This window comes from Canis lupus, chromosome 10, assembly GCF_011100685.1.
Source record: "Canis lupus familiaris isolate Mischka breed German Shepherd chromosome 10, alternate assembly UU_Cfam_GSD_1.0, whole genome shotgun sequence".
In the NCBI taxonomy this organism is placed as follows: domain Eukaryota; kingdom Metazoa; phylum Chordata; class Mammalia; order Carnivora; family Canidae; genus Canis; species Canis lupus.
This window is the reverse complement of record NC_049231.1, coordinates 13654391-13726404: the sequence shown is the minus strand read 5'-3', so window position 1 is coordinate 13726404 and position 72014 is coordinate 13654391. Positions and strand designations below refer to the sequence as shown.

Sequence of the window (72014 nt, the reverse complement as noted above, 5' to 3'; positions counted from 1 at the left end):
CGCGTTAGGGACCTCTGAGGCCGCTCGAGGGGTCACCCGGGGAGCCGCGTTAGGGACCTCTGAGGCCGCTGGAGGGTCACCCGGGGAGCCGCGTTAGGGACCTCTGAGGCCGCTCGAGGGGCCACCAGGGGAGCCGCGTTAGGGACCTCTGAGGCCGCTCGAGGGTCACCCGGGGAGCCGCGTTAGGGACCTCTGAGGCCGCTCGAGGGTCACCCGGGGAGCCGCGTTAGGGACCTCTGAGGCCGCTCGAGGGGTCACCCGGGGAGCCGCGTTAGGGACCTCTGAGGCCGCTCGAGGGTCACCCGGGGAGCCGCGTTAGGGACCTCTGAGGCCGCTCGAGGGTCACCCGGGGAGCCGCGTTAGGGACCTCTGAGGCCGCTCGAGGGGTCACCCGGGGAGCCGCGTTAGGGACCTCTGAGGCCGCTCGAGGGGTCACCCGGGGAGCCGCGTTAGGGACCTCTGAGGCCGCTCGAGGGTCACCCGGGGAGCCGCGTTAGGGACCTCTGAGGCCGCTCGAGGGGTCACCCGGGGAGCCGCGTTAGGGACCTCTGAGGCCGCTCGAGGGGTCACCCGGGAGCCGCGTTAGGGACCTCTGAGGCCGCTCGAGGGTCACCCGGGGAGCCGCGTTAGGGACCTCTGAGGCCGCTCGAGGGTCACCCGGGGAGCCGCGTTAGGGACCTCTGAGGCCGCTCGAGGGGTCACCCGGGGAGCCGCGTTAGGGACCTCTGAGGCCGCTCGAGGGCCACCAGGGGAGCCGCGTTAGGGACCTCTGAGGCCGCTCGAGGGGTCACCCCGGGGAGCCACGTTAAGGACCTCTGAGGCCGCTCGAGGGCCACCCGGGGGAGCGCTAGAGACCTCTGAGGCTGCTCAAGGGGCAACCCAGGGAGCCGCGTTAGAGACCTTTGAGGCCGCTCAAGGGGCAACCCTAGGGGAGTAACAGGAATGGAGGGTGGAAAGTCCCGTGAACATCGGGAACCTAAGGTAAGGCAAGCGGCAAGACCTTGCAAGGATGTGTAGTGTCCGTTAGGGAGGCTGCACACTAGGCATCAGCGATTCCCACGGGGGACAACACCCCACGGCCACACTTGGCATTGGGTCAGCAAAGCAGGGCACCATCAAGGCACCGTGAGCTGGGGAAGTGAGCCTATTAGTAACCCGCACTGGGTGAAGACTTGAGGTCTTTCCCAAAAGTACTGGCTTGAGTCAGAGCCCTAGAACCTTCATGCAGTCCTAGGCGTGCTGTGTAGATCCTTGTCCGGGACCCACGGTAAACCTTCCACCAGCTCAAAGTAATTGGGTGTGGTCAGAGGGATTTTCTTTTTAATAGACATTTCTTAAGCTCTGTGTTTTGGGGAAAAGTTAAAACCATTAGAACACTGCCTGGAAACGAATACTCAATAAATGGCAGCTATTGAGAATCAGCGGGGCAGCGGGTCAAGGACTGGCAGCAGGTAACAACAGCAAGATGCCCAAGATTGAGGAAGCTGTGCTCCAAGATGATCCCAGTGAAGCAGAGAGTTGGGGCTCATAGCCTAAAACACCAGGAAAGAGCCAGGACAAGAGGAGCTTCTGTTTAGATGAGAACTCTCCTGACTGCTTCAGCAGGCCCCAAGCCGTGTGCCTCCTGACGTGAGGCACTGAGAAGGACAGAACACCACTCCTGGGGTATTCCCCTTGAGGATGTGTAGCCTGGAATCTCTCTCTGTGTCTCTGCCTTCTCTCTGTGTGTCTCATGAATAAATAAATAAAATCTTAAAAATAAATAAATGGCAGCTATTTGTATAATAAGTTTGGGAATTAACACTTTCTCACTGAAAAGTTGGCATCCTAGTTCCATCTGCCACTCATTCTCCATGTTTCAAAGCCTCATTCCCCATACGCCCCTTAAATGCTGGCACTAACTACCCCTGGGCTATCCTTGGGCTGCTTTCACTTTATTTCCAAGCACTATTCCTAGACCATGATCTTTATTTTTTTATTCATGAGAGACACAGAGAGAGGGGCAGAGACACAGGCAGAGGAAGAAGCAGGCTCCATGCTGGGAGCCCAATGCGGGACTTGATCCCGGGACTCTAAGATCACGCCCTGGGCGCAAGGCAGGTATCAAACCGCTGAACCATGCAGGGATCCCAACCATGATCTTTACATTCTGACATCACCACGTCCTATGTGCTGATGACTCTGAAATATCTCCAGCCCACGTGTCTCTCTCTTGCCTGAAGTCTACGGCCTACACCTGTTGCCTGCTGGACCTTTTAATTGAATGACTCATCACACCTCAAAATACCTAAATCTTTGCTCCTCAAAATGTAGTCTGGAGACCAGCAGCACCCGGAAGCCTGCTAGAAATACAGAATCTCAGGCCCCACCCCAGAACCTGTACTGAATCAAAATCTGCATTTTGACAAGATCTACCGCTGACTTTGGAGCTTCGTTAAACTTTGAGAAGCAGTCTTGAACGAAACTTAGATTTTGCTTTGGTTCTCTGAAATTTATTACCATTTGCTGAGTTAGAGACGCGGCTAGGGGACAATTTCTCCAGCTAAGTGTTGCTATCATGCTTCACCCGGTTCTGGGTACCTCATGTCATGAGTCATTGGGAGGGAGAACTCATGGCGGACACACCCACCGTGTCTTTCCTTCCTGTCCCCACTGCCTCTCTTATGGTCGAGCTCTCTGATTACCCCTGGTTTGGACGATCCTGTGACATCTTGATTCATTCCCTTGCTTTCAGCTTCCCCTAACAATTCCTAACACCACCACATTTATCTTCCCGAAGCATAAATGTGATATGTGAACTCCCTGCTTAAAACCCCTTAATGGCCTTCCATCTCTTCATGGAAAAGTCCAGATTCTCCAGCATTACATACAAGACCCTTCATAAACTGCGCCTGCCTACTATTTTAGCTTTCTCTCCCAAATTTACACACCTCAGACCCAAGTTGCCAACCATAGCCAAATATCTGCAGTACCCTGAATATATCATGCTGTGACCTCTGTGCCAAGAGCCCCGCAAAGTACAGAGAATGACAGGAAAGGGAATTCCCAGAGAAAAATTCAGGAATCATTCTAGAAAAAAGGAGAGTTGTTGCTGGGCAGGCCAACGCAGACAGTAGCTGCAGAGGATCCACCTTTGCGGTATGTGTTATCACACTGCAAAGGACTCGGTTTACTGACCTGCCTTCTGCTCCCTGCTGGGCTACGGACTAATGGAAGGTAGAGACCATACTGTGCAGTGCTGACCTGCGACGGCTGGCGTAGATACCAGACCCATAGCGGGTACTAAATAAGCGTTTGTTTAACAAATTAAAGGAATTCTCTACTTCCAAATGGTGCAGTTCTGCTTTACGTTCAAGAGGAAAGAGACCGGGATCCCTGGGTGGCTCAGCGGTTTAGCACCCGCCCTCAGCCCAGAGAGCGATCCTGGGGTCCTGGGATTGAGTCCCGCATCGGGTCCCTGCAGGGAGCCTGCTTCTGCCTCTCTCTCTGTCTCTCATGAATAAATAAAATCTTTAAAAAAAAAAAAAAAGAGGACTTCTCCCTCTGCCAGCATCTGTGCCCCTCTCTCTCATTGTGTGTCTCTCATAAATAAATAAATAAATAAAATCTTAAAAGAGGAAAGAGACCATTTTCCTTTTGCAGTGATATCCTCTACATGCAAAGGGAAGAAACCAGGTCAGGATTTCAGTGTAGTTTGTTTCATGTTTGAGTTTTTCACTACATTAAGAGAAAAAAAAACCACAGTACAGTGCTTCACATGAAACCAATGGACAGGTTTTTAAAAGCAGCATGCATGTGAATTTACTGTAAATAAAGTTAAGGGCTCCCTATAACTTAAAATAATTACTGCTTTCGTGGGAGTAATTTTATAATTCCTAAATTCACTCCCGTGAACTATAGCGTCATCTTCGCTAATTATAACTTATCACTCAAAAAGTCACCTGATGTAAAAGAATCTTGATAAGTGTCTTAAAGCAACCTTAGACCTGAGCAGAACTTTAGCAGTAGTCTCCCCATGTTTTTCAGTTGAAGAAATCGAGTCTCTTAAGAAATTAATGATTTGGGGGATCCCTGGGTGGTCCAGCGGTTTGGTACCTGCCTTCGGCCCAGTGCATGATTCTGGAGACCCGGGATCGAGTCCCCCCCGCTCCCATCAGGCTCCCTGCATGGAACCTGCTTCTCCCTCTGCCTGTGTCTCTGCCTCTCTCTGTGTGTGTCTCTCATGAATAAATAAATAAAATCTTAAAAAAAAAAGAAATTAATGATTTGCCAGAGTCATAAGCCGCTTTACAGCTGAGCCAGATTTCCTTACTGATACACGCCGTGGCCACAGCGCCACACTATCAGCTGTAAACCACAGCAGCTAATTATCCAATCAGTTGGATTCCCTCTCGCCTCCGTTCCTGACCAACCCTGTTTGTCTTCGAGGGCTTATCCCACGTCCCATGTCATCTAGTAAGACTTCCCAACTTTGCCACTACTCGTTGACCTCTACCTTTCCTGAACTCTTAGTGCAGTCAAGCTGAGAACTTTGGGTTTGTGCTTAACTATACAAGGTAGCACCTGACAGCTAAAAGATTGTAGGACTTCTCCCTGGGAAAATTGAGCAGCTGAAGAAATCAGACCTATAGGTATTCACAGTTAGGGATCTTCATAGAAATAACTAACCACATCATCCTACAGTGAAGGCCAAGAATCAACAAACCCCACCTGGGTACTTAGAACCTCCAATCAGCTTTCGATTTTAGTTCCTTAACTATGGGCAGACAACCATGGATCACTCCCCATTTGAAGAAAATCTTTAAGCTGAAAGACAAGAGATCAAAATGAACAAACCAACAAAAAAAAAAGCAATTCAATACAAACAGTGCAGAGAACAAAAGGAAACCTTTTCATTACAATAAATACCACTGAATCATACACTTAATCAGTGGCTGAAATGGTCAATTTTATGTATATTTTATCACAATTTTTAAATAATTGAGAAAAAGAGAGGAAAATATTCAGAATGTAGGGTAAAGCAGAATTAATTCTTAGACTTGCCATGAAAACCATGATCCATAAAGGAAAAATCAATAAGTCGGATTTTATCAAAATTAAGAACTTTTGCTCTCCAGACTGAAAAGGATGGAGAAAAAAAAGCTGTAGACTACAGTAAAACATTTGCAAATGACAAACTTAACAAATACCTAACCTTTATAAGGAACTCTCAAAGCTCAACATTAAAAAAAAAAATCCAATTAGAAAATGGGTAAAAGAAATTGCATTAATTTTCCATTGCTGCTGTTAACAAATCACCACAAATTTAGTTGCTACAAAAAAACCTCCCAGACGTCAAGCACGGGTTTCATTGGCCTGAGAGCAAGGTGTCAGCAGGACGGTGTTCCTTTCTAGAGGCTTTAGAGGAGATTCTATTTCTATGGCGTAAACCCTGACAATTGGGTTGGTTTATTCTTTTCTCTTTTTGTAACGCAGGTGCTGGCTTAAGCTTGGCTGCAGAGGCATCCACTGCCACGATGGCTACTTCAAATAAACGCATTGCCAGCCACAGGACTAGATGAAGATCCAGGTGACCTGCCTGCACGGGGCTTCCTTTGTTTGAGGGATCTTGCTTGATTTTAATAACTGACCGTTGGGGCCACTTGTTTTTGTTTTTGTTTTTCTTCCTGCACTTTAAATTCCTACTGTTATAGTTTATTTTTTTTATTTTTTTAAAGATTTTATTTTATTATTTATTCATGATAGTCACAGAGAGAGAGAGAGGCAGAGACACAGGCAGAGGGAGAAGCAGGCTCCACGCAGGGAGCCCGACATGGGACTCGACCCCGGGTCTCCAGGATCGCGCCCTGGGCCAAAGGCAGGCGCCAAACCGCTGCGCCACCCGGGGATCCCATGTTATAGTTTAAATTTACCACTAAAGAGTGAGCCTGGGAAACCCTAGACCCTCCCCCTTGATCCCAGGGGTGCACCCTGTGGCTCATGGGCTCTCTCTTGCTAGCATGCGTGCACACACTTGCTCTGTCCCTCCCTCTCTGCCTACCTCCATGCCGTGTGGCACCAGGTGTGCTATGTAATACCAAGATCTTGAAAGCAATAAATCTTTATTTTTTCAAAGATTCCTGGTGGTTATTGCTAAGGGGCATCTTGCAATCATAATAGGAACCGCAAGGATCAGTCCAACTACAGCACTGATTATTGATTCGCTCCTCTTAAGGACCCAGGGTTAGATTAGCTTGGTCCCACCTGGATAATTTACCACAGTCTCCTCATCTTAAGGTCCCCTACCCTTAATCACATCAGCGAAGCACCTTAGCTGTGTAAGGTAAAATAGTCTAAGGTTCTCAGGATTATGGCCCGATATCCTTGGTAGGCCATTGTTTTGCCGTTTTGCCTATCACAGACATAAGTAGACATTTCATGAAGAGGATATAAAGTTGGCAAAATAAGCACATAAAAGACGTTCAACTTCATGAGTCACTGGGAAAATGCAAATCAAATCTACAATGAGATATCACTAGATGCTTATTAGGGTGGCTAAAATAAAAATAGTGGTGACACCAAATCTTTGTAAGCATGTGGAGAAACAGAATCACTGGGACACCTGGGTGGCTCAGTGGTTGAGCGTCTGCCTTTGGCTCAGGGCATGATCCTGGAGTCCTGGGATCGAGTCCCGCATCAGGTTCCCTGCATGGAGCCTGCTTCTCCTCTCTCTGCCTGTGTCTCTGCCTTTCTCTCTCATGAATATATAAATAAAATCTTTAAAAAAAAAAACAGAATCACTAATATATTGCTGGTGAGAATATAAAATGGTGCAGCCACTGTGGAAAACAGCTTGGCGATTTCTTCAAACTACACATATACTCACCGTGTGACCTCACAATTAATTGCATATGTGGGTATCTACCCAGGGCAATGAAAACTATGTACACACAAAAACTTAGACGTGAATATTCATAGAAGCATTATTTTTAGTAGTCAAAGCTGGAAACAACCCAAGTGTCCTTTAACAGATGAAGGATTAAACCGTGGTACATCCGTACCATGGAATATTCCACACCGATAAAAGGAATTAACTACTGATACATGCGACACCTTGGATGGATCTCAAGAGACCGGTGCTGAGTGAAAACCACCTCACATGGCTACATGCTGTATGATTCCACTTGCATAACATTTTCAAGATAGCAAAATTATGGAAACAGAGAACAGAGGAGTGATTCCAGGAGTTTGGGATTGGGGAGGAAGGAGAAAGGGGTGAGTATGGAGGCACTGATAGTGACAAAACAGTTTTGTATCTTGGTCACAGTGATGGCTACAGGAATGTACACATGTGATAAAACTGCGTACGATGTACACCGTGCACATACAATTACAGATAAGAGCACCGATGAGGTCTGGGTAAATTCTGTGGATTGTACCGATATCAGTTTCCTGGTATTAGACATTAACCGAGGAATGGGGAAAAGTGAGTGAAAAAGTTTATGGACGTACCCATATTTTCTCTTTTGCAAATTTCCAAAGTTTGTTTATGCGGCCTTTTTAAATTCAGTTACATATTTTTACATGCATATCAGTTAGAACACCTTTGGCTGCAAGTAGCAGACCATCCCAGTAAAACTGTATTAAATAAGTAGATATTTGTCTTACATAAAAATTCAAGAGATAGAGCAGTTTCAGGACTGATTCATTCGCCACTTCAACATGCCCATCAAAGAGCAAGCTTCTTGCCATATTTCTGCTCTTTCATTTGCAGAATGTTGTCTTTTGTCTTAAACTTGTTCACTCAGGGGACGCCTGGCTGGCTCAGTGGTTGAGCGTCTGCCTTCGGCTCAGGGTGTGATCCCGGAGTTCTGGGGATCGAGTCCCACACTGGGCTCCCCGCAGGGAACCTGCTTTCTCCCTCTGCCTGTGTCCCTACCTCTCTGAGTGTGTCTCTCATGAATAAATAAATAAATCTTGAAAAAAAAAATTGTTAGCTCGGTCTCAGGATGGCTGCTGCAGCCCTGTTAATCACATCCTTCTACAAAACATGCAAAGGCCGGGAGAGAGAAATTTCCTTTTCTGGGTTCCTTTCGTAAAACTAGTGGAAAGGCCTCAGGATTCTGTTTCTCACATCTTATTGGCCAGAATTGCATCTCATTCTCATTCCTAAATTAGTATCGCTCTGGGAATGTTGTAGGGCCCTGGGGTATATTTGCTCAATACCAGAGAGCAGTTAGCAAATAAGAAGGGATAGATGCTCATTGGGTAGACATCCTCGATGTCTGCAACACCCTTGTAGAATTTGAATTGAAGTTTGTTTCATCCTTAATGCACTGAAAAGAAATAGCTTGGGTTGTCATTGTATCTGAGGCCACCATCATCTCACCCGTGAAGGCTACACCGGCTTCTAGGTTCTCCAGGCCTAAAGTCTCGTTCTCTTCTAATCCTTTCCCCACAGTAAAGCACCGTGAACCTATCTTTTTCTTTTCCAAATAACAGTGTCATTAGCACCTTAAAATCATTCACTGACTTTTCATCAACATGGATGAGGTGAAAGCCAGGCCCCCTCCTTGACTTAACGCCTTGGCCTATTTTCCACCATTCCCCACGGAAATTTATACTCTAAGGCCCCCACCCTGTGTATGGTTCTCTGAACTTTTATGCTATTTCTTCCTTTGCTTATGAATTCCTTTCAGCCTGGCCTACCCTTGCTTTCCATTCCCAAACCTGATCATTTCGACCAGGAAATAGCTCCTGGTCCTTTGAAGAATCAGCCAGGACATCGGATCTTCTGGGAGACTTCTCCTCAATTCTTCATCGTAGTAGTGATAGTCAAGAGCCTCTATGAATAAAATTGTAGGGGTGAGCTGGAAAAGCAAAGAGCTACTGAACAACAGCAAAAACCCCATATCTGAGGCATGGTTATATGTACAGAGTTTCTGAATAATTGTCAGTTTGTATCTCAGCGACAGCCTGTGTATAACCATGTTTCTCCTCCAGGGCTATGATGCTTTGGAAATTAAAGTCCTATCAGGCAAATAATAACAAATAGCATCCCAAACTGCTGAGCATTCATGGAATGTTTCCATTTATCTCTGAATCATAACAGAGCCAACTATCGAGAAATACAGTTATTGTCCAAGCCTGAGGAGGTATTCTTGTTTTCTCAAAGCACATACTACCCAATATCAAATATTTCCTTCTCAGCTTTTATTGCTTACCCACTCACATTTTTCTTCCCTTTAATATGCCGTGAAGCATTACGTTACATGCTTTTTTTAATATACTACTCATAAAATGAAGAAAGAAGACAGAAAATTGATAAGCTACTTGGGAAGAAAAGGGATTATCCATGTCACCATCATTTAAGATTATATTGGCATGAATCCACAACATTTCTCTTTGGCACTCTGATGAAACTAACAAATCCAAATATTTGCACAAGTTTAACACTTGAAAATAACAGTTGTTGCCATCTGAGTATTCCATCCAAAATTGAGGGTATGTTTCTCTATAGCAGCTATTTAAGCATCATCTGTGAACGTTTCCTACATAACAGTATATGCATGCGTAGCAAGCGTGCTTTCCCCTACCTCATGCCCCCAACCTTGAGTCAATATTAAATATTAAACTGTATGATATACACGGGACCTAATTCAATTAGCTAATAGATCAAGGAATCATACCCTCTAATCCTGTTACTAAAATTTAAGGGTGTTTTGGACTCAATGTTTTAAGTGAACTATTTGATTTCCTTGTTTGTTAAGGACATTAAGGAATACAAGAGAAAAAACAAAAAGCCCTAAAGATCTAAACTATAGATTCTACACCAAAGTCTTAGGACTATATGAAGAATTCTATTCTCTAGGCTATCTGTGTTGTCTGAATTTTTTTTAAAGATTTTATTTATTTATTCATGAGACACACAGAGACAGAGACACAGGGAGAGGGAGAAGCAGGCTCCCTGCGGGGAACCTGATGTGGGACTCGATCCCAGGACCCTGGGGTCACGCCCTGGGCCAAAAGCAGAGGCTCAACCACTGACATTCAACCAGGCATCCCCCTTTCCTAATTTCTTAAGTTAAATCTTTATCTTACTATTTAGTTTTACTTTTTTTCTAATACAAACTTTAAATCTATAAATTGCCAAAAGGTTCCCTTCTGCATCCTGCAGGTTTGGGTATGTAGCATTTTCATGTTTTCAGTTCTAAGTATTTTTTAGTTTTCAATATGATTTCTTCGTTGACCCATAAATTATTTTACATGTGTTTTGAAGTGTTTTATATTATTGGAGGTTTTATTTATTTCTATTTTTACTTACTTCTAGCATTAGTGACATATAATTGACATATAACATTGTGTAAGACATACAGCATATTGATTCAATATATATTGCAAACTGGTTATCACAGTAGCATTAGATAACACCTCCATCACCTCACTGATTACCATATCTATTTGTGATAAGAACATTCAAGATCTACCCTCTTAGCAACCTTTAAGTATTTAACATTGTATTATCAAGTACCCAGTCATACATTAGATTCACAGAACCTATTCATTACATTATAATTAGAAGTTTCTAACCTTTGACCAACATCTCCCCATTTCCCCCAATATCCAGCCCCTCGCAACCACCATTCTAGTGTCTATTTCTAAGAGTTCAGCTATTTTAGATTACACATATAAGCGAAATCATACAGTATTTGTCTTTCTCTGTCTGGCTTATTTCACTTAGCAGAATGTTCTCAAGTTCCATCCATGTTATCACAAAAGGCAACATTTCCTTCTTTCTCATGGCTAAACAATTCTATGTAGGGACACGTGGGGGCCTCAGCGGTTGAGCATCTGCCCTCGGCTCAGGGTGTAACCCTGGGGCCCTGGGATCGAGTCCTACATCAGGGTCCCTGCAGGGAGCTTGCTTCTCCCTCTGCCTGTGTCTCTGCCTCTCTCTGAGTCTCTCATGAATAAATAAATAAAATCTCAAAAAAAATTAAAAAATTAAAATAAAAAGAACCAGCCTATGAACCAGCAATCTCAGTACTGGGTATTTACCCAAAGAATACAAAAGCACTAATTCAAAAGGATACATGCATCCGTGTGTTTATTGCAGCATTATTTACAACAGCCAAGATATAGAAGGAGCCCAAGTGTCCATTGACTGATGAATGGAAAAGGAGATGTGGTGTGTATGTGTGTGTGTGTGTGTGTGTGTGTGTGTGTGTAATGGAATATTACTGGCCTAAAAAAAAGAACAAAACCTTGCCATTTGCAACAACCTGGATGGAAGGAAAGATAATGCTAAGTGAAATAAGTCAGTCAGAGAAAGACAAATACTATATGATTTCACTAATATGTGGAATTTAAGAAACAAAAGAGCAGAGGGAAAAGAGAGAAATCAAGAAATAAGACCCTTATAGAGAACAAATTGATGGTCACAGGATGGGGGATGGGTTAAATAGATGATGGGGATTAAAGAGTGCACTTGCCATGACCATGAAGAACACGAGGTGACATATAGAATTGTTGGATCACTATATTGTATACCTGACATTAGCAGAACACTATATGTTAATTGGAATAAAAGTAAAAAACTTTAAAAAGCCAAAAAAATGGGCTAAGGACTTGAATAGACATTTCTTCAAGGAAAGCATACAAAAAGCCAACAGGCATATGAAATAAATGCTCACTGTTACTAATCATCAAGGACATACAAATAAAACTGCACCGAACTATCACCTCGTACCTGTCAGGATGGCCATCCTCGAAAAGACCAAGCACAACACCTGCTGGCAAGGATGTGGAGGGACTGGAACTCTGGCACAGTGTTGGCGGGAACGCCCAACTATGCAGCTGCCGTGGCAAACTGTGTGGAGATCCCTCAAAAAATTAAAACTGTAAAAATCCTATGATCCAGCCGCCCTCCCCTGGGCATTTACCCAAAGAACATCCCCATCAGAAGGTTTGGTAGACACCAGCACTCGCAGGTTCATTGCAGCATCCGTCGCACACAGCAAGATGTGGAAGCCAGCTGCGTGTACGGTGACCGATAGAGGAATGAAGAGCAGTGCCATGTGCATGCAACCATGCTACCGAGCGTTGGAGCACCCGGGGCCGTCGGCTAGGCGTCTGCCCTCGGCTCGGGTCATGACCCCGGGGTCCTGGGATCGAGCCCCACGTCGGGCTCCCTGCTCAGGGTCGGGGGAGTCTGCTGCTCCCCCCTCTGCTGCAGCTCCCCCTGCTTGTGCGCGCTCTCTCTCTAATAAATAAATCTTAAAAAAAAAAAAAAAGAAAAAGAAGAATACTATTCAGCCTTAAAAAAGACAAAATACGAAATAGGTGACAACATGAGTGAACCTTTGAGAACGGTGAGATAACTGAAGCGAGGCCGAGTGGAATAAGCCAGTCACAGAAAAACAAATACTGCGTGATTTGCAGTGAAACTGGTTGCCAGAGAGCATGAGGGGGGTGTGGGGGGCATGGGGAGGCCTAATCGACAGAAAGTTTCAGCCCAACAAGGTGAATGAGCTCTAGAGACCTGGCGGCGCAACGTCGCACTTACAGTCAACAATGTGTTCCCAACAAGGTGTCAAGGGGCACCTGGGTGGTGCAGGCAGTTAGGGCCCGACTCTTGGTTCTGGCTCAGGTGGTGATCTCAGGGTGGTGAGATCGAGGCCCAGCGTGCCTAAGATTCTCTCTCCCTCTCCAGGTGTTACATGCAACTGCTGACCCACGAAAGCCTGCCCCTGAACATGTGACACACTGCATGTTGCGTAAATTGAATTAAACATTTTTTAAAAGGGGGGGGGGGACAATCTCTCTCTCTCTGCTGCTCCCAAAATGCTCACTCTCTCTCAAATATATAATTCTTTTTTTTTTTTTCGAGTGAAATAGAAGATAGGCATACTCTGTAAACCAGAGATCCCTGCTAAGGATACTCCCCGTGAACCTGTCTTCCCCAGGTGATGAAGACTCATACATAGGAACACTCACGGTAAAAAAAAAAAAAAAAAAAAAAAAAAAAAAAAAAAAAATTATTTAATTGATTTAAAAAAAAAAAGAACACTCACAGTAGCATGATTTTTAACAGTAAAAACAACAGGAAGGATCACCAAGGAAAGAATGTTGAGTATGCTGGGGAATTCTCTACACCAATTCAAATCAATAAACTAGAGCAATTTGTATTAGTACGGGTAGCTTTCACAAATAATTTTAAAGATTATTCTGTAACGTCTTGTTTAAAAACGTGTTCCCAAAAAACTCTACGGCTCACTTACTTTTATGAGCCGCTAGAAAACTGAAGTCTTTTTGCATCTTTTTCGTCCTTAAATGATTTCTCTTCACTGTCTTACCATCTCTTTCCCTTTTCATTTGTTAAGAAATAATTTTCTAGCTGTTATAATAGGACGAACAATGCTTGTTTCCTGGCTTGTTACAGGATTGTATTTCCATTTGCAAATTCGTCACGGGATATTAAAACACAAATGAGGTAGCAATCATCAACGGCAGCGGAACTCTAAAACGCAATTACAACGCTTCACAATTTGACTGGCAATGACAGATTGTAATTTGGATTACAGCGTATTACAATTAATGCTAAATTGCCAATAGCGAATACAGTTAACCCCCTTCACACTTGGAATCAGTCAAGCATGAGATGAAGCATAGCAGAGGACGCAGATCATCACGGAATAGAAAGTACTGGTCCTTGCAGGAGAAATCATGCGATAGCCACTTCTGTGAAAGTCGACTTTTGTTCAGTGCTTTTGCTTTGGAGTGTCAGGCGATTCTCGTGGCAAACCACTTCATCAGATTTACTCGCAAGAACCTGTTCATTTGAAAGGGAAAAAAAAAGTCCAATATATTTTTATGGAAATACTCTTTACAAAGAGTTGGATTACGATATCTCCTTCTCTACATGGAGAGTCCGTCTATTATATGAAATGTATTTTCATAAAGAGGACAATAACCCAAACAAGGCACCTGTGACCAACATCATGCAACCTCTGGTTAATGACACTCATCCGCTGATAAATCCAATGTGGTGGCCACGATGCCATGTTCCCAAGTCTATACTCAACCACAGATTACTGGAAATTTCCGTTAGGAATGATAACACCGTTAAACTCATGCTCATGCACCGTTAAACTCATGCATCCTCGATGCTAGATTCCACTCTATGAATTTGAAATTCGCATTCCAAGAATGAGTTCTTCTCTGTATTGGATTGTGCCTGTTATAAAGGTTATCCTTCTACATGCAATTATCCAGAATTGCTCAATATGCAAGCTCAAAACAAGGATTAAGTTAGCCTCTTCATGGTGACAAATGAACAACAGCACCATTTAATAAGAAGAATTAATCTGTGGTAGTACCACAATCTCCTAATAGAATTCATGCTCCTCTTTCTAATTCACTCTCAGAAAGTAATTTAAGGGTTGAAAGAACTGGTTGATAATTAACCTTTTAGAAAGCTTCAAGGAAGAAGGATGGGTTTTTTTTATTTTTTAGTTCTTATTAGTGCCCCATAAAGTAACCATTAACTACTTACTTGCTTTTGCTCTTATGTCCCTTCGAGTGTCTGGATCCAATTACTAGTCATGCCTATAAAAAAAAACAGAAAAAAAAAAAAACCAGTAACATGGACTATTTATGGCCCAGTATTGTTTAAAAAAAAAAAGACTTTATTCATGAGAGACACGCAGAGAGAGGCAGAGACACAGGCAGAGGGAGAAGCAGGCTCCCTACAGGTGAGCCCTATGTGTGGGACTCGATCCCAGGACCTGAGCCAAAGGCAGACGCTCAACCACTGAGCCACCCAGGTGTCCCCAGTGGCCCAGTATTACTAACAAGGACTTTAAGCAACCATTGGGGTCATTTTGCCTCTCTCAACACACTAACCTTCATTTTCCCTTTTAGTCTCGCCCCGTTTCTCAAGGACTGCCTATTGCAGTGGCTCTCAGCCCTGGCTGTTACTTAGAATTACCTGAAGAATTTAAGAACTGTCTATGCTCAATCCTTAACCCCTACTAACATCTCTGGGAATGGGGCCCAGGTATCAGTGTGGAAATTCCCCACGTGATCCAAACGTGCACTCAATGTTCTCTGTTCTTTCTTTGTATTTTCTTCTTCCTCTATTTTTCTGTTTGTTTGTTTAGAGAGGGAGGGAGAGAGAAAGTGTGGGGGCAGGGGCAGAGGGAAAGGGAGAGAGAGAATCTTAAGCAGATTCCACCGTCAGCCTGGAGCCCGACGCGGGGCTCCATCTTACAACCCTGAGATCGTGACTCAAGTGGAAATTGAGTCAGAAGCCCAACTGACTGAGCCACCCAGGCACCCCTCCTTCCTGTCTTTGGTTTAAACATCATTTTCAAACTTATTTTAGCAGGAGAACTATTTTTTTATTAAGATTTTTATTTTAGGGCACCTGGATGGCTCAGCGGTTAAGCATCTGCCTTTGGCCAGGGCATGACCCCTGGGTCCTGGGATCGAGTCCCACATCGGGCTCCCCGCAGGGAGCCTGCTTCTCCCTCTGCCTGTGTCTCTGCCTCTCTCTCTGTGTCTCTCATGGATAAATAAATAAAATCTTTTTTTAAAAAAATTTTTTAATTCCAGTATAGCTAATACACAATGTTGTATTAGTCTCAGGTGTACCATATAGTGATTCAGCAGTTCCATATAATACACAGTTCTTGTCATCATGAGTGCACTCTTAATCCCCTTCACCTATGTCACCCATTCCTCCCACCCACCTCTCCTCGGGTAACCATCTGTTTGTTCTCTGTAGTTGTGTCTGGTTTTTGGTTTGTCTCCTCCAGATTGTGAGCCTTCTCAGCCTCTATAATCACAGAAGCCAATTCCTCTTAATAAATCTCCAGATAGATGATAGATTAAATAGATAGATGATAGCTAGATAGCTAGATAGCTAGATCAACAGATAGGTAGATAATCTCCTATTGGTCCTATTTTCTGGAGACCACTGACTAATACAGTTTCTTTACGTAACTTAAATCTCCACTGTTTGCAAAATCTTCATAGCAGCTCATTGGAACTCTAGGATTTCAGAATAGAATTTAAAAACCACTTTCTCAGGCCTTGGAGTATCTTCCAGAAGCATTTACCAAAAATACTGGAACCATAGCGACTCCGCATGAACCCATCAATGTTCACACTCCCATTTGGGTCAGGCTCTGAGCTAGCAGGGCTAATAAAGAGATCGGAGGGACAGTTCCAGTCCTCAGAGTAGCTCCTAACATAGGAGACAGAAAAACAGATCATCACAATTCAGTGTTCCCTCATTCAAGGCACATTTAGTAAGCGCCTGTGACGTTCCTTGCATTATGTTAGGTGATAGGGATGTAGCAATAAACAGAGGACACAAAAATCCCTGTTCTCCTTGATTTTACATTCTACTCAGGGAAAACAAATATAAACAAAATAAGTAAGTAAAAATCATACGTCAGGGGGATCCCTGGGTGGCACAGCGGTTTAGCGCCTGCCTTTGGCCCAGGGCGCGATCCTGGAGTCCCAGGATCGAATCCCACGTCGGGCTCCCGGTGCATGGAGCCTGCTTCTCCTTCTGCCTGTGTCTCTGCCTCTCTCTCTCTCTCTCTGTGACTATCATAAATAAATAAAAATTAAAAAAAAATCATACGTCAGAGGGTATATGAAGTGTTGAAAAAGTCATAATTTTAAGGTAACCCGGCCTCAGGATACAGTGGAAAAACACAGGAGAGGCATCTTGAAAATAGTCATACTTGGCCTCAGTCAAAGCAATTTCGTGGTATGATGGGGTCCAGTAGATCGCAGTAATGTGAGGAATGAAGGGAAACAGAAGAAAGTGGAGGTCTCAGTGTGGACTTTTAATAAATTTGATTATAGAACAAGAGAGAAGAAGAAATGCTCACCATTAAGGATAGATTTTTAAGTGGGAGGTTCTTGATCGTGTTTATAATTCTAGAAGAAGGACCAGTAAAGAATGTTGTTCAACATGCTGTGGGAAAAATGAGATCATCTATTAAAAGACCACGAGGTGGGAGGAGGTGGGATAGAGCTGGTGGGAGGTGTTCGCCTCCGGCAAAATGACACAAGCAAAATCTTCTGCTAATAGTCATAATTGCTAATATTAAGAATTTACCATCCTGGTGTATTCTATGCACTTTATATCTAATGACTCATTTAATATTCTCAGCCACCCTATGAGGTAAATACTATTATTATCTCTATTTTATAAATGAAGAAGCTGGGCAAAGAAAGTTAAGTAAATTGCTCAAGTCTCACTGGGAGACACAATGTAAAATTTCAGAGCTGGGCGTCTGGCCTGTGTCCAGTCTCCATCCCTCTCCTATACTGATGAGTGTGAAAAGAAAGGAGGAGCGAGGGTCAAGCAGTTTGAGTTATGACTTGACTCTTTTTCAGAAATGGAGCTATCTAAGGATGGACAAAGGGTCAAGGGTGTTCAGAGAGTGTGCGCCTAAATATGTAGCCAGAATTGTGAAACAAAGGGAACGTGGAGGTTGCACGCATCTGCCTTTGGCCCAGGGCGTGACCCCGGGGTCCCGGGATCGAGTCCGCATCGGGCTCCCTGCATGGAGCCTGCTTCTGTTCCTGTCGAACACTCTTCCACGCGCTTGACTTCTGTTTATCTTCTTAGTGCCATGTCTGTTCAAATAATCTATTTTTACATTTATTTTTGAGATTTCCTTATACATTTTGGATACAGGTTCTTTATCAGAGATAAGATTTGGAGCTATTTCCTCCCAGTCCAACTTCTCTTTTCATTCTCTAATGCCTTTCAAAGAGAAATTTTAAATTCTGATGAAATCTAAAAATAAATAAAAATTAATTAATTAATTCTGATGAAATCTGACAACTTTTCCTTTATGGGTTGTGTTTTGGTGTTGTTTCTAAGAACTCTCTGCTTAGCTCCCGGTCCCAAAGATTTTCTATGTATTTGAAAAGTTTTATAGTTTCAGGTCCAGGATTCATTTGGAGATTGTTGGGTTTTTTATATATATGATACAAGGTAGACATGGAAGTTAATGTTTTGTTTCATTTCTGCTGCAGCACCATTTGTTGAAAAGACTGTCCTTTATTGCACCTTTGTTGAAAATCAGTTGTCCACAGATGGGCGGTTCTATTTCCGAACACCATTCTATTCCACTGATTTGTCTCTCTTGATGCCCAGACCACACGACCCCGGTTAGTGCAGTTTCAAGGTTGGTCTTGACATCAAGTCGTCCTGGGCCTTCACCTTTGTTTTCTTCCAAAATTGTCTTTGACCATTTTAGGCTCACTTCTACATGAATTTTAGAATCAGCTTGTTAGTTTCTATGAAAGCGATTTGTAGGGACCCCCGGGTGGCTCAGGGGTTGAGCACCTGCCTTGGACTCAGAACGTGACCCAAGGGTCCTGGGATCGAGTTCTGCATCGGGCTCCCTGCATGGAGCCTGCATCTCCCTCTGCCTGTGTCTCTGCCTCTCTCTCTGTGTCTCTCATGAATAAATAAAATCTTTAAAAAAATAATAATAAAGTGCTAAGTCTCTTTTTTTTTTCCTAATCCCTTTCTAATGAATGAAACTAGGGGAATTTCAGGGGACCCAGATGGGATTTGTTGTACAATAAACGTATGTAGTTTTAGTTTTTCAATATTGAGAAGCAGTGGTTGGGGCATATTTTTAAAGATGCCTGGCTATACTTGTTTTCCTTCACGATATTAAATTTCCCATGACTCAGTAACATGGACTTGCTCCTAGAGGTAATTGTAATTTTGAAAAAAAAATCAGGTCTTGCCAAGGTTCTGATGATTCAAACCTGTACTACCTAATATGAAGCAGGACGGACCAGGCTGTGGCGCAAATACCTCAAAGGAGTGATCTCTAACATACAGAGAGGTAACCTGCTGGTCTATGTTGCACCCCGCGTCCCCTCCCTCCATACTGATATTTGATTCAAAAAAGATTTTAATCTCTATTGGAACTTCTAAAGCAGAACCAAAGCCCCTCTGGGGACACGTCTGGTTGCAGGAGGAGCCATCCTAAACGAATAGTACCAGAGCATTACCACACGGGACAGGCCACGTTCTATTGAAAAGATTAAATAATCTGAAAAAACGTGCAAGTCTTTGGATGGCATACGAAAACAAAACAAAACAAAACAAAAACAAAAAGCAAAAAACAAAGATGAATGCTTCTTGGGGTGCATTTTTGAGAGGCTCGCCTAACGTGTAAATAGTTGACTTTTGTTTGCATTACATGACTGGGTGACTTCACTGAAAATCTGCATAATTCAGTTTTAGCTCTGGATCACTTCAGTTGACATTCGCAAAGGCTTTATTGCGTAGAGGTGGTTGTTGGACTTGCTTTAACCTTTTAGGTTTTTTTTTTTTTTTTCCCACTCTATATGAAAGTAAAATTCTACTAGAAGAAAAAAAAAAGGAAATACAAGTTCAAGCCACAATGATATATACGCCTATTAGAAGGGTTATGACTTTTACAAACGCCCATGTCAGGTGCTGGCAGGGGCCGGGGACTCTCCTGCCCCGGTGGAACCCCGCCAGAAGCCGGAGGCCAGCACCGCCACCGCGCTCCCTCCTGGCAACCTGGACAAGCACGGTGTCGTCCCACAATCTAGGGATTGACAGGTCATCGTAAGGAGCTGCGGCCACCAGCGCTACTTCTCCGTGTCCAGAAAGCGCGAGGACAGACTTTCCACCCCTGACTGCTGCGTGCAAACAGGTGTCCCACAACCTTACAACACTCAAGAGCCTCAAAAAGATGGCCTCGGCCTCGTGTCTCTTTTCAGATCGTGCAGAGAACAAATAATTGTGAAAGTCTAATTAGCTTCCGGATACGAGCTGCACAAATACGGGAAGTGCACGTATTTTGCAACCTCGCTGACTAGGAAGGAAGACTGGCAGTTGAAAGAGTCAATCTGGCATATACAGCACAGCATTCTCAGTGGTTGTTCTAATTTACATCTCTACTGGCAAAAACCCTTGTTCCCCGATTCTTAATAATATACGGAATGTAACACAGTGTTTTAGAGAAAAAAATTATTGAATAGATGAAAAACTAGTATCTCAGCATAGCTTTTTATACTTCTCTCCCTCTTTTTTTTTTAATATTTTATTTATTTGAGAAAGTGAAAGAGCACACACAGGGAGAGGGGCAGAGGGACAAACAGACGCCCCACTGAGCAGGGAGCTTGAGGTGGGGCTCGATCCCAGGACCCTGGGATCATGACCTGAGCTGAAGGCAGACGCCTAACTGACTGAGCCACCCAGGTGCTCCTATTTTGTAATTCTCTTAACAGGAAGATTGAGCTTTTATTTTCAGTTTGTGTCATTTATATCCTTTTCTATGAAAACTCTGTTTACAGTTTTGGATTTTTTTTTTCCTTTTGGACTATTGAATTTTTTTTCCTTATTGAATTCTAGGAGTTCTTTATATATTAAGCAATGCATGGTATGATTTGCAATTCTTTTTTCCAAATCTGTAATTTCTCTTTGCTTAAGGTGATTTTTGAGATGAGGAATATTTTTTTTAAAGATTTTATTTACTCCTTTGACAGAGAGAGCAGAAGCAGGGAGAGCTGCAGGGAGAGGGGGAGAGAGAGGCAGAGAGAGAAAGTGATGTCGAACACTCTTTCACGGGCTTGACTTCTGTTTATCTTCTTAGTGCCATGTCTGTTCAAATAATCTATTTTTAAATTTATTTTTGAGATTTCCTTATACATTTTGGATACAGGTTCTTTATCAGAGACAAGATTTGGGACTACTTCCTCCTGGTCCAACTTCAACGGGGAGCAGGGAGGCTGATTTGGGGCCCAGTCCCAGGACCCTGGGATCATGACCTGAGCCAAAGGTAGATGCTCAACGGACTGTGCCACCCAGGCACTCCTGAGAGGGGTAATTTATTTTATATATATCATGACATTACCATTATTATATGTATATTATACATTATTATGAACTTAACAGTTAATATCTTTTTTATTGTTTCTGGATTTTATACCAAACTTAGAAAAGCTTTCACTACACTGAATGTTTTAAGATTCTATGATTTCTTCAAGTACTTTAAACATTTCAGTTTTCACATTTAACATTGGATTTTATTTTGGTATGAGGTATGATTCCAGCTTTTGTTTATTCCTGCAAATAGCTATGCAGGTGTCCTGACACTTAATGGATAAACCATACTTTCCTCACTGAATTGAAATGTCACCTTTATCTTGTGCTAAATTCCACTATCTGCGTCTGTTTTATCCTAATGATCTGTCTGGTCACATGTCAGTACCAGACTGCTTTCATTACTGCAGTTTTCTGTTTTCAGTATTTTGTAAGGCTAGTCTGTCCTCACTACTGTTTTCAGAGCTGTCCTGGCTAGTCTTACTGAGCTTCTTCATAGGAACTTTGGAATCAGCTTTCTGGTTTTGGAAAATCCTAATATTTTTATTGAGATGGCATTACATTTATAGATTAACTTACAAATAATTGGCATGTTTATGTTGGTTAAGTCTTCCTATCCAGAAGTATGGCATGCCTCTCCATGTGTTTGTGCTTTCTTTTTCAGGAAAAAGAAAGTTTTCTTTTCGGGGTCTTGCCTATGATTTATTCCTAGGTGTTCTCTCCTTTGTTCTTATTTTTTTGTAAAAGATTTTATTTATTCACTTTGAGAGGAGAGAGAAGGGGGAGGGGCAGAAGGAGAGAGAATCTTAAGTAGACTCTGTGCTGAGCCCAGGGCCTGATGGGGTGCTGATCCCATGACCCTGAGATCAGGACCTGAGCCAAAACCAAGAGCGGGACGCTTAACCACCTGAGTCATCCAGAGGCCCCCCCTCTGTCTTTACTTTAAAAGAAGCTTTTTCTTCCAGTATGTCTTCTCATTGGCTGTTGTTTATATGAATGAAAGCTTTTAATTTCTGAGATTAATTTTACACCCCGTGGCTTTATTAGTTTTGAGATACTTTTGGTTGACGCTTAAGCTTTGCACTACTTTCTACAAGTACTAATTTTACCTCCTCCATCTTTAATGTCTCTGAATTCTCTTCTATCTCTTAGATAATTCTCCCCTAGGTTTTTAAGTTCCTCAAAGAAGTGAATTATATGGTACATTTTGTATATCTTTCAGAGCACCAGTACAATGCTCCACATAGAATGTTTAGGAAAACAGAAACACAAATCGCCTCCTAAATCCTGAATCTGCTTATTATTCATTTTTTTTGTTAGGTCCCCACTCACAAATGAATCCAAAACTGAAAATCTTTTGAAGTGTCACATATATATTTTGCAACAAAGTAGGTCTTTTAAGCTACAAGTTTTTTTCTTGGGTTTACATATGAAATTGCAGGCAAAACCTAAAATGTTTATTCCCAGGTTTGCTTACACATTCTTGGTGAAATTCATACATTGTCTATAGTTCTTCTAAACCCATGTATAATTTCACTTAAAAACTACATATTAAAAAAAAAAAACTACATATATTAGGGGTGTTCGGGTGGCTCAGTTGGTTAAGCATCTCAGTCTTGGTCTCAACTCAGGTTGTCATCTCAGTGTGGTGGGATCAAGTACCACAACGAACTCCACACTCAGTGAAAATCTCTCCATCTTTCTCTCCCTCCCTTCTGCTCCAACTCTCTCTCAAATAAACAAATAAAATCTTAAAAAAAAAAAAAAACCAACACACCTACATATAGAAGGTGAAATATGGGGGGTGGGTTGTAGAATGGCCATTAGAGTTTAAAATCAAATGCATGAAACAGAAGACTGAATCCTATATGCTATACAAGAAAATCAGTCTTCAGGTGCCTGGGTGGCCCAGTCGGTTAAGCAGCAGACTCCTGACTTAGGCTCAGGTCACGATCTTGGGGTCCTGCCATTGAGCCCCGTGTTGGGCTCTGCACTCAGCACCAAGCCTACTTGTCCGTCTCCCTCTGCTCCTCCCTGCATTGTCTCTGACTCGAATAAATAAAATCTTTTTTAAAAAAAGAACATTAGTTCCACTTGATAAAACAAATGTTTCTTCCCCAGGCCATTTTCAAGTGCGGTAAAAATTCTAGGTCCTAAATTAAAGTTCAATAAGATACAGTAAAGCTAGAAACAATTGTGGAATAGTGAAATAAGATGAAAATTCAGGAAAGTGAAGCGCCTGGGTGGTACAGTGGTTGAGTGTCTGCCTTTGACTCCCTCCTGGGGTCCCAGGGTCCAGGGATCAAGTCTGACCTCGGGCTCCCTGCATGGAGCCTGCTTCTCCCTCTGCCTGTGTCTCTGCCTTTCTCTGTCTCTCCTGAATAAACGAAGTCTTTACAAAAATAAATAAAAGATTTATTTGCGAGATGGGGGAGGTGCACAGGGAAGGGAGAGAAAAAATCTCAGCAGGCTCCTCGGGAGTGCGGAGCGGGCCTCAATACCATACTCTGGAGATCATGACCTGAGCAAAACTCAAGGGTCGGACCGACTGAGCCACCTGGCCCCCTGACAATATATTTTTAAAAGCCAATTTTTGGATTCTTCACTTTTAATAATCTGAATCACAAACCCTGCCCATGTTTCGTCTAACTAAAGCCGCCCATTTCCTAAGACTCGCCGTCAGTGAAGAGGGACAAGTAAGCCACTTCCCATATTGAATGAACCTCTCAACCAATACCCCTCTTAAGCTTTAGCTCTTCATTCTGCATTTAAGGAAATCCCTAATTTTTTAGAATCATATCCTTGTCAGACATTCCGCAGAGAAGAATTTCTTTTACGTGATGACTATTTTGCAAATCACTCTTTATCCAGTTGGTGATCTTTTAAATGTCTGACTGGAAGGGGCAGCAGCACAGCGTTAGTTCCAGCAGAGCGGTGGACTAATTGCTGGGGACTTGGGACCGCCAGGTCAGCCTCAAAGGGACACACCAAAGACCATCAGTCAGCGAACAGGCGCCATCTGACCATCTTCAGAAAGGCCCATCCAAAATTACACCCTTCCTAAATTCCCTGTGCCACTACCATGGGCCTTAGTCTTTGAAGAGGAGAAACCACCTATACCACTTCTTCAATTGAAACATTTTTAGGCTTTAAAATACGAATATCGGATTCAGTTGTGGTGTGGGAGCTTATATTCAATAGCTTTTGGACAAGATGGGTAGTTTTGTCACCCAGGAAACAGCAAAAAGTCCTCAAAGTATCTTGTCCTTGCTATATGGTTTTTCTTTCATGGGGCTTTACATTTTAAAGAACTGTCACCAGATTAAAAGATTTTCACCTTTTGTGAATTAGCACAGATAAATGTTACTTCTTGATAACCGGCTTATGAAATAGTTATTTAAAAACTGATGATTTCACTCTATTTTCTCCCAAAAAGAGCCAAGAAAGGACTGATAATTTGAATTAACTTTAATAATATACTGTACTATCAAAAATATCCTTAAAAGGCACTGGAGGATTATCAGAAAATTCAAATATTCATTAAGCTCTCTGGCTTAACCTCTTTGGTCTAGGTCTTCAATTTCAGTTAAGAAAAAAGGGACCAAGGACGCCTGGGTGGCTCAGCGGTTGAGAGTCTGTTTGGCTCAGGGCGTGACCCCAGGGTCCCGGGATCGAGTTCCACATCGGGCTCCACATCGGGCTCCCTGCATGGAGCCTGCTCTGCCTGTTGTCTCTGCCTCTCTCTGTGTGTCTCTCATGAATAAATAAAATCTTTAAAAAAAGAAAAAGGGGACCCATAATCCCTATTTGAAAAGCACATTTAGAAAAATACAAATTAGGGGTCCCTGGCTGGCTTAGTCGATCTTAGAATTGAGTTCAAGTCCCATGTGGAGCCTGCATTAAAAAAAAAAAAAAAAAAAAAAAAAGAAAGAAAGAAAGAAAAGAAAGAAAGAAAAGAAAAGAAAAGAAAAGAAAAGAAAAGAAAAGAAAAGAAAAGAAAAGAAATACACAAATTATACTATGAATCATTCTCCAAATGGGCCTACTATGATTTAGGAATGGATTGTGTCCTGGGTTATTATCTGTGGCAAGACAACATCTATCAAAAACAAGAAAATAATACCATTGCTTTTTAAAATCCATTTTTTTCTAGGTTAAAAAAAAAAGCAGCTGTCTAAGCAAAAAGCATCTGTTTCTTCACTGCTACTACAAAACTTACAAAACCAACTTGGGTTTAAGGATCACTTAATTGTCCCCTTGAAGCTAGAAAACAACTTATTCTATTTTAATTAGGCTTGAGAATGTATTATTTGCAAGACTGAAAATCATTCTGTCCCGCTTTACCTCCAATTCACAATCAGCTCCAACTGTCATTCTAGTTACCTCAAAAATTTGACGTGTACGTATCTGTTCAAATACAGAATGTGAATACGTGCACTTAGTCAACCTCATATATGCAGACAAACTACTTACATCCTGGGCTGCAGGCAATGGTCGTCTGTTCCCCATCTCTAAGCTCTAACTACACAGGCTGGTTCCCCTGCTGTATGTGCTCTGGGCACAGACCAGGTACTCAATAAAGGAGGGGAAATGATAGTTATGATGAGCATAATGTGTTTTAAATTTAAAAAATAAATTTTTTAAAAGACCATCCAGAAACAATTAGCAAAATCAATTTCCCCTGTGAATTTTTTTTCAAGATTTATTTATTCATCAGAGACAGAGAGGCAGAGACGCAGGCAGAGGGAGAAGCAGGCTCCTTGCGGGGAGCCCGATGCAGGGCCCATTTCCAGGACCCCAGGGTCACGCCCTGAGCCCAAGGCAGATGCTCAACTGCTGAGCCCCCCAGATGTGCCCCCCACGAAATATTTTCATTAAAAGCAGATAAGAATAGATTTGCTCTGGGGCACTCACATGCCAAGCTATAGCCTTAACGGTGACGGAGAAATACCTATAAAGTAATTGTGAGGGGCAACCACAATGTTCAAGGAAGACTAAGCCAAGAGAATGAGCCTCACTCAGAATTACTAGCACACTCCTCTTCCCCAACCCTATTTCCACAAGGTATAGAAACCAATAATTGGACTTTCCCAGAATGCTAGGTGCTCTTTAAGCTTAATTTATGCTAAAATAAAACATATTAAGAATCAAGTGGTTAACTTCTAGTTCAAGAACTGTAACCGCTGATTTAAATTTTTTTTTAAAAGAAGAATGATTCTGGTTCTTTGTAAATTGGTCAGTTGATTGAGGATGGAATTTGACGTAGAAGTTGATTTCAGGGAACTGAAAACTCATAAAGGCCAAGTATAAATAAAAACATTTATATATGAGAGATAGACACACACTGAATGTTAACAACGGTTATCCCTTAAGAGGGATAGGGATCTGGGATGTGGGAGCAAGGGAAATCTGAAAAAGGACTTTTTATTTTTTCATTAAAGGCACAGACCAGGGGCACAGGGGTGGCTCAGTCGATGAAGCATCTGCCTTCAGCTCAGGTCATGATCCCAGGGTCCTGGGATTGAGTCCTATGTGGGGCTTCCTGCTCGGCAGGGAGCCTGCTTCTCCCCCCCCACCCCCCCACCCCGCTCATGCTCTCTCTCAAATAAATAAATACAATCTTTTATATTTAAGAATTTTTTAAAAAAATATTTTATTTATTTATTCATGGGAGACAGAGAGAGAGGCAGGGACACGGGCAGAGGGAGAAGTAGGCTCCACGCAGGGAGCCTCGATCCCAGGTCTCCAGGATCCCACCCCGGGCTGAAGGCAGCACTAAACCACTGAGCCACCAGGGCTGCCCAATAAATACAATCTTAAAAAAAAAAAAAAAAAGGCACAGACCAATCAGAAGTTTTAATTTTTGGTAGCATGAAGTCTTATATAACTTCGTTATATAACTACTCGGGAGTCGTATAGAGACTTTAGTTTACCCTGTACTTTCTGTATCAGCTATTCCTCCCCTTTTCCTTCTTCCCTTAAATAAAAACCTATTGTGAATAAAGAATCTGCTATATTCTTGAATTGTTATATTAATCAGTCAACAGTAGGTCAAAAGTAATGTACTTCAAATGAATCATAAGCAGATGTCTTTCTAATATCCTGATTCACATGTTTAAGGGAGACCCTGATTCTAAGCACTGGCTTGCACTTAAATTCTATGATTCTACTGAAATCCACCTAATTGACAAGATTCCTTTTGAGAAGGTTTCATGGAGAATTAGAAGTTATCTTAAAAGGCAAACGCCCAAAAAAAAAAAAAAAAAAAAAAGGCAAACGCCCCAAAGAGATGGAGGAGAAAATAAAAAGTCTGCGTATACTGACATAACAGTTCCTAGACATGTTGGTAAGAGAAAAAAGCAAATTGCAAAACATATGCATAGGAAGACAGAATTTATGTAAAAATTTAAAACCCATAAAGTGTTATTTCTATAGATAAATATATACGTAAATATAAATGCACAGCAAAAAGGTTAACTGAAGAGTATGTATTTTCCATCTGGGAGGGGAGTGCTCTTTATTCTTTTTCCTAGAATATATTCTCAGATAATTAAATACAAAATGAAGAACTTTCACATTTCTAGGAAGTACTACATATGATGGTTTCCTTAAAATAGTTTGCTACCAAAGATAGAGTTCAGCAAATATCACTGTCTATATCTCAACATCACCATATTTTATCTCTGCTGCCCCTCGCCTCTCTTTGATTTACACAAGATCAAATTTAACAAGTCCTATTAGCTTTTTCTTGAGTATTTGATAATGAAGAGATGATACGGTTGTCAGGAAGTATCAAAATCAAGGTGAGAGCTGATACGATGGAAATAAAGGTAGGCAGATTCATCTTTTGGCTTTAATGTGATGCATTTGGAAATAGGAACCGGCCTCTTAAGAGGACAAGATGCTTTAAGAGCAAGATTCTTACCGGGTATGTCATGTAGCGTCAACTTGCCATGTTCATTTATCTACTGCAGAGAAAAAGTTGTAGTAGCAAAGTTAACATTTAAAAGCACACACAGGTGTCAGAAGAGAGATGATATATAAATCCCAGAGAGCACAAGCAGTGCTAAAAGTCTATCAAATTAAAGTGATATTTGTTTAGAAGCAAAACATTGTTGCTTGAAATTGGAAACTCTCAGGAGTATTTCTAAGTTTTTTTTCATTTCTTATGATTAATAATACTAGAATACTGGCATTTAGGAAAATTTCCTCAGAATTCTGATTAATTTGTTTTCTTTGAAAAGGGACAAGCCATCCAAGTCAGACATATGTATAACATGAATTTTGGTCCACAAAACCAAATATATTATTTTTTTTTGTCAACTGAAAATTACAGAACAGCAAAGAACTAGAACCAATGCCTATAATGAAATCAAGTAAATGCATGTATTCAATGAAGCCCAGCTTTTAGTTATTAAAATCTAGGTAACACATTTTGTGATTTAGAAAAGAAAGAAAATCTACTTAAGTCTCTGTATCTTTGCTGGTTGCAACCATCTACACCCTTTTCTAGAAGAGCTCAACATCTTCCATGGTTACGGAGTATGTGGCACAGCACTCCCTCTCTGACTCACTGCATCTATAAAGAAAACTGTTAATGGTAAACAGAAGTCAAAAGACGAATTTCAAACGTTAAAGGCACAGATCAAACCACTTCTGGAGATAATATAAGTGGTAATAAGGATAAATTCTATTATTTGGAGATAACATCAATGACATAGACTCCTTGTAGCATTTTAATATAGAAAATTGCAAATTATATATTAAAAGACATAGTATCACAATTCATTTTTTTATATGTTCTAAGTACTTGGCACAATGTGTAACTTGCCTTATTTAGAAACGACTTGATAATGTATTTTCAAAACGATTATAAAAATATCAGGTTGTAGAGTTTCAGATCTACCTGACTTCATTCTCCTCACTACCCTCCTTTCATATTTCCCAAATTTTATCTTTTCTTACTGAAAACCTGTATCACTCTTCTTTTTCACTTTAATGCCAAATAAAAAGCAATCACTAATAACATGGCTAATATTTAAAAAAAAAAAAAAGACTTAAATTTAGCTGTAACATCCATAACTTTAGGGTACTTTCAGGAGATATCCCCAGAACAAAACAAATTCGAACACTCATATTTCATACAATAACGTGATGCTTTTTTTTCAGATTGCTGTTTACCCCAAAACTGCTGCAATATACATTTTTAAAAACAGTATTTTCCTCTATAATCACAAAGCAAAATAAGAATCTGAATACCCATCATCATTACAGAAACAATGATTGTATACTTTTAACATAATATGCAGGTATTTTTAATGACTATCTTATACCAATTTTTAATTATATATACTAAGTGTATACACTTACTTAGTTGAAAAATATATTGGTTCTACCTACCTACTACTTTTAATACACAATACAGTAACATGTGTCTTCTTCCTAATAGCACAATGTATAAGGGCAGGAACACAAAAGATATGTTAGAGGTGAAGAAAGTATCAGAGCAATTTCCTCAGCCTTAGTTTATCATCTCTTTATCTCTCCTTTATGTGCATACTGCAACTGCCTGGTCCTCTTTTATCCTATTCCTACCTAAAGACCTCTCACACTTCAGAGCAAGGACACATATTTCATATTATTTATTGGTGCTATTGAGTCAGCTTAAATTACAGATCAAAATAAGAAGAAATGCTTGAGGTTTAGAAAGATACACAGAAACCAAGGGAGAGCAAAGAAAAAAAAATACGGAGAGTGGTTGTACCCCATCAATGATTATCTGGCAACTCTGGAGCAGAGGTTCCTATCTGGACTTAATTTATCATTAATAGAAGCGTCAAAAACCTAGAGTACAACTCGCCAATTATCAGGCCTTATGACGACTTTTTGGAAAAAAATCTCATATTCATCTCTAATTAGTTTAAAAAACATTTCACTCCTAAGAAGAGCTTGTTTTCCATCTACATGTATAATCATAAAAATGGCAAGGCTTTCTTTGCAATCTGTGGAAGAACCAGCCGGGGGGAGGTGGGGGCGCTGCACAAAAACAATTTTTCCTGTATTTGTACTCATGATTCCCCTCGTCTCCCCTGCTGCCCTGCATAAACACAAACTTCACAGGAAACGGAGATATTATACAGAGTACAATCATCTGATAAAAAAAAACAATTTTAGCTTATCTCCCTGACTCTTACCGCCCCACCCTCCCCAAACACACACAACAGAGATCAGTGTGTTGAGACTGGCAAGGAGAGTAACTAAAGAAGGTGAAGTGAGGGCTCACAGAACACTTAATACTAAGTCAAAATTCTAATATCAAGCTGTCAATCCAACTTTAAACCCATTTGGGAAAGTTTAAGCTATGAATTTAAAAATATGGCAGTACTTCTTTAGTAACTGTAACTTCTTTATATCGTCTTAATTGCTCATGCTAACAACTTTATTGCATACCACTGCTTCTTTTAAGAAGTAAATCCAGGGACCATTCCATTTTATCTTAGACATAACATTTACTAGTTTTCCAAGCATGACAGAAATGGAAAAATATATATATTAGAACAAGAACAATATATGTTAATCTCCATAATTTGTGATCCTTCTATGAGCAGTGTCTGATTCTATTAAAATTAACAAATTTAAGTTCAGTCCTATGCTTAAGGAAAAAAAAAAAAACCTAATGAGACTAATTTACAAAGTATACAAGAATATAATTTTATAATAAATCTTTCCAGTGTTCGCTATAACCGCATTACATGAAATGTTTCCCTTCACAGAAACTCAGAATGACAGCTCTTATTAAATGGAACAAACTTTTCTGTGTTCATCTCTGGCAAGCAATGAACAAATACAATTTGCTCACAGAGGATTTAAAAGTGCTGCCCCAGGAGAATAAACTACCCACTAACATGCTGTATGAATGAATCTTGGCGAGTGGCAACTCACTGTGACCTCTTCCTTTCTTCTCACACCAGTGAACCCATCTCTCATAAAGTCTAAGAGAAAACTAAAGCCATTGCAGAAGTGAAACTCAGCATGCTCCACTCAAATACTTCTAAGGTAACCACTCTAAAGCAAAATCAGCAGAATTCATCTCTTTTAACCAAAAAAATCCCCCCCAGAACAAAAAACAAAACAAAAAAAACCCCAACAAACCAAAAGGCAAATGCTGTTGTTCAATCATCAAAAGACTTACAAGAGGCAAAAAAAAAATATGACAACAGCAATAATTCAAGTAAAGTATATGTGAAAATTTAAACACGCCACTTTCAAGTTAAGACAAAAGTGAAGGGGAGCTATGATCTTTATGTCAGAGTCAAAAAGCTTAGGCATTATCACCAAATGTTAATTCACTTTACAGTCATCAATGAGACTATCGTATATATTTTTGCACCTTGCGCTTGTAAAAGCAGATAAAGTATTTAATATGTAATTTTACAATGTTTTACCAGCTCAGCATACAGGTCGTATATAGATTATATCAAAGTAGTAGACAGTTAAGGGGCCTGTGCAAACCCTGCAAAAATAGTACTTCAGGTATCTGCTAATTAAAAAAAAAAAAAAAAAAAAAGAAAACAAAAAAACAGTTTGCCATTTAGAAGTGATACAATTCAAACTACCACAAAATACAAAGGGCTGCAAAAATGTATACCATTCCAACAACATATATAAGTTATTAAATAAAGATTTGATTTAAAAGAATATAAATGAAGCCTTTAAGTAGGTCTTTTTCTACATGCATATTATTCCTTATTAAAGAAAAAAATATGTAAAAAGGCCATTGGTAATTGCTTTGTTAACATTTGTAGAAAAATGCCAATTCTCTGGTCACAAACTCCACTAAGTTTAGCACTTAAGGTCTCTGCAGTGTTATAAACGTAATTTAAAATACTGTTATTCTATAATTCCATTGGTAAAATAATGTGACTTGGAATATGGCAGTCTTCATGTTGAGGGCAATGATCCACAGTTTGTTTAATTTCTTAAGTGTGAACAGTTATCCAGAAGAACAGCACCCTCCACCACTGCTCTGGGCTTGAGGTTCATCATCAATAATTTGTACACCTCGCCTTGCAGCTCCTGGTTGACTAGAGCCATTGCCTTTTGCTCGCTCATCCACTTGTGCTGTTTCTATCATCCCTAAGAGAGGGAGGAAACAAATTATTTAGGACCACAATCTACGAGTTTTTTCTTTCTATGATTTCTGTATACCACCATGATAGCCATGTCTGACTTCAACCAACAAGGAAACTAAATATAATAAACATTTTGTTAGCTCACTAAATAGCTTTTCCTGCAAATTATAAATTATTAATAGCGACTGTATTTGTCCAGTTGTATAATAGCTACAGGGACATTGATCGAGAAAACAAAGTTTTTGCCTTGAACAAATGACTATATACAAGTATAGTCCTTAAGATTTTCTACATATACTTAGCAACATGCCAAAGTTCAAATTATTCCAAGTGCAGCTAATATTTAGGGAACAATAGTTATTCTTCAACTAGTAGTGTAATATTTTAAGCAAATAATATTTGAAAGAATGAAACAGTTTAAGATGAGGGGGGAAGAACGAAGCTGGAGGACTCAGACTATTTGACTTAAAGATTTATTTATAAAATAAAATAAAATTTAGAACTTCTGCTCTGAAAGACACAGTTAAAAAATTAAAATATAAGACACAGATTAGAAGTAAATATCCACAAAATACGTATCTGAAAAGACGACGAAAGAAAAGAAGGAGTCTTTAGAACAGTTCTCAAACTTGGGTCCAGAGACTGTTCTTGAACAATGTTTTCAAATTGAGGTATACACAAAAATCCAGTAAGATGAAATTGGAAAACACCCACAAATTCTAATTTATTTTTATTATTCCTCACCTTTCAAAATTTATGTTTTATAAAAATGTACAAAACATATTAGTATGTGTATATGTTTTATGATTTTTAAATAAACATGGGAAATATTCAAATTTTTGTCTATAAAGATAGGAAGGAGATTTAGGGGTGCCTAGGTGGCTCAGTCAGTTAAGTGTTCAACTCTTCATTTTGGCTCCAGTCATGATCTCAGGGTTGTGAGACTGAACCCTGTGTTGGGCTCCACACTCAGTGCAGAGTCTACTTGGGATTCTCTCTCTCTCCCTTGGCCCCTCCCCCTGCTCACACATTCATAATGTTCTATCTCAAATAAATTTTTTAAAATCTTAAAAAAATTACATGAGGTTTATAACATTTCTTATTTTTTAAAAAAAGATTTTATTTATTTATTCATGAGAAGACAGAGAGGCAGAGACACAAGCAGAGGGAGAAGCAGGCTCCACGCAGGGAGCCCGACGTGGGACTCGATCCCGGGACTCCAGGATCACATCCTGAGCCTAAGGCAGATGCTCAACTGCTGAGCCACCCAGGCGTCCTGAGATTTGTAACATTTCTAAGCTATGGATCTAGAACCTTGGTACTCAAAGTACAGTCTGAGGACCAGCATCATGACCATGTGGGTGCCTGTTAGAAATGAAAAGCTTAGGCTCGCACCAGACCCATTCTATCAAATATGCATTTTAACAAGATCTCCAAATGATTTATAGGAATGTACAAGCAGCGAAAATAGAAATAACTTCTCAAATTTCAGTGTGCACCACAATCTTATGGAAGGATTGTTAAAACAGAGTCTAGGCACCACCTCCAGAAGTTCTGATTCAGTTGGTTTGGGTAGGGCTCAAGAATCTGCATTTCTAACATATTCTCAAGTGATGCTGCCGCTGCTGATCAGGAGACCTCACTTAGAGAAGTAAAGGTCTATAAAAATTATGAATGACCTTCAGGTCAAACTGAAATTCTGGAGTTTATGTATATGTAAATTTTCCTAGAAACAAAAACCACACTTTTAATCAAATTCTCAGAAGAGTGTGAGGTCCATAAATTCAAGAAATATAATTTGGGCAGCCCGGGGGGCTCAGTGGTTTAGCACCACCTTCGGCCCAGGGCCTGATCCTGGAGACCCAGGACCGAGTCCCATGTCAGGTTCCCTGCATGGAGCCTGCTTCTCTCTCTGCCTGTGTCTCTGCCTCTCTCTGTGTGTCTCTCAATAAATAAATAAATAAATAAATAAATAAATAAATAAATAAATAAATAAATAAATAAATAAATAAATCTTTTTTTTAATAAAAAAGATATAATTTGACAAAATCATTTCTATTATTCTATATAGAATAACCTATTTCTTGTTCCATAAACTAGGGTTTTCCTAAGTATGGTATATATTCTATTGGTGATTAACTCTTTTAGAAAACTTTCTAATATGAAAAACTTCAAATACATATAAAAGTAGAAAAAATAGCATAATGAAAATGCATTATGTCCATCACACAATTCCATCTATACTAAGCAAGCATCTTTACCATTATTTTGGTATCTTTTTTTTTTTTTTTTTTAAAGATTTTGTTTATTTATTCATGATAGTCACAGAGAGAGAGAGAGGCAGAGACACAGGCAGAGGGAGAAGCAGGCTCCATGCACCGGGAGCCCGATGTGGGATTCGATCCCGGGTCTCCAGGATCGCGCCCTGGGCCAAAGTCAGGCGCCAAACCGCTGCGCCACCCAGGGATCCCTGTTTTTGTTTTTTAAGATTTTATTTATTTATTTGAGAGAGAGCATGAGCAAGGAGGAAGGGTAGAGGGAGAGGGAGAAGTAAATTCTCTGCTATGGAGAACCCGATGTGGGATTTGATCCCCTGACCTTGGGATCATGACCTGAGCCAAAGACAGACACTTAACCAACTGTGCCACCTAGGCACTCCTCTGCTATTATTTGGAATCAGATTTTATTTTATTTTTTTTTGGAATCAGATTTTAGACACATAATTTTATTCATATATTATTTTAATATGATCTCTAAAATATAAAGACTTTAAAAAAAAAGAACTTTAAAAAAAAGTATAACCACAACACCGTAATACCTTAGAAATTTTACAATAACCTTTAAAATAAATAATTCAATTTATTTAAACTAAAAGCAAACAAAACACTTCACCCATTTCTCCCACCCCCCAAATCACTGCTTCTGGCAACCACCAATGTGTTCTCTGTATCTATTAGATTGGTTGTATTTATTCATTTTTAGATTCCACAAGTAAGAAGAATCATATGTTATTTATCTTTTTCTGACCTATTTCATTTAGGATAATACTCTTAAGGTCCATCCATGTTGTCAGAAATGACAAGATTTCATTCTTTTTTACAGCTGAATAATATTCTGCTGTGTATATAATACACCACATTTTCTTTATTCATTCACCCATTGATGGAAACTTAGGTTGTTTCCATAGCTTGGCTATTGTAAATAATGCTGCAGTGAGTAAGGTTTAACTTTCCAAATTAGTGTTTCTGTTTTCTTTGGCTAAATATCCAGAAGTAGAACTGCTGAATCATATTGCGGTTCCATTTTAAATTTTTTGAAGACCCTCCCTCTGTACTGTTTTCCATAGTGGCCAAACAAATTTACATTCCTACCAACAGTGCACAAGGGTTCCCTTTTCTTCACATCCTCACCAACACTTGTTGTTTCTTGCCTTTTTTGATACAAGCCATTCTAACAGACATGAAGTACTATCTTATTTCACTGTAGTTTTGATTTGCATTTCCCTGATAATTAATGATGCAGAACCTCTTTTCATGTTCCTACTGATGATCTTTGACCAATTTTTTAAACATTTTTATTTATTTATGATAGTCAGAGAGAGAGAGAGAGAGAGGCAAAGACATAGGCAGAGGGAGAAGCAGGCTCCATGCACCGGGAGCCCGACGTGGGATTCGATCCCAGGTCTCCAGGATCGCACCCTGCGCCAAAGGCAGGTGCCAAACCGCTGCACGACCCAGGGATCCCTTTTTTTTTTTTTTTTTGATTTTTATTTATTTATGATAGTCACACACACACACACACAGAGAGAGAGAGATTTGACCAATTTTTTAATTAGATTGTCGGTGGGGTTTTTTCCCATTATGTTGTAGGAGTTTTTTTTTTTTTTTTTTTTCGTTGTAGGAGTTCTTTATAGATTTTGGATATTAGCCCCTTACAGACACATGATTTGCAAATATTTTCTCCCATTCAGTAAGATGCCTTTTCATTTTATTGATGGTTTCCTTTGCTGGACAGAAACTTTTTAGTTTGATATAGTTCACTTGTTTATTTTTGCTTTTGTTGCTTTTGCTTTTGCTGTCAGATTTAAAAAGTCCTTGCTAAGACCTATGTCAAGGAGCTTACTACCTGTGTTTTCTTCTAGGGGTTTCAGGTTCAAGTTTTCAATCCATTTAATTTTTGTGTATGGTGTAAGATAGTGGTCCAGGTTCATTCTTTTGCATGTGGCTGTCCAATTTCCCCAACATCATTTATTGAAGAGACTATCCTTTCCCCGTTGTATACTCTTGGCTTCTTTGTCATAAGTTAACTGACTGTATACGCATGGGTTTATTTCTGGGCTCTGTATTCTGTTCCACTGATCTGTGTGTCTGTTTTTATGTCAATACCACACTGTTTTACTATAGCTCTATAATACAGTTTGAAATCAGGGAGCATGATGCTGTTAGCTTTGTTCATCTCAAGATTGCTTTGGCTATTCAGGGTCTTTTACGGTTCTATACAAATTTTAGGATTGTGTGTTCTCTTTCTGTGAAGTTTCTACATGTTGATTTCTTGTATCCTTCAATGAACCAAATTTATTTATTAGTTCTAACAGTTTCTTGATGGTAGTGTTTAGGATTTTCTTTAGGATTTTGACATATAACATCATCTGTAAGTACTAACAGTTTTACTTCTTTCCTTTCCAATCTGTGTGTCTTTTTGTTTTCCTTGCCTAATTGCTCTGACTAGGGACTTCCAATACTATGTTAAGCAGAATTAAAGTGGTGAAAGTGAGCCTCCTTGTCTTATTCCTGGTCTTAAAGGAAAAGCCTCCAGCTTTTCTCCACAGAGTATGATGCTAGCTCTGAGCTCTTTGCATATAACCTTTATGTTGAGGTATATTCCCTCTATATCCACTTCGTTTTTATCATAAATGCATGTTGAATTTTGTCAAATGCTTTTTCTGCATCTATTGAGATGATCATATGATTTTATATGGTATAAATCATTTTGTTAATATGGTATATATCACAATGATGAAGTTGTAGATGTTGAACTATCCTTGCATCCCTGGGATAAATCCCATTTCATCATGGTGTATGTGGTCTTTTTGATATATTGTTGAATTCAGTTTGCTAATATTTTGTTGAGGATTTTTGCATCTATGTTCATCAAGGATACTGGTCTATCTTTACTTTTCTTGTAGTGTCCTTGTCTGGCACTAGTACCAGGGTAATGCTAGTCTTGTAAAATAAATTTGGAAGAGTTCCTTCTTCTACTTTGTAAGAATTTGAGAAGGACTGGTATTAATTCTTCTTTGAGTGTTCAGCAGAATTCACCATGAAGCCATCTGATCCTGGATTTCTGTTTGTTGGGAAGTTTTGCATTACTGATACAATCACCTTTCTAGTAATCAGTCTGTTCAGATTTTATGTTTCATTATGATTCAATATTAGTATTTATCCATTTCTTCTAGGGTGTCCAATTTATTAGTATATAATTGTTCACAGCAGTATCTTATGATCCTATGTATTTCTGTGTTACCAGTTGTAAAGTCTTTGCTTTCATTTCTGATTTTGAATCCTCCCTTTTTCTTGGTAAGGCTACCTAAGTTTTTTTCAATTTTATCTTCTTAAAGAACCAGCTAGTTTCATCGATCTTTTCTAATACTCTTTTGGTATCTATTTCATTTATTTCTGCTCTGATCCTTGTTGTTCCCTTTCTTATTCTAATTTTGTTCTTTTTCTCATTCCTTGAGGTATAATAAAGTTATGTTGTTTGAGACTTTTTTTAAAGTTTTATTTACTTTTTTTTTTAGTAATCTCTACACTCAACATGGGACTTGACTTCATGACTCAGAGATCAAGAGTCACATGCTCTTTCAACTGTGCCATGCAGGTGCCCCATTTGAGACCTTTTTTAATTCTTGAGTTAGGTATCACTATGAACTTCCCTCATTTTTTAAAAAAAGATTTTATTAAGTAATCTCTATACCCAACATAGGGCTTGAACTCACAATCCTGAGATCAAGAGTTTCACACACTACTACCTAAGCCAGCCAGGTACCCCTGAAATTCTCTCTCAATACAGCTTTTGCTGCATCCCATAAACGTTGGTATGTTATGCTTATATTTTTGTTCATCTCAAGGTATGTTTTAATTTCTCTTTTGATTTCTTCTTCGACTTGCTGGTTATTCAGTAGAATGTTTTTTCATCTCCACATATTCATGAAATTTTCAGTGTTCTTTGTGTAATTAATTTCTAGCTTTATGCCATTGTATTTGGAAAAGATGCTTGATATGATTTTAATTCTCTTGAATTTATTAAGACTTGTTTTATGGCTTAACATACAACTGATAAGATGTTCCATTGTGCACTTGAGAAAAATGTGTATTCCATTGTTTTTGGATCGAAGTTCTGTAACTATCTGTTAAGTCCATCAGATTTAACATGTCATTTCAGGCCAGTGTTTCCTTACTGCTTTTCTGTCAGCATAATTCACTGATGTAAGTAGGGTACTAAAGTCCCCCTCTCATTATTTGTATTGCTATTTCTTCCCTTAGGTTGGTTAGTATTTGCTTCATATATATAGGTTCTCCTGTGTTGGGTACACAAGTATTACAAATGTATCTTCTTGTTGGCTTGACTCCTTTATCATTATGTAATGTAGTTCTTTGTCTCTCATTACAGTCTTTGTTTTAAAGTCTATTTTGTCTGATGTAATAATAGCTACTCCAACTGTCTTCTGGTTTCCATTTGCATGGAACATCTTCTTCCATCCCTTCACTTTCGGTCTCTGTGTGTCCTTATATCTAACCTGAGTCTCTTATAAGGCAGCATATAGATAGGTCTTGGTTTTTTTTATCCATTCAGTCACTCTGTCTTTGGACTGGAGAATTTAGTCCATTTATATTTAAAGTAATTATAGGTATGTGTTTACTGCCATTTTGTATTCTAGCAATTTTTATAATTCCTTTTTCTTTCTTCTTCTCTTGCTCTCTCTTCCTTTGATGATGACCTACTTCAGTGGTATGCTTCTATTCTTTTTATCTTTTGTACGGTTTTTGCTTTGTAGTTACAATGAGGCTTACATAAAACAACTTATACCAATCAATTTTAAGTTGATCCCACTTAACATTATTACTCCCCTAACCAATGTTTTATGTTTTTGATACATTTTACATCATTTCATCTTATGTATCCCTCAATTAATTACTGTAAATATGGTTATTTTTACTACTTTTGTCTTCTAACTTTCATACTAGCTTTACAATCAATTAATATCCCACCTTTACTAGATATTTACTTTCCAGCGAGATTTCTCTCATGTGTGCTCTCGTTACTAATTAGCACCCTTTCTTTTAAGGTAAAAGAAGTCTCTCTAACAGATCTTTAAGGCAAGCTTTTGCCTGTCTGGAAAATTATTTTTCCTTCCCTTTTGAATGATAATTTTGGCAGGTAGAGAATTCTTGGTTTCAAATTTTTTTTCTTTGAATATATCATGCCATTCGCTCTGGCCTGCAAAACTACTGCTGAAAGATCTGCTGATAATCTTATAGGGGTTTCCCTTGTATGTAACAAGTTTTCCTCCTCTGCTTTTAATATTATTTCCTTATCTTCTTTATTTTTGACATTTTAATTACAAATGTATCTTTGGTGTGGATCTCTTTAGGTTCCTCTTATTTGGAACTCTCGGCTTCCTAGACTTGGATGTCTGTTTCCTTACCCAGGCTGGGAAAGTTTTTAGCCACTATTTTTTCAAATAAGATTTCTGCCTCTTTATCTCTTTTCCTGGGATCCCCAGGATGCAAATATTAGACTGTTTAATGTTGTCCTGTTAAGACCCTTAAGCTATCTTCACTTCTTACATTTTTTTCCTTACCCTTTTCTTTTTATGCTCTGATTGGGTGAGTGGCACTGCCTTGTCTTTCAGATGACTGATCGTTTCTTCTGATTCATCTAATCTGATGTTCGACACCTCTAGTGAATTTTTCCATTCAGTTACTGTATTCTTCAGCTCTGTGACTTCTTTTTGGTACTTTCTTCTATTTTCCATCTGTTGAAGTTCTCACTATGTTCATCCATTCTTCTCCCCATTTCAGTGATCATTTTTATAACCATTACCTTGAACTATTTCAGGTAAATTACTTATCTCTGTTTTAATTAAGGTTTTTCCTGAGGTTTTTATCTTGTTCTTTCATTTGGAACATACTCCCATTTCTTCTTTTTGTGTGACTCTCCATGTTGCTTTCTATAGAGTAAATGGAACAAGCTGCTTGTCCAAGCAGCCTATTATATTTTTAATAGCTCCAAGTAGTTGAGGATGTCCCAAGACCTATCAATGTCCCAAAGGGGAGAATCTCAGCACCTAGATTCAGAGTGACTGGAAGCCCGATCTTTAGGCATCAGCTTTCAAAAGTACGCAAAAATAAGGGTGTCTGGGTGGCTCAGTTGAGTTGAGCCTCTGACTCTGCGTTTCAGCTCAGGTCATCATCTCAGGGTTATGGGATCCAGCCCTGTGTAGGGCTCCATGCTCAGTGCAGTCTGGGATTCTCATTCTTCTCTCTCTCAGTCCCTCTCCCCACTTGTGCTTTCTCTCTCAAACTCTTAAACAAAAAAATACTCAAAAGCATGCAAATATATGGTCCTATGGGACTGCAATCATAAGCCCCACTGGCCACCAAGACCAGGTGATCTGGAGGTGCCCCTGGACAGCAGTCACAAAAATTAAGGCTCCAGACAAATGTATAAGCTCTTTCCTATGATACAAGCAAGCTAGAATAAGGTAGAAGAGCACCAAGACGGTGCCCAGAGCCTATGGTCCTTGAAAGCAGCTCTAGAGGCCACTAAATGTGTTCCAAACCTGAAACTTGTCCCTCAGGCCATAGTCATGATGATTAGCTAACAAGTGTCCATCACAGAAAAATTGAGCTTGTGGGTCTCTTCCTTCATGCTGTGCCCTATGGATAGTAGTTAAGAACTCTTTCTCTGTTGGTTACAGTCCCATGGGACCCATGAACATAAGGCCCCACTGGCCACCAGAGCCAGGTAATATAGAGATGCCCTCTGGTAGCAGTCACAAGAATCAGGAGTGCCAGACAGGCGTATGAGCTCCTTTTTGAGTAACATCATATATAATAATCCAATAGGACCAAGAATACAAACTCCCGTGGCCTACAGGTCAAATATCAAGATGTATTTCCTACATGGCAGCTGCAAAAACTGGGGCGCCAAATGTGTATAAAAGCTCCTCTCCAGGGGGATACAGGTGCTCCGGAACACAGCAAAGGAGAAATATAGCAAAGGGAGACCAGGAAGATGGTGCCTGCCAATCTCCATCCTAAAATAGTATTCCACTAGCAGGCTTCTAGATGTGTGATGCCTTTAATATAAGCAGGTGAGCCTCCCTCATTTGGTGTGATCAGCTGCCTCTGAGCTGGGACCTGGGGCAAATAAGTCTCCATGCAAGCCCTTAAGAGCAGTTTTTCAGACTGCTTCAGTCTTGTAGGTCTTGGGATGTGAGCCACACTAGTTTTCAAAGTTAGATGGGCGAATCATCTCTCATTTACACCTTAAAAGTTAGTGATGCCCATTGTGAGGTTCAAATTCTTTACTCCTTAGGAAGAAGCTATGGGTTTTGAGTTCTCTTCTGGTTGTGGGTCACCACACCAAGGATGGGGCTTATGGCAAGATTGTGCTACAGCCTCTTCCATCTCCTTGATGTAGTTTTCTTCTTGTTTGTCCAATATATAGTTGTCATTCAGCCAACCTTCAGGTTTTTTAAAGAGGAAGTTCTTCCATATGTAGCTTTAGACTCAAGTGTGTCCACGGGAGAAGTTGAAGATCTTCTGATGTGACCATTTGAACCAGAACCTCAGTAACTTTTTAATATATTCGCTCCACTGTTTTTATTTATCTTCTGAAAGTAAGCTCTATGCTCAATGTGGGGCTTGAACTCATGACCCAGAGATCAAGTCACATGCTTTACTGACTGAAATTAGGGTCCAGGTACCCCTCAATAACTTCTTAATACCATCAAATGGTATATACCAGTGAGTATTCATATAGTCCCCACTGTCTGACAAATGTTCTTGTTCACTACTTTCTCAAATCAGGATCGAAATAACCTCCACTGCAGCAAGTTGCTACGTCTCTTAAGTTTTTGTATTCTATTTTTATTTTTGATAGTTATGCATTTAATTTTAATGTGTATTTAGCACATACCCTATCCAATGATTTCACAATTTCATATCCATTAACTACTGCTTGAAACAGAGTTAAAGTAGGTATTTAAGCTTTAAAAAACGAGTTTAAGAAAAAATATTAAACAATAATACTGGTAGATGTGACAAATCATCAATGTATCACTGAGACTACAAAATATCACTTAAAAATATTACTGATATTTTTAAAAGAGCTATTTTCTAAATATGTAAAATCTGAGTATACCTACTTTTACAAAGGTCAAGAAAGAGTTCTTCAATTCCTTTGTTCTGTTTGGCTGAAGTATGATAATGCTTTGCTCCCACAGATTCTGCATACCTTAAAAAAAAAAGTAACACCAGTGATTGATACAAAAAATTTTCATATTTTTGTCATAACTATTTGAATTTTTTAAGTAGCGATTTTGGTGACTTTTACTAATTAATCCATATTTAGTGAAATTAAGATACAGTGAACCAAATTTTACATAAGAACATAAGGATTACAACACTTGAAATTTTTAATTTGGAACCCAAACACTTTAAAAGTTTTTGTGACTATTTGATTACGATAGTTTTCTTTTGCATCACTTTTTACATTTTTTACTAAAATCAAAAAGAAAGTGAGAATGGAATATTTTTAAATGTTGTCAAAGGTCCAGAAATTACCAATGTAAATTTGCTTCACCGAATCCAATAGCTCATATTATATTAAGAGGTTTGAATAATACCTAAATAGTAAAGCACACTGTGCAAAGAGAAAGAATGACTAGAGGGAGGGAAAGGGAGAACACTTACGATTCTGCTTCTTGAATGGAAACATGTCTCTCCTTCTCCAAGTCTATTTTATTACCTAGTTTGAAAGTAAAAATGCCAAATCTTAATATTGATTTTTTTTGTAACAAAACTAAGCCAATTCTAAATTCACAAATGTCATTTTAATGACCTGGAAAAATACAAATCCCCATTAGACTTCTACATGTCCTAAAACTATAAGGTAAAACCCTGTAATAGAAGGGTTGGTCATGACTCTCAAGGTAAATGCTTCAGCCTCCCTCAGATGGCTCAATGAAGCTGAAGCCTCTGTCAGAGAAAATAACTTTTCCAAAGAGATGGGTACTATTCTTGGATTTATGATAAAATGGAGAACCTAGGAAAATAAACTTATGATTCTTAGCCAAATGTAAATGGTCCCAAATCAACATACAGCCAGTCAATAATTAAGCAAGACTATCTTACTATTCATGAAATAGATTAGGCTAGTCCCTTGGACCATAAGAGTATTTTGGTTTCCTGAATGATATGAACTAGTTAAAGAAAGCATTTAAACATATGGCCTTGGGGCAGCCCAGGTGGCTCTGCGGTTTAGCGCCACCTTCAGCCCAGGGCCTGATCCTGGAGACCTGGGATCGAGTCCCACGTTGGGCTCCCTGCAAAGAGCCTGCTTCTCCCTCTGCCTGTGTCTCTGCCTCTCTCTCTCTCTCTCTCTGTCTCTCATGAATAAATAAAATCTTAAAAAAAAAAAAGAAAAAAAGCAAACCATACGGCCTTTAGGGACGCCTGGGTGGCTCAGTGGTTGAGCATCTGCCTTTGGCTCAGGGTGTGATCTTGGAGTCCTGGGATCGAGTCCCACATCAGGGTCCCTACATGGAGCCTGCTTCTCCCTCTGCTTATGTCTCTGCCTCTTTGTGTCTCTCATGAATAAATAAAATCTTTAAAAAATAAAATAAACATATGGCCTTTAAAGAACTTCAGTACCAAGAGAGGAACCTGTACTGTTTAACACGAGAAAACTTAATATATGCACATCATGCAAATTTAAAATTATGAAAATTAAGCTTAACTCTTCTTAAACAATTGGATAAAACAGATTATGCTGAAAAGCCACCAGAATAAAAGTGAAGAAACTGCAAAATGTAGATTCTTTATGAAATACAAGGCAGAGGTTAAGGTGAGTTGGCTGGACACATAGAATACTACAGGTAATGGAAATAACAGAAAAAAAGGGGGAAATGCCCTAAGGAAGGATATTTCAAATAAATATTTTCATTTCTTCTATTATAACTTATAAGGGGCAGGGGGAGAAAACCTTTGTAAATAAGGTCATCTTTTCTTGGAACCTTAGAGAATCTAGAAGACAATTTCAGATAAGGACTGAAGTAAGCACCCAAAGAAAGATGCAATGCTTATAACTGAGAAGTGCAAGCCCAGAGGTTCTGTATATGCAGGGCCTCAAATAACCCCAGCACCCAATCATGGGCAGTTGCAGGTAACTATCAATGATTACCAACAGATTCAGTAATGAACTCTTCCTTCTTTGAATAATTATCTATTTGGCTCAGCAAGAAGAACATATTAGTTCTGATTTCTTACATTGTATTTGTCAATAAAATTTTAAATTTGCTAAATACTACAGCCAATATACCTGATAGTCACCAGAAGAAAAACAAGTTGTTTTATGTTATGAAGAATGCAAAAAGCACCACCTAGTGGCTGGTGGTTCCAACAACAGAGGCACAAGATTCTCCCACTCTAAAAAGGTAAAACAGGAGACTTGTTCCAATTAATTAAAACCCCTATGTTGTTCTTCTCAATCTTTAATACCTCTGCTTTCAAATTCTACCAGAATTATCAACTTTTTTTTTTAAATGAGGACAGAGAAAGATAATTTAAGTACTGCCTCAAACAAGTATTTGAGGATAATTATTCAGATACTGCTTTCTTCTCTAAAAATATTTTAAACTGACCTAACTTTAATAAATTTAGTCATCATTAAAACAGGTACCTATTTTAATAACCTAATTATTCTTTTAAACAAAAACGTTTTGTTAACCGCTATTTCTTTCAATAATCAGTGTTAATAAAAGGATAGCAGAGTCTCAAAAAACTATTTTGGTGACTGATAGCTTTCCAAAACTCAAAACCTAAATTTTTTTTAAATGCAAGACATCTAAAGGATTAAGGCTTTGACACTCATCTATCTCAATACTACTATGCATCTATATAGGGAACTAATAGGCTTGAAACATCTGAAAACAAGGATTACCGCCAAGCAAAGTACAGTAGAATAAAGATTAGGGGGGAAAAGGACTAAAGCTATTGGAGAGGAAGGGGGGAAAGCCGCCCTGTTAAGAACAGTGAAAACTTTATCTTCTTTATAAATACACATTTAAATTAAGAACATGAAAGGAATATACCCATTGCCAAGGACTGATGTCCTAATGGAAATAAAGGGCTAGAACCCTATTTGGCTTAGATTGGATGGTATATGGGCTAGTCAAAAGAAGCTTTCAAAGGCTTTAAACATGATAAAACTTGTTTGTTTTTTTATGTCCTGGATCATTTCATAACTATATAACTTGGGGAAAATTACTAACCCTCTCTTAGTACACTTTATACAAATGTAGCTAACAAACTTAGCATGGTTGATGTGAAAATATTATGTACAAGTCCTGGCATATAGTACATGCTCAATAAAGAGTTGTTAATATAACCTATATCATCAGAGTGAATGATCAAATGGAAAATTATTACTGTTATTAGAAAATTAAAGCCCATGATAGGCAACACACTTTTTACTATCACCCTGCTGGCTTCATCTAGTTAATCCGACACTCTAGAAAGTCTTCCTTTAACATCCCTCCACCCCCAAATTTAGTTAGGTTTGCTTTAATGCTATCACAGCACTCTGTATTTCCCCCTTCATAGCATTTACTGTAATATACAATAATAGCTTGTTTTTCTCCCTCTCTCTACAAGATAAGCTCTGGGAAGACAAGGACCATATCTATGTCATTCACTTATTCTTATACTGGTAACACAGTAAGCAATATAGTCCTGGTTAAGAATATAGGCTTGATATAGCAGATAAACCAAAGTTAAAAACCCTGGTCTACCTCTAACTAGCTATGTACTTTGGAAAGTATCAAGCTCTCAGCCCACTTTTCATGTGTGAAATGGAAATGGCAACAATCAATACCTTTCTGTAGTGTTATCAGAAAACTTAATGAAAGCATAAATGTATAGTTCTTAGAACAGTAACTAGAACTCAATAAATGGTAACTTTTTGTTTAATAAACATACATATGTTAAGGACAGACTAGAAGCAAAATGTTATCAAGTAGAGCAACCACAGCTAAAAGTACTAATCAATGGAGTAACAAAAACTGAAAGGGAAAAAAATCTCTGCTAGCAAAGTATGGGGTTTTCCATTACTGGTTATCACATTATAAGTAGTTTACATAAGGATCTAGAAAGTTAAGTATTTAATTTACGTGAAAAACCTAGTGAACCATGTTACATGAAAAGATTCAGAAACATGACAAGTTGAAATCCTACACTTAGGTTTAAATAACTTAATTATACAAGCAAAAGATGGAAAAAGCTTGACAGAAGAGCAATACTTACAAAAAAGTGATTCAGATTTCTCTTAACCATAATCTATGTAAAAGAGACACTGAATTGAGATGCTAAATAGTATATGCAATTGTGGGCAACATTGGTAGAATGATAATGGGAGAATTTTTAAAAGAGAGGGCCACTTAAGTATACATTGACTCAACAATGTTTGGATTCTAGTGTTCAAGTGTAGAAAACATACTTATACAATGAAATAAACCTAAGAAAAAATAATCAGGATGATAAGAATGTCTACAAATTAGACCAAATGAAAAATAATCAGGGGATCCCTGGGTGGCGCAGCGGTTTAGCGCCTGCCTTTGGCCCAGGGCGCGATCCTGGAGACCCGGGATCGAGTCCCATGTCGGGCTCCCGGTGCATGGAGCCTGCTTCTCCCTCTGCCTGTGTCTCTGCGCCTCTCTCTCTCTCTCTCTCTCTCTCTCTGTGACTATCATAAATAAGTAAAAAAAAATAAAATAAAATAAAATAAAATAAAAAGAAAAATAATCAAAGACCAGAGAATATAGGCTTCAGGTGAACTGTCCAAATGTTTGAAGGGCTGTCTTATTTAGAGGAAAAGGAACAAATATTTGTCAAATGACTTCTCTATGCCAAGTGATCTCCAAATCATTATTTAATTTTCATCACAATCTTGGGAAGATGCTTTATTATTTTGAATTTAGCAATAAAGAACAAATAAACACTGAACTACTATAAAAAATAGAATGAGGGACGCCTGGGTGGCTCAGCGGTTGAGTGTTTGCCTTCGGCTCAGGGTGTGATCCTGGTCCAGGGATCGAGTTCTGCATCGGGCTTCCTGCGGGGAGCCTGCTTCTCCTTCAGTCTATCTCTCTGCCTCACCCTCTGTGTCTCAAATGAATGAATGAATGAATGAATAATAAATAAATAAATAAATAAAATCTTAAAAAAAAAAAAAGGAATGAAAATCAATATATGGAAAAATAATGTGGACAGCCCCAGCGGCTCAGTGGTTTAGCGCCGCCTTTAGCCCAGGGCGTGACCCCGGGGTCCCACATCGAGCTCCCTGCATGGAGCCTGCTTCTCCCTCTGCCTGTGTCTCTGCCTCTCTCTGTGTGTCTCTCAATAAATAAAATCTTTAAAATAATAATAATAATAATGTAACGCCTACCAATAACAAAAGGATAAATTATGGAATATTTATAAAAGTACGAGAGAGCAAAGAAAATAAAATGAACTATAACTAAAAACAAAAACATAGAGGAATCCTGCAAACATAATCTAAAGCAAAAAAAAAAAAAATACAAGAGTTCATACTATATAATTTCATTTATATAAAATTCTACAAAACTAGTCCATGCAGTAAAGTCAAGACAGTGTCTGGAGGTGGGTGATGGTGACGGGAAGGCAGCTGGAGAAGTGCTGAGATGAAAAAGAATCACAGGTGAGACCTCTAAGTTACTGGTTACACAGATATATTAACTTTGTGAAATTTTCCTTTTGTGATAAATAGGCTCTCAAAATTCTTTCAACAATGAATTACAACTAAAATTCCATGTCACACTTGCCAACAGAAAAGGAGAGCTTTTTATGCTTTATACCAATCATTAATAAACATTATATAACATTAAAATGAGGATTATCTGACACTACTTGGGATAATAAGCTACCAGATCCAATATTCCTAAACCTTCTTATAATACGAACATGAAGAATATATAGTTCAAATTAATTACTCATAACCTTCATCCACCTATTTTTTGAAAAATGTTACTTTGTAACTTTGGTGAAGTAAACTCTTGAGGCTTAAGTATATGTTAGTCATTTCTTTCCCTCCTCTGAGAGATAACCAGAATCCCAAATGATCAAATCTTTAGTCATTCATACTGTGGCCACTTCCACTCCCACTAAGTCCCAGATACCAGACAAAACCAGACTAAAGTCCACCTAACGCTTTGACCTAAATTCCCATGTGGTCTACTACTACAGGGTTCCATTCTGAAATACTCCTGCCATCTAACCTAACATCTAGCTTCTAGACTTGAAAGGAGGTCAGATCATTTCCTTGGCCTGAAGCCCAGACATGCACCCTGATGTGGAACTGTGGAGTTTACCAATCTAATGATGATACAATGTAAGAAATGTAAATTTTAGTTTTAAAAAAAAAATCCTTGGGGCTCCTGGGTGGCTCAGTTGGTTAAGCGTCTGTCTTTGGCTCAGGTCAGGATCCCATAGTTCTAAGATGGAGCCCTGCACTGAGCTCTCTGCTCAGCAGGGAGTCGGCTCCTCCGGCTCCCTTTGCCCCTCTCCCAAGCGCTCTCTCACTCTATCTCAATAAATAAAATCTTAAAAAATAAATAAAATAAAAATTCTTTAAAAAGTCAAATGTGCCCACATCGACCATTAAAACTGACCTGGTTTCTTCTAGGCCATTTTACTCTACCAATCATGCAGAAAAGAAGAAAGATGACAGCATGAGGCTATTCATCATAGGGATTAATACCAACGCACAGGAGTCAGAATGACTTCAATTCGTATCCCATCTCTGACAGCTACTTGATACTGTACAAGTTACTAAATACCTCCAGGACACAGCTTCCTCTGGAGAGAGGAATTTTTCCATAAAAACATAAGGATTACATGAGATGATGTCTACTAAGAACACAGCATAGTGTCTGGTATACTTCACTGCTCAATAGTTATCACAGAAATAATCATCTAAAGGAAAAGGAAACCAAAGAGAAATTCCAAAAGTCCAAGAGTGCGTTCTAGAGCTCCTTCATTCTACCCAGAGTATTCCTCTACCTTCGTATCAAGAACTACTCATACCTTGGGAGTCAAATTTGTCAAAAACGTATATTAGTTAAATGTATAAAACAAGAACAGTAGCCTTAGTTGTTACTTTTATTTTAAAGTAGTTTCTAAATTTTTTTTCCTAAAGAAAATCTAACGGTAAAAAAAAAAAAAAAAAAAAACCTAAAGAGCAAATCGAAGCAAGGCTGGGAGTTGAAACTTTACATGGTTAGTTTCCCACTTGCTCCCCAAGGTCTTCCCTGAAGTTTGAATCTCCTGAAAGAGGACTTACAAATCGTAAGTTATTCTAAAACATTAAAATATCACTCTTCTTCCTTTCTCATGTAACTTTAAAAATGAGAATTACTTATTTGCTATTCTCTAATAAAACATTAAGGAAACAGAGCACTTTTTTTTTGAAACAGAGGACATCTTTTTAAAAAAAGTGATGATGCTTACCAACTATACATAAACAGATTTCATTTCCCAACATCTTCCGTAATTCTTTGACCCAGTTTTTTACCTGTGTATACAAAAGAGTAAATATTAAAATAAATCCTGTTACAACTACCATTACAATACCTCAAACTCCACATTGTCAAAACACCACAGGATTTGTCTAACAGCCCATATATTTAGTTGTTACTAGAAATGATTAATTGTAGGATCATTTATTGACAAACTATATTGCAAATCACAACATAACAAACGTCCAATGGAATGATTTCTCTCTATATCTGTATGGAGGTATAGACAAAAACACGACTAACTTTAAATTTTCATAAATGTTTCACAGATTTTGCTAGAGCAAAAGCATATCAACTCCAGCCTCTGATAACAAATGCTTGTAGAGTCACTTTGGACTTAAGAACATCAATCTTTAAATTAAAAGTCTTTTGTACTCCAATGGGTTCCAAATTAGAGGGCATAGAAGCTTCTGTGTTACACACTTAAAAGGAGGAAAAAAACGTATATGGGCACCAAAAAGAGTACCAAAATAAACTTTTATACTTTAGTGTAGGACAGGTGTGTTCAACTTCAACACTACTGATATTTTGGCTCAGGTTAACTCTTTATTGTGAGGAACTGTCTTGTGCAATGTATGATTAGCATCCCTGGCCTCCTACCTACTAAGTATCAGAACCACCCTCCAGCTGGGATAACCAAAGTTATGTCTCCAGACATTGCCACACCCTGGTGGAGAACCAACCACTGGTATACAAAGACTCCAGTAACAAAGAGATTCTTCACTATGGAAGAAGCACAGGAATAGGCACAGTTGGAGAGTACATTCAAATTAAATAATCTTTTGAACTCATGATTTTAAATATACTGACTACAATAAAATTGGATAAAGAACAAACTTGAATACCTCCTTTCATTTTTTTGTAATGGAATTTAATTTCCATGTAATCAAATCACACAGAACTTCTACATCTTCCTAAAAAAAATACATACACATCTTTAAACTACAAAAGTTACATTAAATATGTGGTAAGTAAGCACTTGCCAGAATCTGATCCTACAATATAAATATAACAGTTCCACACTGCTGTTCTCTGCAAGAACGCAGAGGAACTGTGTTTAATAAACCCCAAACCTTAGTAAAAGCAAAGGTTATCTCTCTCAGAGCACTGAACCACAGTTTTCTCAGTACAGCCCCATCTTTTTGTTTCATTTACATGTGTACATGAAGTTTTAGAAAACTACTAAACTTACATTCCTAGTTGATGTCCCAAAAGAAAAATGTGACAATTTGATATAAATTGTACATCCTCATCATTTCTAAGGAAACATACCAGAATCAAATTATGTATTCCTCTACTCCCTGGATAGGTAGTATCATAACCTACTAAATTTAACCAATTTTTTAAAAAAATTTGCTATTCATCTGCAATTAGATCCCCTCTGCAGGCATCCTATTCATTACCCCCATACATTCTGTGGTGAGTTAGAGATGGTCACAAATTCTTTACGAATCCTCTCATCAAGAGGTAGAGTCTATTACCCTTCTGTTTGAAGTTAGGCTAGTCTTGTAACTTGCTTTGACCAAAAGAATGTGGTAGAAGTAATGCTATGCCGGTTCCAGACTTAGGCCTTAAGACGGCCTGGCAGCTACTCTTGGGATCCCAATGTCGTATAAACAGCTTAGTCTAGAATATGGAATGAGGGAGCATGTGGAGAGAGCACTGGAGGATGAGACACCAGATGGGAGTGAGAGGCCATATGGAGAAGAACAAGCCTTTCTAGATAGTCCTGGCCCAACCAAATTCCAAGTTCATTGGAGTGACTCCAATGATACCACATAACTTTCCCAGTCAACTCACAAAATCATGAGAAATAATAAAACATTGGTTTAAGTACCAAGTTCTGGGGGTTTTGTTATGCAGAAAGAGATAAATGGTCGCTTTTCAATCTAAAAGACTCAACCTTCTCTTATAATCAATAAAACAAACCATTTCTATCCATTTCAAAACGCAAGAAGGGACAACAAATGACAGCTCTCACATAAATTTTTCAAGTATCATTAAACCTGCAAGTTACTTATTATTTCCTTTTTCTACTCCTTGAACTAAATTTTCCCATATGTAATAATCCAAGGACTAACTTGTATAGTTGCTTCATCAGCTATACTGAAAAACAAATGAAAAAAAAAAAAAGAAAAAAAAAAGATAACTCACCTGAAACTAAAACGGCAAGTGATTTCAACAGGAACAGAACAAACCTGTAACTCAAGGTAAGTAAACTTTCTGCCTTGGAAATTAATCCTTTTAGTTACATACCCTTCACAAATTTATTCCAAGAGGGGCTTTAGGAGGAAGGGTGAAATAAATAATTAATCACTATCCTGACTGTGATGAGAATTCAGAGAGAAGTTTAATCAATTTATTTTTGGTTCCAAACAACTTTAAAAATTCTACATTTCTGGTGTATGTTTAAAAGAGGGGGGACGCCTGGGTGGCTCAGCGGTTGAGCATCTGCCTTTGGCTCAGGGCCTGATCCCAAATCCTGGGATCGAGTCCCACGTCGGGCTCCTTGCATGGAGCCTGCTTCTCCTCCCTCTGCCTGTGTCTCTGCCTCTCTCTCTCTCTATGTCTCTCATGAATAAATAAATAAAATCTTAAAAAAAAAAAAAAAAAGACACAAGACCAATAGTTTTAAAAATAAATAAATAAATAAATAAATAAATAAATAAATAAATGAAATGAATAAAAATGAATGAGGGGTGACAGGGCAGCCCAGGTGGCTCAGCGGTTTAGCACCACCTTCAGTCTAGGGCGTGATCCTGGAGACCCAGGATCAAGTCCCACATGGGGCTCTCTGCATGGAACCTGTTTCTCCCTCTGCCTGTGTCTCTGCCTCTAGCTCTCTCTGTGTCTCTCATGAATAAATAAAATCTTAAAAAAAAAAAAAAAAAAAAAGAGGGGTGACAGGCGCCTGGGTGGCTTAGTTGGGTTAAGCATCTGCCTTCGGCTTAGGTCATGATCCTGGGTCCTGAAATTGAGCACTGGGTAGCGGTCCCTGCTCAGCAGAGAATCTGCTTTCCCTTCTGCTCCTCCTCCTCCTTGTTCCCTCTCTCTCCCTCTCTCTAATAAATAAATAAAATCTTTAATAAAAAAGAGAGGGTGAAAAATAATGAAAAAGGTTTAAAATAAATACTACCTAGAATGTCCTTTAAATTTTATATTCTATCCTCCAGGACACTTAGTAAGAAAAAAGAGCTTAAACTTGATTTAGCTCCCTAATTGTCAAAAGGAAAAGCTAAATCAAGTTTAAGCTCTTTTTCCTCTTTACAATTAGGGAGCCTATGCAGCTATACCAAGTATTTATGTGCCTAGTGTATATGGAATCAAGAAATAAGTGTGATTTTTCTTTAAAAAGGAGAAAAAACAAGCCCCTTGATTTTTATAGTTTTATTTCAAATTATTTCCCTTTCCTAAGATCTGAGAAAGCATTGTGATAAACAGTAACTGTTATTCACAATGTAAACATAAATTAAATATTACATCAAGAAATATGAGTGGTAACCATTAATGCACAAGTTTTACTTTCAAAACCAAGACTAATCACAATTAGCAAACAATACCATGTGAATGGAAACTTGAAAAATTAGTGTTGTTATTCTATTTAAGTAATCGATCCATAAGTAAATAGAATACCTTCTGAAAGGAATCTTCATCTGTTATATCATAAACTAAAATAGCTCCATTTGAATCTCTGTAGTAAATTGGACCCAATGCATGGAATCTCTCTTGACCTGCTGTATCCTAAGTAAAGCAACAAACACTTATTAGATCAGAAGAAAAAAATACGTCTGCTGTTGCAACTATAATAAACTTTTGATTAACTGGAAAGTGGGGTAGGTAACTTCAAAGCACTGTTAAAAGGAAAAAAAAAAAACATTGTATAAAATTTATAAATTTTATAAAAATTTATGTTACAAACAGTATTTAATGTTTTACCATTATACAAAAGTTACTTTACCCTTCCCAACCCTCTCACTCCTCAGCAAACTTCCCACCCCCACTAAAAAAAGTTTATTTGTCAGAGGATCAGAATGCCCAAGATGGTATTATAAGCCAGGAATAGGCCTTGCCCTAAATTTAGGTTCCCCACAGAGGAAGAAGATTAAGGAAAGAGGACTACTTTCATACCAGGACTACTGGCCAAAAGATACTCTGATGCATTACCCTTGCCCTACTCTCCTAGCCATTCCCTTGAAAAGTGGGAATGGAAACACAGAGGGGAAGACAGACCAGTCAGGCTGTCTATCCACCCTGTACTTTCTCTGACATGGAATCCCTCTGAGTTTACCCTTCTCCCAGCTCAAAGGTTATGATATGTAATATTCATGTATACAACTGTATAATTCTTAGCCTGATTTAGAAAAAATGTTCATTAAAAAAAAAGTTTTGGCTAAACTTTTTTTAAAAATCCAGAAATTCAAATTTCTATTTGAATTTGAATTTTTCAATTCCTATTCCTTGAGCCAATTAGTTATTGGAATACAAAGAATAGCAGAAGTCTTTTCTCAATCAATGGAAAAGATTAACTTACCCATATAGCAAGGTTTACTCTTTTCCCACCAATATTTAACTTCTTCGTTAAGAATGATGCCTAAGAAAAGAGATACACATTAAACAATATTTCATATAAAATGTTTCTTTTTTTTTTTTTAATTTTTTTTTTTAAATTTATGATAGTCAGAGATGCCTAAGAAAAGAGATACACATTAAACAATATTTCATATAAAATGTTTCTTTTTTTTTTTTTTAATTTTTTTTTTTAAATTTATGATAGTCAGAGAGAGAGAGAGAGAGGCAGAGACACGGGCAGAGGGAGGAGCAGGCTCCATGCATCGGGAGCCCGATGTGGGACTCGATCCCGGGTCTCCAGGATCGCGCCCTGGGCCAAAGGCAGGCGCCAAACCGCTGCGCCACCCAGGGATCCCATATAAAATGTTTCTTACCCTAAAAATTATAGATGGAATAATAATCTCAATATGAAATTCAAATTATCTGGGAGAAAAAGTAATCACTGAGTTATTAATGACCAAAAATTATTTTCATGGAAGACAGAAAATTATTTTATTCTAATCTAAAAAATGGTATTTTGTTTTATGATTACAAGCTATGAAAGACAGAATGAAAAATGTGGCTCCTGGTTGGTTCTGTTGGTAGAGCATGTGACTTCTAATCTCAGGGTCATGAGTTCAAGTCCCATGTTGGGCATGGAGCCTACTTAAATAAAAACAAACAAAAAGATTTTTTGAAAAAGAAAGAAAAAATGGTAATTAAATATTTTCTTAGATTTTCCCCATAAATTTTTTTTTCTTTTTTAAAGATTTTATTTATTTATTCATGGAGACACAGAGAGAGAGAGAGGCAGAGACACAGGCAGAGGGAGAAGCAGGCTCCATGCAGGGAACCCGATGTGGGACTCGATCCCGGGTCTCCAGGATCACACCCTGGGCTGCAGGCGGCACTAAACCGCTGCACCACCAGGGCTGCCCAAATTTTTTCTTAAAGCATTTACTTTTTATTTATTTAAATTCAATTAGCCAACATATTTTCTTAGAGCATTTAATTTGAGGTCATCTTACCTATTCATTATAGAAAGAGCTAAGAGATTTCTAAATAAGATAGAAGATATATTAACTGGTAATTGACTCAACTGTATGAATACCACTATTATTTGAAATATTCCTGCAATTATTTTATGATTCAATTATTTACCTGTATCTGATAATTATACCAGGTACTTATGTCACAGAAATGAAACAGTTCCAGTCTTTAAGGAGTTTATAAACTATAGCAGAAATAAATATGTAAAGAACAGTATTATGACAAATTGTTAAAATGGGAGGGTTTTGCCAAGTATATTCTAAAGAGAGTCCGGAGTCAAAAAAAAAAAAAATTTTAAATTAAATATAAAATAAAATAGTCCTGAGAAAGGAAGTGTAAAGTTGGTCTGGATGAGTCAAAGAAGGCTTCAGAGAGATGGTGATGATGCCCCTTTAGGAGTAGTAGGGGCTTTTCCAACAAATGGGTGAGGCCATTGAAGCCTGAAAGACGTAACTCCCTCCCCATGAAGAACTCCAAGTTAGTATGGTCAATGCCAGAGATGAGACTACGAAGATAGGCTAAGGCTGAATAAATTTTAAAAAGTGCTAAGGTTCCATGTCTAGATGTATGGACTTTACTTTGTGATTAAAAGTAAACAGATTACTCTGTTCCAAGACACTACACGTGTATTTTTTTTTTTTACAGTGTGTACTACAGTCAGATTTGGGAAATGCAGCATGTTGTTCTGTATTCCCTTTATACATTCAAAATATACATTAGCACCCTAAGATTCTGCCAAAAGAAAAGCTAACTACATCTATACAAGCATTTCCCAAACTTGTCTGACCTGTTTCCCTGGAGAAACGCCTAACTTATCCTAAGGAATAAGCGTTAAAAAGAATACTACTGCTGATGATGGAGAATCACTGAAAGATTCTGAAGCAGTGGGGAAGTATAACATCTATATTTTAAGAGAATCCTGTGGGATACGAAGGGAGGGTAGACTGGAAAGGACATGTCTAAACCTGGAGACAGGAGGTGATTACTAAGTTGGAGAGAAAAACAAAATGGGCCTGCATCAAGTCCACAAAGATAGAAAAGAGAAAACAGAATTCAGAGTAATTGAGAAGAAATATAATCAGAATTCAGAGTCAGCTGACATATTTTAAAAAAAGGAATAGAGAGCCAAGTCTAAAGCTATGCAGACACAGTCACAGTCAGGTGTACCTATATAAAATAAAGTACAGAGAAGTAAGGTATAACAGAAAAAATACTAGGATGGTGAATTATCACTGAAGGAGGAGCCTAGATTTCAGGAAGAATTCTCTGTTGTATGTACACCAAGGAAATTGTGAATTAAGAAAAAGCACATGATTTTAGTAATTAACTAAGGAATACAAAAATAGATACAAATGGCAGAGCTGAGATGAAATCTAGGAACATCTTCCTTCAAAACCCAAACTATGCTAAAGAAATTTTATTAAATGAAATAAAGACTACATAGAACAGGGTATAAAATAAATGGCAAAATAACAAAGGAGGTAACCTGGTAAATGAGAAGACCAAATATATGTTTTGATAATAAATGTGAACAAAGGACTTCTCCCACTCATTATAACACAGAAACTAAGAATATAAACTGTGAGGGGCACCTTGGTGGCTCACAGTCCGTTGGGAGTCCAACTCTTGATTTCAGCTCTGGTCATGATCACAGGGTCATGAGGAGGCTTAGCGTGGAGCCTGCTTAAGATTCTCTCTGTTCCTGTCACCTTTTCCCACCCCACTCTCACACATACTCTCTCTCAAAAAAAAAAAAAAAAAAAAAAAAGAATTTTGAATCAGAAGTTTGAATTTGAATCTCAGCTTTGCCACTTAGTTGTGTAATCTACTTGAACTCAACCATTTTCATGGTTTCAATATCAATGCTATATAAAGAAACTCAAAATCTGAATCCTATCCAAATATTTAATAGGGTAGGTCAACTTAAACGCCTCTCTTCTCAAATATATTTAAATTTAAACTGATCTTCCTTCTGAAATTGGCCTTCCATTCCAACTTTAGTATTTTGATCACATTCTCCAAGTCACTGAGCTTTATAATCTTAGAAGTATCATCAACTGAATGTTCTTCCTCCCCTGACATTCCACATTCCAAAAAACTACCAAGACTTGTCTTCCCTATTTCCTCTGGAGTTCTCTGACGGCCAATCTCGTATTATTATAATACCTTTGGTCTCACCTCATACTTTAGTTGGTATGCCAAATTACCTTCCTAAAGCCTCTATGAGTAAAAACAAAACAAAACAACAAAAAACTTACCATAAGTCATTAAAGGCTAATAAGATACCATTTTTAGTAAGTTTGCCTGAACTACATCCCTGATGGTAGCTAATACCAAAATAACCTTTTTATCATGAGATATTTTGGGATTTCTCAGTAGAGAGGAATGAATTAGAGCTAACAGAGCCCTACCATTTCCTTTTTACCATCTCCTTGGAAACTTACCACCACCTTCCCATGGTGATTTTAAGGAACAGTGTTAAGTATCTCCTAAGGAACAATGGGTATACACTTTTATGGAAAGATGCTCATCGGTATTGATGATAATAGAAAAAAGTGTCCCTGAATAGGCAATTTTTAAAAGATACACAAATATAGCCCATCTGTACAGTATAACTGTATACTTCCTTTTCTACTACTATTGCTATACCAGCTAACAGTTACTGAATGCTTACCTTCCATCAAGTACTGCACAGAGCACTTTTTATAGTAACATTCACAAGCTTCTCCTTTATAAAAGTTCAGGAACCCTAATCTACAAGCAAAAATCTCTTAAGTGTTATCTTTGTATCTAAGGACCTAAACAACTGTCCACATCTATTGTCCTGAGATAGCTTCCAGTATTTCTCCACTCACTCTCCAACTTATATGGTTTATATGCATACCTCTAATTCTGCTTGCTCATAAAATTCCCCTCTAATTTACATGTATTCTCTTTTCTCTACTTGAATCCCATCTATTCCAGTTCAGTTCATGACCCACATACTCTTTCTTCCTTCAATTTTTAAGTTTTCTCATACCACCCATACAACCCACACTCACTTTCTCTATCCTGAAGAACTACAGGGAACCTAATTTTTAATATACAGAATATACTGCCTTGCTTATACTCTAGATTATCTTTTCATAAGTCTTCTGTCAACTATATTACATATTTTTATTTAGTATGTTCACGATGCTTACAATGAAGTAGGCAATATTCTAAAAGCTTTCCAACAACATTAATTCATTTGTCATAGTACCCTGAGTTAGATATAATTACCCAAATAGTACAGATATGGAAACTTAGACACAGGAAGGGTATTTTGCCCAAGGTCACACAGTAAGTAACATAGTGGGATTTGAAATCCAAGCCGTCTGGCTCCAGACATGACCCGTAACCACTATGCTATGGTATCTCCCACACTGAGATCTGAGATATTTCTCTTGTGGAGAGAGTAGGACAAGCCAGCACTGACACACCAAAACTGTTACTGTAGATAAACATATCTACAAATGCGTGGGTAAATTGGTACAGGTAAAACTCAATTTATGTAAGAGATGTGCTCCTAAAAGTTTCCTTATAATAACCAAATTAGGGGCACCTGAATGGCTTGGTGGTTGAGCATCCGCCTTTGGCTCAGGGCATGATCCTGGGGTCCTGGGATCAAGTCCCATATCAAGCTCCCTGCAGGGAGCCTGCTTCTCCCTCTGCCTGTGTCTCTGCCTCTATCTGGGTCCCTCATGAATTAATAAAATCTTTAAAAAACAAAAATAAATAAACCAAATTAATTCAAGTATCTGATATATTATCCAAGGATCCCCACTAAATCTTTTTTTCTCCTTATCATAATGAAATACTTAAGTCCCACTGTGTAATATAAATTGTCCCATTTTATATATAGTCTAAGATTTTAATATGTTACAGATATTTTCTTAAAGAACAAATATGTTTCAAATATATATACAATTTATATTTGAGAATAAAGCTGAAAAATTTCATGTACTATCAAGACAGTAGCGAACAATCAAAAGGCTGGCATTTGTCTTACCTTTTTTAATCACCTCTATGAGGTAATCTCAATTTGGACAAACTACTGAGATACAAATATATCTAGTTACACTTGAGTTATACTTATCTGGGGCAGTGGCTCTTAATTCTGTTACATGGGAGTAAGAGTGAGAGGGAGGAGTGATCATGGACTTTTTTGAGAATCTGATGAGAGCCATGAACTGATTTACTCAAGAAAACTGCTCATCTGCACATACCAAAAACAATTTCACACACTCACCCAAGGGATTTACAAATCCCTAGCAACTCTCAGTGAAGAATTCCCAGTCTAGAAAGAGGGAAAGTGGCATTATAATATCAAAAGGTTCTAGAAATATAAGATGACAAAAAAAAAATTAATACATACTGTGTGCTAAACACTGTGCTGGACTTTCTCATTTACTCTTTGTAAAAACCCCGTAAAGTAGCTAGGTAGCTCTGTTTTACACTTGCGAACCTGAGATTTAAAGAAATATAGTGACTCTCACTCAAGGTCAGACAACACAGTTGGGTGCTGCACTGGGTAGAAGCTTGTCTGATTCCACAGTGCTTTTTCTTTTTTTTTTTTTTTTTTTTTTTAAATATTTATTTATTTATGATAGTCACAGAGAGAGAAAGAGAGAGAGGCAGAGACACAGGCAGAGGGAGAAGCAGGCTCCATGCACTGGGAGCCCGACGTGGGATTCGATCCCGGGTCTCCAGGATCGCGCCCTGGGCCAAAGGCAGGCGCCAAACCCCTGCGCCACCCAGGGATCCCCACAGTGCTTTTTCCATTGCACAAAGCTGTGTATTCTAGAACACACACATTCTTAACCTGACACTCCTCTACATGGAAACTAAGTGTTACTGGATACCTAACTCACCTCCCAAAAATATATTCTCAGGATAGGCACAAAGTAATGAGGATCAGAGTAATGAGAGATGTCCCTCCTTAATCCTCTAAACTCTGGTTATAATTCTAAAGACTTCATCTTCCAAACTTTAGGGGTATTAACAAAGCAATAAACTCATTAGCTGAGGAAACATCTATCATTTGCACATGATGCTCATTTACCCAACATCTTACCCAAAAGCAAAGTGGCTACTTAAAAAGAAAAAAAACAAAAACAAAAAAACCCTCTATTAAAAAAAAGAGAATTAGGCAGCCTGGGTGGCTCAGCAGTTCAGAGGCACCTTCAGCCTGGGGCGTGACCCTGAAGACCAGGAATTGAGTCTCACATCAGGCTCTCTGCATGGAGCCTCCTCCCTTTGCCTGTGTCTCTGCCTCTCTCTCTCTGTGTGTGTCTCTCATGAATACATAAAAATCTTTAAAAAAAAAAAAAAAAGGAGGAGGAAAGGCTTCCTTTAAAATAATAATAATAATAAATAAATAAATAAAATAAAATTAGTCCTCTGTAGCAAGGCAGTAAAAATCAGCTATTGGAAAACTAAACTGCATTGCTACAATGGCAATCATATCACAATACAGAAATATAACAAATTTACATTATATACCTTAAATTTACACATTGTATGTCAAATATACTTCAATTAAAAAAAGAAAGAAAAAAATAAAAATAAAAATAAAAATAAAGAAAGAAAACTAAGCTGAGTGCTTGAATATTTCAACATTTCTTGTCCTTAGTTTCCATAAACTACAAGGATTATAATCAGTTTAGAGTTCAAGTAAATACTTTGAAAATGAGAGTCAAAAAGTTACTTGAGGGGTAGCTCAAAACACAAAACAGAAAATGGCAATCAGATATGGAATACTTATATATTAGGAGTTTAAAACCACAATTTCAGAAAAACTCTTTTCTTAAAAAAACAAGAAACAAACCACCTACCCTTCTATAGACCACAAGCATCTAGTAAAATACCAAGGAGGGGGTGTGTCATTTCAACTACTGTATTTTTAAAGATAATGGAAATGAATTGACTGTTCAACACTGATGTGGCTTCCAAAACTACTTGGAAGATATCCCAGACATTCAAAACACTAATCTTACAAATAAGGAAACCAAGATTTCTAGACCAGAGACTATGATGCCAAGAATAAAAGCAACTGCTAGAACCTGAATGCCAAGTATTGTTTAGGAAATTAAGGTGCATGAGTGGAAAAAAAGTAATAGACTTCGCTTAAGAAAAAATGGTGGGGGATCCCTGGGTGGCGCAGCAGTTTGGCGCCTGCCTTTGGCCCAGGGCGCGATCCTGGAGACCCTGGATCGAATCCCACGTCGGGCTCCCGGTGCATGGAACCTGCTTCTCCCTCTGCCTGTGTCTCTGCCTCTCTCTCTCTCTCTCTGTGACTATCATAAATAAATTAAAAAAAAAAAAAGAAAAAAGAAAAAATGGTGGGACGCCTGGGTGGCTCAGCGGTTTAGCACCTGCCTTCGGCTCAAGGCCTGATCCTGGAAACCCGGGATCGAGTCCCACATCAGGCTCCCTGCGTGGAGCCTGCTTCTCCCTCTGCCTGTGTCTCTGCCTCTCTCTCTCTGTGTCTCTCGTGAGTAAATAAATAAAATCTTAAAAAAGAAAAGAAAAAATGGTACACCATTATTATTTGTGGGACTTTGGACATTTAATAACTAATACAAATGTATCTTTAATACAAGTACAAATCATTTGCCAAACTATTAGGACACTATTTTCCCAGGCAATCTTAAAGAGCACTGCTTTGCTAAATCAAATGACAGCTACCTACCTGGGACTACAGAAGGCAGATAGAGGTGGAATTCCAGTTAGACTTCTAAAAGGGAAGAAGACTAATGGTTCTGATTATCAACAGTACTTTTTATATGAGACTAGTGGAAAGTGATAGAAAACATTTAGAGTGCATAATCTTAAAATACCTTCATACAAGGGGAAAAATTGCATACAACTAAAGAAAATTAAGTGACCACCCAAGAACACAGATATAGAGACATACCAAAGATAAAAGGTGGTTATGGTCAAAATGACAAAAACACTTAAGAATAAAATCAAGAGGACAGCCCCGGTGGCTCAGCGGTTTAGCGACACCTTCGGCCCAGGGCCTGATCCTGGAGACCCGGGATGGGGATCGAGTCCCACATCAGGCTTCCTGCAGGGAGCCTGCTTCTCCCTCTGCCTGTGTCTCTGCCTCTCTGTGTGTGTGTCTTCCATGAATAAATAAAATCTTAAAAAAAAAAAAAAAAAAAGAATAAAATCAAGAAAGCTAATTGATGGTTAAGGTATCTTACTCATCTTTGTATTCCCCAACTCCCACAATGTTCGATATTTAACAGGTATGAAATAAACAATCATTGAATTTAATTGCTTATGTCATCACATGCGAGAGCATGGGAACTCCATATATGATTAAGTTTCCTGGGCTAGGTAGAGGATCTGAGTTCTTAGAGAGCTCACCTAGAAGATTTCTTTTTTTTTTTTTTTAGAAGATTTCTTCATAATTATTAGTAACCTAGAAGAAGGTCTGCAAAAAGGGAGAAGTATTAAAACACCAAAGCATGGCCAGTGTCACAATTTTCAAGACGGAATTTAATTTCCCAGTCAAAACTCTAGAATGGATAATAAACATGTATATATGTATACTAATAATAAATTTATATATTTATATAAACAGTATTTCCTGTATGCATATATAATTATATATATAAAATTATAAACAATTTTAAAACATAGTGATCCTTCAGATATAGCATAGGTTCTCAAAATAATTCATGTCAAATTAGTCCCATTACCTTTCTGAGTTACCACAAAGGAAACCAACACAAATTAAGCACCATCTATTCATTCGATAGCAAACATTTATTTATTTATTTTAAAGATTTTTATTTATATATTCATGAGAGACACAGAGAGAGAGAGAGAGAGGCAGAGACACAGGCAGAGAGAGAAGCAGACTCCCTGCAGGGAGCCCGACGTGGGACTCAATCCTGGGACCCCAGGATCACGCAAACTTTTTTTTTTTTAAAGCACACAAACATTTATTAAACAAACATGTGCCAGGACGCCTGGGTGGCTCAGCAGTTGAGCGTCTGCCTTCAGCCAGGGCGTGATCTTGGGGTCCCAGGACTGAGTCCCACGTTGGGCTTCCTCAGAGAGCCTACTTCTCCCTCTATGTCTCTGCCTCTCTCTGTCTCTCATGAATATAAATAATCTTTAAAAAAATAAATTAAAAAAACCCGAACATGTGCCAAGCACTGTTGAGGCTTACCTCCGATGGCTCTTTATTTAACCAACATAAAAATCCTGTAAGTGAAGGGGGCACCTCGCTGGCTCATTCAGTAAATATGCAACTCCTGGTCTCAGGGTTGTTAAGTTTGAGCCAAACGCTGGGTGCAGAGATTACTTAAAAATAAAATCTTAAAAAAAAAATTCCAGTAAGACCCTTCCATTTTATAGATTAAGAGCCAGTTTACGAACATTAGAATAACCTGCCAAGATCATGATAGCTAAACAGTAGGAAACAAAGTGCAAAACTAAGTCTAATTTCCAAGTCCTGTCCCTTTTTACTACATCCTAATGTAGTAAATGTAGCCTCCTAATGCAGAAACACAGTGTATCTTGTCTTCTGCAAGCATTTGACAAAGCATCTCATGATATCCCCTGTGGGCAAGACTGATGTAGCTAGGGCAAAAAAACTAGATTTATAATGCTGGAATAACCATTTTCATTAAAGGCTTTCTGTGCACTAGTTAGTAGCCCATAGCAGTCAAGTCGATCTTAAGCTGTTTTCTGTTTTCATTTTCATAAACAGGTACAACAGTCCACTGTTTCTCACTTAAGATAGATGGTGGCCCATGCACAGTCTGAAAAAAGCCCCACTCTAAGATTCCACACATCTAAAGAAAAATACACCTTGGGTCATGCATCACTGGACTATAATGAGACCTGCTGCAGAGCTTTATACTTGGCCCTATGTCCCTTTTTCAGTCTTTATTAATGCCTGATGAGAACAATGAAGACATTCTTAGCAAATCTTCAGGTGACAAAATTAAAATGAGGAGCTGATCCGGACAGTAGGGAATATATCTCCTTCTTTGCATACCCAGAACCCAAACAAGTGCCTGACCCACAGGTCATGTTTCTTGAATCATAAAATCAAGCTTTAAAAGGACAGCAACAGGGATCCCTGGGTGGCGCAGCGGCTTAGCGCGTACCTTTGGCCCAGGGCGCGATCCTGGAGATCCAGGATCGAAACCCACGTCAGGCTTCCGGTGCATGGAGCCTGCTTCTCCCTCTGCCTGTGTCTCTGCCTCTCTCTCTGTGTGTGACTATCATAAATAAATAAAAATTAAAAAAATAAAATAAAAATAAAAGAACAGCAACAGGCCTTGACTACGGAGTAAATCTATCAAAACCAACTGTAATGGGTCAAATACATTAGCAACAAAAAAACTTAACCATAAAAATAAAAGAAAAAAGAATTTGAGGGATATAGTATGTAATGCCTTTTTTTTTTTTTTTTTTGGAAGACAAAGACAGTAAGCCCAATATTAATCAATGTAACAGCTGTCCACAAACTCATAGAATCTCTTCTATTTCAGTGTTGGAAAAGGACTCTCAATAGACAAGGTGACAGCCTGTGCTTTGCTCAGTTTAAACCACACTTGGAATCATTTCTACAGCTCAAAGAGTCACATTTTAAGGAAAGAGGACAATGATTAAGTAGTGTCTAGAAAAGATGTCAAAATAGTGAAATGATTTAGAATGATGTCATAGGAGATTCCTTTAAAGGAACCAGACCTGTTTACCCAAAAGGCAAGACCAAGGGATGTGATAGCTCTCTTCAACTATCAGAAGGGATGTCCTGTGTGCCCAAGATTCAGAGGACAGAAATGGAACTGGAAACTACAAAGAAACAGATTTTAGTTTTATATACAGAAAAGCTTAACGGAAATTAAAATCGTCCAAAATCAAGTGGGCCACCTTAGGACACTGAGTTTTCCACTTTCTATCCCAGTTTATCTCATCTCTAAGAGGAGATGAGACAAAAAGCGCACAATCGCTTGACTGAAATATCAAACAAAAGACTCAAAACAGTGAACCATAAACTACCTTAGGTTCCTCTTGGTCTTCTAGGTCTTTGAAATATGATTGCAAGAGAGTGTACTTTGCAAAACACAAAGTAGGTTACAAAGATAGGTAATAGGTAGTTTTGCTGACCAAAAAAGAGGGACTCTTCATGTCTTCTGATGCATGATCTCCTCTCCATTTGGAAATTAAAAGCATACATGGTTGTGTTTTATGGATCACAATTCTCTAAAAAAAAAATTAAGATGAGATAAACTGATGTAGAAGAAAGAGTAGATACAATGCTGCTTCCACACACTGGTATGCAATAAAATCCTCAATTATGTAATATAGGGCAGCCCTGGTGGCGCGTGGTTTAGAGCCGCCTTCAGCCCAGGGCATGATCCTGGAGACCTGGGATCGAGCCCCGTGTTGGGCTCCCTGCAGGGAGCCTGCTTCTCCCTCTGCCTGTGTTTCTGTCTCTCTCATGAATAAATAAATAAAAATCTTTTAAAAAAATCTGTAATATAATTCAGATACTGTTTGTGATGAGTCATATAAATATTAAAATCAGGACTGCTATGTTTTTATACTGAAAATCTACCATTAACTCCAACCCCTCCAGTATAAAGTGCAGTGGTTTCTCTCTAACATTGAAAAATCTTTAGCCTACTTTTAGCTTCACGGGTATCTTTGAAATGTATAATGAAGGTACAGTTACTAAGAGAAAGGACTAAATTATCCTAAAAGGAGGAGGGGCTCAATTCCAATGATCCTCTCTTTTATCTTAGATCTGTAGCATAAAGGTAACCACTAAAGGGGTGGTTTACCCATATCCAGAGGCAGTGTGATTGCTCAAAATCTTAAGTCAGACCTGCGTTCAAATTTCAGCTTGGGCACCATACATGACTTGTGGCAAAATGAATGCTAGCAAATTACTCAACCAAGCCTGTTTCCTTGCCTGCAAAATGGAGCTAATAAAACTATCTACCTCATAGGTTGTTGTAAGAATTAAATGATAGAAAAAAAGTAAAGCAGTACGGTTAAGAATTCACGAAATGTTAGCTATTATTACTTTACCTAAATGAATTTCTAAATTCCAAATAATCATAGGTATTTACCCTACAAATTTCCTTGATTTCACTACCAACACTCAACAGTAACAACTATTAAAACTGGATAAGTGGGCAGCCTGGCTGACGTAGCAGTTTAGCTCCTGCCTTCAGCCCAGGGTGTGAGCCCTGGGATTGACTCCCGCATCAGGCTCCCTGCAGGGAGCCTGCTTCTCCCTCTGCCTGTGTCTCTGCCTCTCTCCCTCTCTTGAAAAAAATCTAAAAAAAAAAAAAAAAAAAACCTGGATAAATGCTCTTGTTCAAGGATGTAAGAAAAAAAAGGAGTTTTCTCACATTCATTTTTTTCAGATATTATACTTTACGTAAGAGGAGTAAAAACAGGAATAAAAATAGAACATGGAATCAGAGCATCTTTATGAATTCTAGACTCAGTAATTTAATAATAGCATCAAATATTAAATGTCACAACAATTAGAGGAGATTGTACATTCTGTTAAATAGTGTCAAGGTTCTTACACACTATGCAGTCACTAATTAAGATCTATTGTGCAATTTGGGCCAGTAAAGTAATAAAGATGGAGAGCTTACAAGAGAAAAGGTCCTGACTGAGTTTATGGATGCTTATCCTGACAACCCTATGAGCAACATATTATCATTTTGGCCGTTTTAGCAGATGAAGAAACTGAGGCATAGGTTAATCAAGTCGCCCAAGATCACACAGCCAGTGAAATAGACGGGACATGGGATATGAACCTGGACCATCAGGCTCAAAAGTCCACTCGATTTTACTACCTATCACTAAGTTGGTGGAGTCAGATTAGTCGATCACTTATTCGATGGAGTCATAATTAGTCTATCGGTAACTCGGTCGAGTCGGATCAGTCGATCACTTACTTGGGTCAGAGTAGTTGATCACTAACTCGATCGAGTCTGATTAGTCGATCACTTGGTCGAGTCACATCAGTCGATCACTTACTTGGTCGGGTCAGATTAGTCAATCACTTACTTGGTCGAGTCACATCAGTCTATCACTTACTTGGAATCACATCAGCCGATCACTAAGTCGATCGAGTCATGTTAGCCAGTCACTAACTCGGTCGAGTCAGATCAGTCAATCACTAACTCGGTCGAGTCCTATTAGTCGATCACTTACTTGATTAAGTCAGATTAGTCGATCACTTACTTCGTTGGGTCAGAGTAGTCGATCCCCTAACTCGGTCGAGTCACATCAGTCGATCACTAACTCAGTCTGGTTGCGTATTTTCCTTCTAACACGTGCAAACTGATGCTCCACCTGCCTCAAAGGCCCGACTTCCCCACGAGTCAGAGGCGGCACTCCCACACGTCACCGCTCAGCAGGAGGCCAGCCCTGCGCTACGAGCTGCAGGTAAAGCAGGTGAGCGTGGGGACCCACTGCTGGCCGGCGGTCACAGCGCGCCGCCAGGTGCCGGGGCCGGCCGCCCTCGGGCCCACGCAGGCGGCAGCGAGACCGCGGAACCCGCCACCGGGTCGCCGAGCGGTCGCCTCCAAAACCCCCCGCCGACGACGGTTTCTGCCAAGACCAACACGCTCCTCGAGGGCAGGGCAGGACGGAGCGTGCGTGGATACCCGGCCGCCGGTAAGCGCTCAAGTTACAAACCACCTAGTTGGCAAAAACCACACGGGCAGCCCAAGTTCCCGATTCCGAAACGACGAGCAAGGGCCGCAGTCGCCGCTGCGGAGCGAAGGCACCTAGGGCCCAAGCGGAAGTGAATCAACGGGGAAAACTAGCCAAGCGGTACCGGGGGGGGGCCTTCGGGCGGCCCTGCCCTCCCCTCCACTCCCCTCCCCTGCCCTCCGCTCCCCGGGCCTCGCGTCCCCAGGACGCCCAGCGCCGTCTCACGGAGGCCACCCGAAGGCCGAGGGGACCGCGGCGGAGGGCGGGGGCCCCAGGCTCCACCTGCCGCCCCCGGGGGCCCGCACCTGCAGAGTGGTGATGTGCTTGTCGTTGAACTTGTTCTCGCAGTAGCGCAGCACCAGCGACGTCTTCCCCACGCAGCCTTCCCCCAGCAGCACCACCTTGAAGGAGTAGGCTCTGCCCGCCGCCCCGCCGCCGCCGCCGCCGGCCGCAGCCATCCCGGCTCCCCGCCGCCCGCGCCCTCGCCGCCGCCCCGCTGCGCCTTCACAGCCGCGGCCGGCGCAGGCCCCTCCGCGCGGACCCACGCCCGGGCGCCGCGTGTCCCTCCGCCGCGGGCCGGAGTCCGGGAACCAAGGGCCGCGGCCCCCACGTCAGGCCCCCGAGGAGCGCAGACCAGCACTCACTCTCCGCCTCCCTCTAATGGCGTCTCCTTCCTCCTACGTCACACCTCGCGTCACGTGAGCGCCGCGGACGCGCCTGGGCGGGGCGGGGCTGCGGCGGGGGCGGGGCTGCGGCGGGCGCGGCCCTGCGCGCGGTCCCGAGGGGCGGGGCTGCGGGGCTGCGGGGCGGCGGGATCGCGGGAGGCCTGGCACCGCGGGAGCTGGCTGCCGGCGGACGGGGGTTCGGTGCTCCGCTGCTCGCGCGCCCACGCTCCTCGCCCCGGGCTTGCCGGCGGGCGCACCTGCCCAGGCGCCCTGGGGGCTCCCGTGCCCTCTGGGAGGCCCAAGTCACGGCCGTGGAACCGCCCGAGGGGCCCCCGGGCAGTCGGGGCTCCGCCGCATCTCTCAGGTCTCCGCTTAAACCCGACCAGCAGGACCACCACCCCGCGGCTTCCGTCCCCGCCTCCTGCCCCCTCCCCCGCCCCGCCCCCTGCCTCCCTCCCCCTCCCCGCCCCTGCCCCTCCCCTGCCCCCTCCTCGCCCCTCCCCTGCCTCTCCCCTCCCTTGCCCCGCCCTGCCCTGCCCCTCCCTCCTCCTCGCCCCTCCCCTGCCTCTCCCTTCCCTTGCCCTGCCCTACCCCTCCCCCGCCCTCCCCTCTCTGCCCCTCCCCGGTCCTCCCCACCCTCCCCTACCGCTCCCCCCGCCCCTGCCCCTCCCCCCCTACACCACCCCTCCCCTACCTCGCCCTCCCCTGCTTCTCCCCCCTCCCCTCCCTCCCTTGCCCCTCCCCCGGTCCTCCCCTCCTCCCCTACTGCTCCCCCGCCCCTACTTCTCCCCCTCCGCTGCTCCTCTCCACCCTCCCCCTTCCCCCGCTCTCCCCTGCCCCTCCCCCGCTCTCCCCTGCTCTCCCCTTGCCCCTCCAGGCCTCTGAGACTCCCAGACACGTCGTCGCCTCCCCTTCTTGAGCAGCACCTGGGGAGACCCCGCACGCACACAGCCCTGGGTTCGCTGCGGTTCGGTAAGGACGACGACCGTGTGACACTCGCCCACCTTTGAGTGTCTGAGCCCCAAGTCCCGCGCTCATCAGAGGGCTTCCTAGAAATACTTGGAAGGAAGGAACGACCTGAAGGCCGGGCGTGGGCTCCCGAGTCGCCCCGTGCTTCCACCTGGAGGAACCCGGCCTGGTCGCCTCCGCTCCTTCTAGGAAATGCACTCGTGCAAGCAACCGCAGGGGCGTTTCTGGAACCTTGCACCCTGATACACCCGGGGCCGGTCTAGCAGACCTATTTGTTTTCATCAGACTACTTTTCCGCTTCAAAGCCATAGTCCGTCCATTCATTCATTCATTCATTCAAGTACTAGAGGGTGCCCATCACGTGCCAGGCGCTGTGCTGAACAAGATACAACGTCTCTGTTACGGGGAGCTTACATTTTAGGGACACCCGGCTGGCTGGGTTGGTAAACGCAAATCTAGATCTGGGGATTGTGGGTTCCAGCCCCATGTTGGGTGTACATATTACTTAAAAATAAAGTTTTTAAAGTTTACATTTTATTTTTACAGATTTTATTTATCCATGAGAGACACACAGAGAGGCCGAGACACAGGCAGAAGGAGAAGCAGGCTCCATGCGGGGAGCCAGATGGGGGGATTGGATCCCAGGACCCCGGGGTCACACCCTGGGCGGGAAGGCAGACGCTCCACCGCTGAGCCACCGGGCTGCCCTAAATCTTACATTTTAGCAGGGAAACACAGAAACACCCCAGTGCACAGTGAATGCTTTCATGTTGATAAAGCAGTTGAGAGTGTTTTGCAGAGGTGCATCAGGACCCAACTGGCTTTTGCCTGCTGGAGAAGCTGTCCTAGAGATTGTTGCCTTTGGTTAGGAGTAACCTAAGCCGGAAGGGAGGGGAGCTTTGCAAGTAGAGAGAGCAGTAGGGGATCCCGGGGTGCTTAGCGGTTTAGTACCGGCCTTCAGCCCAGGGGATCGGTTTAGTACCGGCCTTCAGCCCAGGGGATCGAGTCCCACGTCGGGCTCCCTGCATGGAGCCTGCTTCTCCCCCAGCCTGTGTCTCTGTCTCTCTCTCTCTCTCTGTGTCTCTCATGAATAAATGAATAAAATCTTAAAAAAAAATACTGGGATTTGAGAAATGCTTTTGGACATATGGGTTTTTGTTAAATAGAATTATCAAAGCATTTTCCGTGTTGAGCATCTAATAAGAGTAATTAACAATAAAAAAGAAAAGAGTTATCATCTGTGAACTTGCTACAAATTAAACCCATTTGTGGGCACCTGGGTGACTCAATCAGTTAAGCCAGTAACCCTTGATTTCGGTTCAGCTCATCTCCTAGGATCATAAGATTGAGCCCCCTGTGGGCTCCGTGCTCAGCAGGAAATCTGCTCTACCCCCCCCCCCCCCCCGCTTAAATAAATAAATAAATCTTTTAAAAAACCAAAATGCTAAACCTATTTGTTCCCTTATTTGCTCAGTCATTGAGCATCCTTGGTGGAGTGCCGGGCAAGAGGCCTCTGCCTTCGTGGGCTTGTATTTTAGTGTGGGAAGCAACACGGAAACAATTACAATAATGTGTAGTGGCCACGAGTGATGCCAACCCGGTGTCCACACCCCCTTCCGCTTTCAATCAGAATCGGGTGGTTGCTCAAGTGTCCATTACTCTTGTGCAGCCCGTGTGCCCCTAGCTTCAACTTGGCTCTCTTCCCATTTTCTCTGAGGTTCTTTTCCAGCGATTAGAAGAGACCATGTAATCTGAACAGGTCAGAGGCTTCTGGCCTGGCCAGCAGTCCTGAGCTGTCATTGTAAGCGCTGGCCACAAAGGGGCACAAGCAGCTCAGTGAACATTCACCAGGGTGTCCAGAGCATGCTCAACACTAACTCACAAGTGCCTCCACGTGAAAAAGAAAGAAACCACTGGGAGGTTTTCTTCTGAGTTACAGAAAACAAGAATATTCCAAGAGATGTATGGTCCAGGGGAAGGGAAGAAGGGATAGCTTCTAAAGTTATTTATCCCTAAGATGACAAGATTAATTAAAGGTGTCTCAAAAAAAAAAAAAAAAAAGTCTCTAGAAACTTTACATATTTTTGTCAAAGAAGGAATTTAAGCCAAACTTTCAGACTCTCAGAACTTACCAGTTTCTTTCTTTTTTT

The 72014-nt window shown here is 40.0% G+C and overlaps 1 protein-coding gene and 1 long non-coding RNA gene across 4 annotated transcripts; both read right to left on the bottom strand.

The window, feature by feature from the left end:
* Positions 1 to 13051: 13051 nt before the first annotated feature.
* LOC111097600 lies at positions 13052 to 20004 on the bottom strand. Of its 3 annotated transcripts, none has more exons than XR_005365420.1 (3): positions 16887 to 20004; positions 14534 to 14586; positions 13052 to 13810 (listed from the first exon to the last, which is right to left on the bottom strand). It is a non-coding gene; the product is annotated as an uncharacterized LOC111097600 (long non-coding RNA). The 3 variants fall into 3 exon arrangements; XR_005365419.1 differs by lacking the exon at positions 16887 to 20004 and adding an exon at positions 16438 to 16495; XR_005365421.1 differs by lacking the exon at positions 16887 to 20004 and adding an exon at positions 16101 to 16426.
* Positions 20005 to 28555: 8551 nt separating this feature from the next.
* RAB21 (RAB21, member RAS oncogene family) lies at positions 28556 to 68876 on the bottom strand. Its single transcript, XM_038550020.1, has 7 exons — positions 68536 to 68876; positions 54429 to 54488; positions 53531 to 53638; positions 49830 to 49893; positions 42999 to 43053; positions 42452 to 42540; positions 28556 to 32023 (listed from the first exon to the last, which is right to left on the bottom strand). Exons 1-7 carry the CDS (start codon positions 68686 to 68688, stop codon positions 31881 to 31883), a joined length of 672 nt encoding a protein of 223 aa, XP_038405948.1. The 5' UTR covers positions 68689 to 68876; the 3' UTR covers positions 28556 to 31880.
* Positions 68877 to 72014: the final 3138 nt, after the last annotated feature.

Excerpts from the sequence above, each read along its gene's own strand:
- RAB21 (XM_038550020.1), bottom strand. The coding sequence starts at position 68,688 with ATGGCTGCGGCCGGCGGCGGCGGCGGCGGGGCGGCGGGCAGAGCCTAC. Across the intron at positions 53,639-54,428 it reads GAGTAAACCTTGCTATATGG|GATACAGCAGGTCAAGAGAG; the intron begins GTAAGTTAATCT and ends TGCTTTACTTAG. Across the intron at positions 49,894-53,530 it reads ATGAAGATTCCTTTCAGAAG|GTAAAAAACTGGGTCAAAGA; the intron begins GTATTCTATTTA and ends TTGTATACACAG.